The 72089-nt window shown below is 43.6% G+C and overlaps 2 protein-coding genes across 3 annotated transcripts; one reads left to right on the forward strand and one right to left on the reverse strand.

Moving 5' to 3' along the window:
- Positions 1-1911: 1911 nt before the first annotated feature.
- On the forward strand, positions 1912-7589 carry LOC136453843 (dolichyl-diphosphooligosaccharide--protein glycosyltransferase subunit 2-like). Its single transcript, XM_066454396.1, has 19 exons — positions 1912-2081; positions 2245-2437; positions 2521-2610; positions 2752-2808; positions 2922-2991; positions 3317-3381; positions 3790-3844; positions 4216-4343; positions 4436-4551; positions 4683-4752; positions 5042-5143; positions 5244-5333; positions 5410-5558; positions 5812-5923; positions 5998-6081; positions 6521-6601; positions 6682-6906; positions 7009-7131; positions 7204-7589. Exons 1-19 carry the CDS (start codon positions 1927-1929, stop codon positions 7318-7320), a joined length of 2082 nt encoding a protein of 693 aa, XP_066310493.1. The 5' UTR covers positions 1912-1926; the 3' UTR covers positions 7321-7589.
- Positions 7590-37170: 29581 nt separating this feature from the next.
- On the reverse strand, positions 37171-42145 carry LOC136450963 (ABC transporter B family member 26, chloroplastic-like). Of its 2 annotated transcripts, XM_066451666.1 has the most exons (18): positions 41499-42145; positions 41264-41388; positions 40762-40804; positions 40614-40658; positions 40390-40512; positions 40204-40307; positions 39966-40020; positions 39804-39874; positions 39596-39698; positions 39265-39475; positions 39109-39182; positions 38856-38912; positions 38689-38763; positions 38527-38601; positions 38162-38443; positions 37993-38057; positions 37842-37902; positions 37171-37669 (listed from the first exon to the last, which is right to left on the reverse strand). In XM_066451666.1, the coding sequence occupies exons 1-18, from the start codon at positions 41889-41891 to the stop codon at positions 37589-37591; spliced, it is 2043 nt and encodes a 680-aa protein (XP_066307763.1). In that variant the 5' UTR covers positions 41892-42145; the 3' UTR covers positions 37171-37588. The 2 variants fall into 2 exon arrangements, with proteins under 2 accessions (XP_066307763.1, XP_066307764.1); XM_066451667.1 differs by lacking the exon at positions 40762-40804 and having other exon boundaries at positions 41499-41678.
- Between the last annotated feature and the right edge of the window lie 29944 nt (positions 42146-72089).

Consider the following 72089-nt stretch of genomic DNA (forward strand, 5'->3'; position numbering starts at 1 on the left):
TTCATTGTGTTGATGTAGTGTTACATTTAGTGTTTCATCCCATGCAGCCTAACATTATTTCCTTGGTTGCTAACTGTAGGTAAAGGAATAGATAAGGCTGTTACCAAAGTCTTCAGAAATGGTGTAGAGCACAGAGAATGCATGAGACATCTTGTCAAGAATTTATAGAAGAGATTTAGGGGAGAAGTGTTTGAAAGGAACTTGTGGCAGATAGCCCGATCACTAAGAGGCAAGCCTAACAGCAAGTGGCAGATAGCCCAAGGGCGGTGACTAGGAGTCAGGCTTCCTCAACGCTAACATCTAGTCCAAGCACATGCACTAGGAGCAAGAGGGCCCTGATGGACGTCTAGGCACTGCAAGCAACATAGGAACAGAAGAAAGCTTTTAACTTCTGTGCTTTTGTGTGATTTTGTGTGCTTTTGAGCCACCTGTGCCATATGAACTTGACAAAACTTGGTATTGTAATGTATTAAACATGGTATTGTAATCTGGCATATGAACTTGGCAGAATTTGGTAATGTAGTAAACTTGGTATTGTATTCTTGTGAACTTGAAGGCTTGGTAATATGGTGAATTCAAGGTTGTTGTTACTTGTTGTATGTTGCTGACCTTATTCAAGTTGGTCATACTGAAAATTTATTAACCTGGGCAATGTCACATAACTGCATTTCATTCATTTCACAAACATTACAGAGCTAAGTTCATACTTGGTTATACAATAACATGCACATGGCAACAAAGCATACAACTCCTATAAACACACCAGCCACATTCATCCACATAAGAACTCTCTACTCTCCAGTTATTCTACTCACATCAGTCCTTTGAGCTACTACAACATTATTCAGGTTTAACACATAATTCTCCAAAGCCTTCAAGCCGGCCATCACTGCTGCAGCATCCATGCCATCTCCTGCGCTCACTAGCTTCCACATGAAGAAACTACACTGCGCGTTGCCCTGATCACGCCGAAGAACACAACATTGGGATGAACCCTAGATCCGATTTGAAAATGCTAAAATGGACCAGAAAGAAATGCAAATAACTCGCCCAGTCACGATTCCTGCAAGTGTAGAACTACTTGTCTGGGTTGTTTTGGGTTCTGGATGTCCACTCCACAACCGTCGCCGTCCTGCAGAAAGGGCACAGTGGCTGCGCCTCTCTCATTCCACGCGAACCTATCGAGGACGAAGCGCCCGAGCCTGTCCCATCTTCGACCGGCCTCTGCTTGCGCTTTCATGTTGACGACGCTAGCCCGCCAATGCCATGCCCGCCGCCACTGCCTTTCGTGGAGACGGAGAAGGAGAGTGGGATAGTTAACGGTCGGGTCGGGGCCGGTTCTTATGTGGTCCAACCAGATTAGGTTGTGGGCGGACCCAACTGTGGCTCAGGGGCACCGGATATCCAAAATGAAAATTTCTCTCTTAACCGGTTGAAACTGGGGCGCGGTGTCCTGTGGCCAAATTTCAACGAATCAGAGTGTCTTCTGGCAAACTGCTCTAAAATGGATGTCCGCTAGCAAACAACCATCACTTGGATGTCCGCCAACCAATTTTCGCTAAAATTTAAGGCTCGTTGAAAAACACTAGTGGTAAATACTTTTTTTTCTGCCTTTCAAAATTTAAGGCCTCTTTAGACTGGATTGTTTTCGTTTATGTGTTTTTTCTAAGAAAATGGGCTAATCCCCATAAAATTCCTACACGACTCTTTTGAAATTCCTTTGGTACAAAGAGTTTCCTTGGTGCAGCACCACCAATCTCAGAGCAGCTAACTCTCCTCCGTAGCGCAGACGTCGAGACGGCAGGCCGATCTGGCGAAATATTTCAGTCGCCCCCCTCCTTCAACCTCCAGATCTGGCCACTCCCACACGCCCAGTCTCCTAAACCCTACACATCTGCTCCCTGGGCCACGGCAACTGCCATCGCCATGGCCGGGAAGCGCCCGGCACCGGCGGCCATGCTCCTCGTTCTCCTCGCCGCGGCCTTCGCCCCCATCTCCTCCGCCGTTCGCCCAGTCTCCGACGCGCACAGATCCGCTGCCGCGGAGCTCTTCGCCCCCTCCGCCGACGGATCCTTCGGCGAGTAAGTGCACTACCAACTCTCCAACGCCTTGCGTCTTCCCGATCTCGGCCAGCCCGCCCCGCGGACACAGTAGCCATCCCAGCTGGGAGCAGATCGATCTGCCTGATTGAAATTAATGCTTACGTGTGTTTACCTAGTGGTTTGATCTGCGTGCACTGTGCAGTTTGGAAAGTACGTATGAGGCGGTGAGGACGTTCCAGATACTCGGGTTGGAGAACTATAAGAGTCTGTCTGGGAAGGCGTGCAAGTTTGCTGCGGAGAACCTGGCTTCCCCCGGTTCCACCGCGAAAGATCTGTTCCACGCAGTCCGGATCAGTGGCGTGCTCGGATGCGGCGATGATGCCCGCGTGTACGATGTGGGTGTTGGCTTTAGAGATCCCGATGTTGCTACCTGTATTGTGATGTTTGATGGGGTTTTGAGTATTGTTCATTTTGGCAGGGTGTTGTGGCGAAGCTCAAGGCAGTGATTAAGGATACCAATTCCCTGTTGGAATTCTACTATTCTGTGGGAGGTTTGCTTAGCATCAAGGTCACTCCCTCTAATGCACTTTACTTTGATACTTCTCTGTTACTCTTACTCACGGGCTCATGGCTACTCCTATGTGTACTTAACTGAATTTTATGTGGTAGTTGATAATTTTTTGTTGTTCTTTTCCTTTTCTTTTTGCAGGAACAAGGCCATAATGTTGTTCTGTCTGATGCAGAAAGTACATTTCATGCCATTAAGGTGATCACAATTTGATACGACAGTGGATTTTTCCATATCTAGTTTTTTGCAATGTGTATTTTCCTCTTCAATTCAGTGTTGTCTTATGTTTATATTTATCATTGTTATTGTAGGCACTTAGCCAAAGTGATGGGAGATGGCGTTATGACACTAACAGTGCTGAATCTAGCACATTTGCTGCTGGTAAGTGTTCTTGCCTTCTTGGTGACCTCCTCTGTTGGAAAATTGGAAAAAAAAAGATTATTACTTGTAGATTGGCAATATGACACAATATAAAAGCCTAGTTGCAGGCAAGTCAGGGTAGGCTAGAGATGCAACCCAACATGAGCCACCAGCAAATAACGAAAAACTTATATAATATAAGTAAAAGGCATTGATATTTTTCTTGCATTCTGCACATTCCTAGTTAGTCCATCTCTTTCTGTAGCTCGTTTCAGCTCCAAGAGAATTCGACTGTAAAATTAATGCACGCCACTGATGTTTATTTAATAATAATGTACTATCACAGGTATTGCACTAGAAGCATTGGCAGGCATTGTTTCACTGGCAGATGCAGAGGTTGATCCATCCATGGTGCGTATACGCTCTTTGGTTGTTAATAATGTAGAGCTTGTACATCATGTTGATGCCCCATTTATCCGAAATACCTATGCCCCCCCTCCCACACACACAAATCTATTGCAATATCTGGTATATGATGACCTGGCATGATTTATGACCCTGTTAAAAAAGAGGCGCATCCCTGCATTCTCTGTCTACGATGCTATTTTGATCTTTTGATGATCCCAGGATATTTAGGTAATTAGGTGAATGTTTGTGCTGGATGCTCAGTTTTCCTTTTTTTTTTGGCTTCTAAAAATTTGTGGGTGAAAGGCCCTGATAGGATATATGTATATAGATATTTATGCTTTGTATTGTTTTCTGCCACTATCCATCAGTGTGTAAGTTTTGCTGATTGTTGGTCTTGATATATTCCATCAGGTGGGAGTGGTTAAAAATGACATCGTGAAGCTGTTTGACACCATCAAGAGCTACGGTAAGTTTCTAGCTTTCCTTATTGATGATGAAAACTTACAGCAGAAGAGCTTCCGAAAATGCACATAAAATGAGCGGGATTTGTCCATCCTTTTGTGAACTTCAAGTTTGCCACTTCATAGGAACATAGGATCCCCCTCTCCTCTCCTCACCACCCAATTCTGGTGCTGATACTTCAGCTATGTCGCGAAATTGCTGAATATATGGGAGGACTGAATTACAGATTTATGTGATTAGTACTCAACAGAAGGATTTTTTTGGTCTTTTCTTTTTGGGTAGGGTGGGGTTGGGGAGGTGGACTAGTGAAGTTATGTTCAGATGAATGTTGTATGGTTACTTGGTGTACTAGTTTCTTACGCTATCTGTACTCAGATGATGGGACCTTCTACTTTGATGAAAAGCATGTTGACGCTACTGAATACAAGGGTCCTATAAAGACTTCTGCTTCAGTGTTACAGGGTGTCACCTCTTTTGCAGCTGTTGTTTCTGGAAAATTGAATGTGAGTATTTTTTTTTACCCCTGGCACTTGTTACGTGTTCACTAAATTTATGTGTAAGCACCTTTCATATGTAACTATACTCAAATGTACAGATCCCTGCTGAGAAAATACTTGGCCTGGCAAAATTCTTCCTTGGCATTGGGCTCCCAGGTAGCGCAAAGGATTGCTTTAATCAGATTGAGTCTTTGTCATTCCTGGAGAACAATAGGCAAGTCTTCTTATTGTTCTTGGGGAATATGCATATTTGTTCTGCTTCTATTTGATATTGGTGAATTAGCATGTCATTTTTTGGTCCTGCTGTAAGTTTTTTTTTGCTTATCTATTTTCTGCATTTTGCAGGGTCTTCGTTCCGTTGATACTGTCACTTCCTTCCAAAGTATTTTCATTGACTTCGAAAGATCAGCTTAAGGTGATTATTACATGCCTATCTTGTATTCTGTAGCTGAAAGGATAACATTCAGTGTAAAAATGACATACTGGGCCTGAGACCATAATCCACTGACACCAGATGCCAATTTCTGACTACTACACTTCTCTGGTATTACCGAGCAATTTGCCCAATGCTAGAATTAGTATGCAGTGAGTAAAACTGTACAGTATCTTGATGCAGTGTCCCTACTCATTGCTTGAGATCGTTGTGTTTAACAAAGTGTTAGTTAGCCCCAATTTTTGTTGTCCTCATTACATGATCTTTTCAGGTTGAAGTTACGACAGTTTTTGGATCTGCTGCACCTTCACTCAAAGTGAATCTTGTGCAAGTGTTGGGATCTGACTCTAAAGTCATCACCAGTGAGAACAAGGTATATAGCTGAATCAATGGCTTCCTCTGGCAACTTCCTTGTCATTGTTTTTGGGTGTTGCAGCTCCAATTCCCTAACATTATTCTCCTTTTTGTCTCAGGAACTTCAATATGACCTTGACAACAAAGTCCATTACTTGGACATTGCTCCACTGAAAATAGATGTTGGGAAATACTCAATAGTTTTTGAGGTACTTGCACTTTACATCTTATTTATATGTTAGTAGTCGGCATTCTTTATAATGGTGGTTACCTCTTGTACTCCAGATTTCACTTCAGGAACCAGAGCATGAGACTGTTTATGTTACTGGAGGGAGAAACACAGAAAGTGTAATTGTCACAGGACTGATCAAAGTCAACAAGGCAGAAATAGGAATCTCTGACAATGATGCTGGGACCGTGGAGTCTGTCCAAAAGTAAGGATTTAGAAGTTATTTGAGTTCATGCTATTTCATTTAAAATGAGTTAGCTAAACCTCTGAAGCACACTTTTTATTCTTGAATGAATGGGTAATTTCTTCAATATCATATCGTTTATCATTGTAGTGTTTTGATGGCTGATCTTATCTAATTTAGTCATAAGAACGATTTGGATATATAATATATTCTGCATTTTATTCTTCCTATAGAAGAACTTAGCATTTACCATTTTCTAATTGCTTGATTTCAGGTTAGATCTTCTGAAAGATACAAAAGTATCTCTTTCTGCATACCACCTGCAGAAGCTGCGTTTATCTTTTCAACTAACCACACCGCTCGGGCACACATTTAAACCTCATCAGGTTGCCACTCACTTTGATATTCTGATACCATGATGCGGATATTTTTCCTTACATCATTTAGCAAATGTGTTCAGGTGTTCTTGAAGTTGAAGCATGAGAGTAAGGTTGAACACTTATTTGTGGTACCTGGCTCTGCAAGGCAGTTCAAAATTGTTCTTGTGAGTATCTCCACACTGGAATTTGCTTTGTTTGTTCTTTGGATGCTCTTAATTCATTGTGGCAATGTCGCCAATAGTTTAGACCAGGCACTTAACTATCTCAAAAAGTTGCACCTGTATACCAACTCAATTTTTTAACGGTGATGTTTAGGCAATGAAGCCTGTTTTCAAGATTTTTACTCTATATATAGTCATGCTTATGGGAAGCAGCACTGGGGGTATGTACTATGTTGGTGCAACTGACAAATTGAGGTTTAAAACATCTAGTTGCATTTTTGTGATGATAGATTTTGTTCAATATGGTATATTGATGTAGTGGTATGCGTAGAATAATTTTGCTTGGTGTAATCCATCTTCCAAGTCCTTGAAATTTTCTGAAGGGTTTGAAGTCATTGATTTTGTGACATGGTTCCTTATATGCTATTTTGACTTCTTGTAGGACTTCCTAGGTTTGGTGGAGAAATTTTACTACCTTTCTGGAAGATATGACCTTGAGCTTGCCGTTGGTGATGCTGCAATGGTAAGCAACCATATAATTTTGTCCTACTACTATATATGGTCCCCATTTGTTTGCTTTGCTGATTTTCTTTGTGTGTTCAGGAAAATTCATTTCTACGACCTGTTGGCCATTTGGAGTTGGACCTACCAGAAGCTCCAGAAAAAGCCCCACGTCCTCCTGCACAAGCTGTTGACCCATTCTCAAAATTTGGGCCAAAGGCAGAGATATCACATATATTCCGCGCACCAGAGAAGAGGCCACCCAAGGAACTTTCGCTTGCATTCATGGGTCTCACGCTTCTGCCTTTTATCGGATTCTTGATAGGGGTGAGTAAAATAGTCATTCTAGTCATGTATATTTCTTACATTTGCTTCGAATCAAAGTTTCTGCCTGCTCTAGTGCAACTGATCAAGGGTCTTCTCTTGCAGCTCGTGCGTCTTGGAGTGAACTTGAAGAACTTCCCGTCCTTGCCAGGACCCGCTGCATTTGCCTCACTTTTCCATGCTGGAATAGGAGCAGTCCTGCTGCTCTACGTTCTCTTCTGGCTCAAGGTTTACCTTGTTCCTTGTGATAAATGTTACTTGTGAAAACCGGCGCTGATGTTCACTTCCGTTTTGGTGCAGTTGGACCTTTTCACGACTCTGAAGTACCTTGGCTTCCTCGGCATCTTCCTTGTGTTTGTGGGCCATAGGACCCTATCCTACCTATCCTCGGTGTCGACAAAACAGAAGACGGCGTGAGTGGACAATGCAAATAGAGTTTTCCCGATCATCAATTTTTGAGGTGGCCATTGCAGGCCGTTGGGTGTCTTTGCTTGGTACTCTGACCGCCACCCTAGATTTTCTTGAGCTACATGCATTTTGAGGGAGGACTCGGCTTATTTCAGTTGGCTTCGAAGAATACTGATACTAGGAAAAGTAGTAGGACCTCACCTTCGTGTATTATGATGATGTACTGACAATTTCTGAATAGAATTGCATGTTTAATCATAGAACTCATAATATGATCACTCGCGATCGCCCTAAAAGATACAGCCCTTAAGCGTGCTGAAGTGTTACAGTAACAGGACCCACAGGAGTCAGGATTCTACTTTTTATCTTTATTAGTTTTCTTTCCTCAAGTTCTGAAGGAGGCCCTAATCTAATCTTCATAGCCGCCCTAAACCTGGAGCTACTTAAGAGTATATACGTCCAGTGGCGCCAGGGAAAAGCTACGGGAGAGAGTAATTAGGTTAGCATGTGAAGTATCAATACCGGAGTGTACTACTGGTGCTAAGACTACTTTTACTTATAAAACTAAATATTTTAATTCATCTTATATCACCTAATAAGGGTGTTCTAAGGAATAAAGTTCGATTTGCACCTAAATGAAGGAATAATAGGTGCCCATACTCATACTCATAGTTACACATATATATTATCTCATCATCTATTCCATTCGTCCCAAAATAATAGGTGCCGAAGCTCATGTCTCTCTCCAAATTCGTGGCTAAAAAGTCACTTATTTTAGGACGGAGTACTAATAAAGGTCTTGAAGGAATGAAGTTCGATTTGCACCTAAATGAAGGAATAATAAATGTATCGCTAATGTACGCCATGGGCATCCGTCCTGTCCGGACGGATCGCTCCGCACGCCCCGTGCGCCCCGCGCCTCGCCAGCCTGCGAGCCGTTGCTCGCTCCCGCCCACACCCTCATTCACCTCACCCGTCGTGGAAGGGGAGGCCTGCACCTACGCCTGCGCCCCCATCCACCTCATGTTGTTGGCAGGAAGGGAAGGCCTGTGCCACCGTAGGTAGGCCGTGGCCGCCGGCGACGTTGTGTTTTCAAGTGTTTCAGACGTTTTCAAACATGTTGTAAGCCTATGTTTCAAGTGTTTCAGTTGTTTCAGACATATGTTTCAAATGTTCCATCTAGATGTTGCGTATGTTGCTATGGCTATACACGCATATTTTAAGCGCGTGTTTCAAACATTTCAGGTGTTTTCAGGCTTCTGTTGCAAGTATTTGATCTGGATGTTGCAAAAGTAGACATGGATGTTGCATATGTTGCTATGGCTATACACGCATGTTTGAAGTGTTTCATTTTTTTTCATATGTGTATTACAAGTGTATTATTTGGACGTTGCATATGTTGCAAATAACTATGTTGCAAATGTATGTACCGAATGTTTTATCTGCTTTAGACGTATGTTGCGAATCTTTCATCTGAGCGTGGCAAAAATAGATCTTGATGTAGGTGCGGAGGAAGCCTAAGCTCTCGGTGGTCTAGCTGCTGCGGCTCCCTGGTGTGGCGAAGATGGATGCCGTAGACACATGAGCGGCGGGGATGGGATGTCACGGCGGATCGATCGGGATGTGGAGCGGGACGGGCGCGGGCGCAATGCATTGGGCGGGATGGGACGCAGGCCTCCATGCTACGTGTGTCGGGTGTGGACGCGGGAAGCTCTGTCCGGACCGACGCTGACTCCATAGCGGGGATGGACGCAGGACATGCGTCGGGCGTGGGACGTGCGTTGGGCATGGGTCTAGGCGTGCGTTGAGCGTAGGCACGGAAGCAGTGTACGGACGGATGCCACGTACGGACGTCCGGGCGCTAGTCGCTCCATAGATGTATATGCTCTTAATTATATTTGGTTTCGAGAACACAATAAAAAATGAGAAAATAAAATGTTTTTAATAAGAAAATAATTAACATTTAAATTTAAGTTGATATACTCACTGATAGAATTCTTGGACCATCTAGGCATAGATCAGTGGGTAAAACTTAACTTAGACAAGTACTTGGTGATGTACCTCGCCGTATGTAGTGGCGGCCATGGCACCGCCGTGATGTGGTCACTGATGTCGGAGTAGAAGTAGCATCGCAGTGGGGCGCGGTCCAGTAGTGACACCGATGGAGCTTCCCGTTGCTCACAACACTCTCCTCTTGATCGGACTAGGGTTAGACTCGGTGGGGAACTGGCGGCAGCAGTCAACCTCGTACCTTGCGCCCTAGTCCCCACCTTCCTCTTTTTAGTGCTGCGCGACGGGGGCCCATCAGGCAGGAGAACACTAAAAGTTTCCAAATCTATTACCCTTGACTATAGGAGCAGGCATAGGTTTACTCGTATGCATACTTTATTTCTTTCAAATCTTTTCTAAGTATGCCTTTGTGATAGTCCTAATACCCCTTTTCATCTATCTCAGTGAATTTCAATTCCTAGAACTAATAAGGCTTCACCAAGATCATTCACATTGAAACTTGAGGACAAAGACTTCTTCTCCAATGGCAGATTAACATTACTACTAGTGAGTAGGATATCATCTATACACAGGATGTGGAAAAAGAATTTTCCATTCTTGAACTTCGCATAAACGCTATCGTCCTTCTCATTTTCTTTAAACTCAAACTTTCTTATCGTTTCATGAACTTCAAATACTACTACCTAGAGACTTGGTTTAACCCATAAATGGATTTCTACAGGCGGCATCACATACGTTCTTTTTCTTCCACGACAAAACCTTTGGGTTGTGCCATGTAAATGTTTTCATATAAATCTCCGTTGAGGAATGTCGTCTTTACATCCATCTGATGTAACTCTAAATCGTAATGTGCCAATAACACAATTATAATTCTAAAAGAATCTTTACATAAGACTGAAGAGAAAACTCTCATCGTAATCTATTCATTCTCTTTACATAAAGCCTTATATCTTTCTGTGAGACTGGAGAGAAATTAAAAGATATAAGTCATGCTTTATATTTTTCCACATTCTCTTAGGAGTCACATTTTGTCTTATAGATCCTTTCACAGCCTACTATTTTAGCTCTATTAGGAGTTTCTTCTAAGTCCCAAACATCGTTGGTATTCATCGAATTTATTTCAACTTGCATAGCTTCTTGCCATTCCAACGAGTAAACGTTTCTCATGGATTCTTCAATTGAGGTGGGATCACCCTCCATTTGAATTTCTTCACTAACATAGACTTCATAGTCATCAGAAAACTGGTTTACTAATTCTTTGAGACCTTCTGGGGCTTCAGCTACTGGCACTTTCATGTGGGGTTATTGTTGCTCTTCATTGCCAAGAGACAATTGATTCTATAGGCTCCTATATCACAAGATCCTTGTTTATATTATTCATCTTCTTTGAAGAGCCAACAACAGGTATTGTATAAGTCATACAACATCAACAGGTATTGAGAAATTCATTGCTTTTGAATCACTAAAGTGAGCACGCAGTCCTGCTTCTCTTCAAGTAATAGGTCTGTACATACCATGCTCCCCCAGATCATCTCATCTTCTATAAAGATAGTGTATCCTAAATTTTTTTATTTGGATTTAATCTGTTAAAACCTTATATGGCACTTTAAGCACCGTCTTAATATCTTTGAGGCTGACTACGCTATCTTCCTATCGTAACTTTAAAAAGTCCAGGAATTTAGCTATTTCTTTGCTTAGCGGTATCATTGTTATGACCGACGGTCACATTCATCAAAATCTTTATCTCATTCAGTTTCTTACAAAATCTGTATCTCACTCTTAATGAAGAGTACACATTCATCAACATCTTTATCTTACTCTTAATGAAGAGTAGTTTCTTAATTGATCTTAATTCTTACTCTTAATTCATCTAATAATTCTACCCCTCGAAATATGGCATGAACTATACTGCCATAATTTCGAGAACTATTTAGAAAACTGTGAACAAGTAGACACTTATGACTTACTTCATTCACATGATTATGCCATGCAAATAGAGTTATTTCTTGATCCGTATATAAGTACACTTTCCTCATTCCACTTCAAGAACTCGACGAGGTCTTTTATTAACTGTACTTTTGCAAGTCACGCTTGCATCTTTTTCTTGTCCTTTGATTAGTATTGACTATGACGGTGCATTTCTATTGTGCCATGGTCAATACTAGGATAGCATAAGAGCTACCCAAACTTCTCTCGCTATGCGGGATACAAAAATATATGAGTCATCATAAAACTTCTCCCGCCATATAGGATTGACTAGCATAAATACTATGCCAAACTTCTCCCCATGCAGGATAAATCTATATACAAATTACCGTAACAAAAAATGTAGTCATGATAACTAAAACATTCACTTATACTTCATTTTCCAATTAAATTTTCCCATTGGTTTCAATTTAATCAGAAAATTAGTAAACTAACAAAAAAAACTATCCTGAACTGGCTTGACTCAAGCCTTTTCATTCGCATACCCCAGCATTGCAGTCCGTTGACATGCAGCCGAGTGATCTCGTTGGTAAAAAATAAAACTTACAAGATACTTCTGCATCAATTCTACATCACCGTTGGGCAGAAAATAGAATTAATACATAAAACTCATAAATTAACTTGAAAGATATATAACTACTCTTCAAAATTAAATTCTTCCGTTGGTTTGAATTTAATTAGAAGATAATCAACATCATTGCAGCGAAACACGATAATAAAATACATTCTATTAGTTCAGCAACATTTCTTGGTCTTTATCTACTCTCTAAAAAATTGACCATGTTGGTGTAAAATTTATCAGAGATTTAAACTTCAACCTTAAACTCATTATAATATTGTTATCATCAACATTGGTCAGAAAATAACAATACTATAATTTAACATAAACAAATCAGACTACGCCTCTAATTTAATTTTTTTCATTGGTTCTAATTTAATTAGAGGATAAACATAATCATAATTTACTAAGAGTAACTGCTCTTCAAATTAAATTCTCCCGTTGGTTCGAATTTAATTAGAAGATAATCAACATTAAACTTTGCAGTGGAAACATGAAAAAAAGGAAATTTATCCACTTTTCAGAAGCATTTTTCTATACTCATCTACTCTCTGAAAAAATTATCCCGTTAGTTCAAATTTTGACAGAGATTGAAACCTTTAAATTTGACTAAAATTTATCTAAAATTGCTTCTAAAATTAATAAAACTAAATACAAGACTATTACTTTGCATTTCGTCCCGAAGGCCTAGCTCGCGTAGAGGCCCACGACCGCTCAGCCCGAAGGCCCAGCTCGCGCAGAGGCCCACGAGCGCTCCCGCGTGGCCCAACGGCTTATCTCGCCCACGCGCCCATGCTCGGCCCAGCGCGCTGCCGTGCTGCCCCGCGCCTAGGCCGCAACCTGGGCCTAGGCTAGGAAAGTGCCTTCCCTGCCTAGGCCGGTTGCCGGTCCAGCGAACATCGATCGTCGGATCGAATCCAATGGCTGTCTGCGTGGATCGGTGGATCAAAAACCATCTGGCTGGTCTCCTCCCCAAACCCTAGCTCATTCTACACCCTCCCCTCCTCTCTCTTCGCCGTAGAGGCGACATCGGCGGCGGCCACGATGGCCGTCATCGCTGGTGAGGAAAAGCGCCATCGGAGCAAATTCGGCTACCCTTCCTCTACTTCTTTCTCGCTCCCCTTCCCTTCTGTTCTAGCCCCGCACAGAGTGAGGAGAGCATCAGTGGCAGCCGTGAAAGTGCAATCAAGTCTTAATTGTAGGTTTTGGTGATAATGACCTCGTAATTAGATAACTAATGAGATTTATCGAGATGACAAGCAGGAAATTTATATTTGAGGATGCTACATGAAACGGAGGAGCCCCCAACTACAAATATAGATGGTTTCAAACTCAAAGGGGGTTAATTTGAGTATAGGAAACTACGTACTATAAAGGGGGCACAATGCTTAAGCTAATCTATGCTACCAAGTGCTCAAACGATCATATGCATCCTCAGATTCATAGCCAAGACAGTCTACACTTCACTATTATCCTTACTGTCTTGCAGGGTGCGAGCTTCGACTCACCTGACCCCTTGGGTGTGAGCTCCAACTCGCCCGACACCTTAGGTGCGGGCTCTGGTTCACCCGACCTTTTGCTCGCGAGCTCTGTCTTGCCCGACCCCAAGGTCGCAGGCTTTGTCTTGCCTGACCCTAAGGTTGCAGGCTCTATCTCGCCTAACCCTAAGGTCGTGGGCTCCGTCTCGCCCGAACCATTGGTCACGAGCTCTGTCTCGCCTGACCCCTAGGTCGCGAGCTCCATCTCACCCAACCCTAAGGTCGTAGGCTCCAGCTCGCCCGACCTTTTGGTCGTGGGCTTCATCTCACCCTACCCTTTGGTCGCAGGCTCTGGCTCACCCAACCGTTTGGTGGCGGCCTCGTCTCGCCCAACCTCTTGAGTGAAATGTCCGTTGGGGGTTAGGGATATATATATACCTTTTCTTTTTCTCCCCAATAGTTTTCTATGATTTAAGTGACCGTTGGGGCCTAGGGGTATATATACCTTTCCCTTTCTTTCCCAATGATATAGAAAAATGAACCAACCTGCTCCCTTTTTCCTCACTTTAGCACACTCAAAATAGAGCAGGAGCTCTCTCTCACTCCATTGTTGACCTCAAGCCCCCAAGCAAATCCATTGATTTCCCCATCAATCCTTGAGGGATAAGGGTCCAAAACATGATAAGAGAGCATCTCCATTGATTCTAAACTCTAAAGAGCACTTGGTTCACATTTTGGCCGGTAGTTATGTTTGTTACTCTTAGAGCTTGGCTCCTAGCCAGCTAGAGCATTGCCTGGTGAGCTTGCCAACTTGTGTGGTAGCCCCAGAAGGTTTGTAACCACCTCTTACAGCAAGTAAAATCACCCCTCATCTCAAGAGTTCACTCTCTTGACTTGAGAACTAGGTAGGGTTGCAAACCCCTAAGCCTTAGTGGTATACCTCAACAACGTGGACATAGGCAAGCCTTGGTGGCAAGCTAAACCACAGGATAAATCCTTGTGTCATCTTGTACTTGTGTTGCTATACTTGTGTTTCTATTGTTGTTGAGGTGATTTCTAGAGTTTGAGGCTGATCTACTTGTGTGTGGTGTTCCCACCACTTTTAGCTGTCGATCTACGATCCACTACCCTATAGGAAGCTAAGAAATATAACCGATCTAAATTTTGTTGGGTAGATTTTGAACTATGAACTAATCTCTCCTACAGGTGCGGTAGTGCCGCACTCAAAGAGCAGCAGTGCCACTGGTGAATTTGACTTCGGTTTGAGTTGAATTGTTACAGGCCTATTCATCCTCCCTCTAGGCATACCAGAGATTCTACAAGTAGTATCGGAGCAAGGTTACCTCATGTGCGCTTCACCGCGTGAGGTATGGAGCTCGGGGGAGGATTCAGTGTTGTGAAGCCCGTCAATGTTGATCTGGAGGATGTTGAGCTGCATGACACTAACATCAGTGAGCTTAGTGCCTCTACAGCGAGCAACTCCATGCTCCCATATCTAGAGGCAACTAATGCTGAAAAAGCTCAAAATGAAGAAGAAGGGAAGCTAGAAAAGAGAAAAGAGAAGCAAGAGAGAAGAAGAAGAAGGAGTAGCAGTGGTTACAAGAGAAGAAAGCAAGAAAAGAAGAAAGAAGACTCAAAAGAGAAGCTAGAAGAAAAAGAAGAGAAGCAAGAAAGAAGAAGGAACAAGAAGCAAATGCCTCCAATGCATCTTCAAGTGAGCTATCTAGCAGCTCCGAAGATGGTGATGATGATGAGTCCTACCAAGTGCATAGTAAGAAGGACAAGAAAGGAAAGGTCAAGAAGAATGATGACAACAAATATACCATCGTATCCTTTAACTATTCTTCTATGTCTATGACTAACCATGATCGCAAGTCTTTCATCAATATGCCCACGGGCAAGTTACCTCATTTCGATGGGACTAACTTTGCCAAGTGGAAGCACTTAATGAGAGCCTATCTTATATGTCTTCATCCTAGCATTTGGGAGGTTGTTTGCAATGAACTTGAGCCACCGGTTGATCCCAAGAATCCAACCATGGAAGAAATGAGAATCATCCACCTCAATGGTCAAGCTACTAGTATGCTACTTAGTGCCTTGGATGATGATGAGTATAATAGAGTGATTTGTGTGGATGTTGCTAAGCAAATTTGGGATACTTTGCATCTTGCACATGAAGGGGTGGACATAGTGAGAAAAGTAAGAATTGATTTGTTGATGTCCAAGCTCAACTGATTTGTTATCTTAGATGAGAAGGGCCATAAGAGATGTTTGATAGGTTGATGACCATGGTGGGCAAGATTAGAGGCTATGGTTATGATGAGCTAGATGTTCACAAAGTTGTCAAGATTATGTTGGAAGCTTATTCACCAAGAAATAAGACCATAATAACTCTAATTAGAGAAAAGAAGTTTGAGTACTTCACACCAAATGATATACTTGGGAGGATCTTGACCTTTGACATGCAAAGAGAAGAAGCAAATGAGAGGAAGAAGCTTAAAGAATTGCAAGCAAAGCTAGAAGGCATCAAGATCAACAAGGATGTAGCTCTCAAGGCCAACAAATCAAGCAAGCAAGGTTCTACAAGCAAATCCAAGACCAATAAGCAAGCTTCAATTAGCAAGCCCAAAGCAATCAAGGAAGTTCAAGAAAGAGTAGAGACTACCTCATCCTCTAGTGAGAGTGAACATGATGATGACCAATATGAGAAAGTGGATGATGTTGCTCTCTTTATGAGGAGGTTTCACAAAGGGTTGAAGAAGCAAGGGTACAAGGTAGTAAAGAGGAAGTTTCCAAACAAGAAGAAGAGTACATGCTACAATTATGAAAGCACCAATCATTTTATTGCCAAGTGCCCACATGAGATCAAGGAGAACAAGTATAAGAAATATAAGAAGGAGGACAAGGCCGACCAGAGAAAGAGCAAGAAAAACATGAGAGAAGCTCACATTGGGCATGAATGGGATTCATCTATTGAAAGCTCAAATGAAGAAGATGAGAAAGTTGCAACCATTGTTATCCATGAGCCATCTTCTTCACCAACATGTCTGATGACTACTACTACTCCCCTCACATTTGTCTTATGACAAAGGGTAAGAAGATAAAATCTAAATCCAAGGCCAAAACTCCTCCACCTCCACCTCCTAGTGATATCTCTAGTAGTGATATTAGTGATAGCTCTAGTGATGATGAATCTAGTGATGAAGAAATTGACAACTTAAGTAAGAACTTAGATGGAAAGACCAAACTATTCATCACTAAACTAATGGAGGGCTTAGAGAGTCTCCAAGCCGAGCTAGAATCTAGAGAGAAAACTCTTATCCAACAAGAGGATCTCTACATTGCTAGCAAGGAAGCTCTTGCATTAGAGAGAAGTGAGGTGGAAACCTTACGCAAGGCCTTGGCCAAAGAACAAGGGGACCATGTTATCACAAAGAAAGAAAATATTGCTCTCAAAAAGTATTATGACTTAGATGAAAAGCACAAAGAACTCGAGCTGCAATATAATATTCTTTGGGATAGCAACTCACATTCCTCTAAGGCAAAGGATGCCTCTACTACCTCCATTAGTCAAGGTTGTGGAAAATGTTATAATATTGATTTAAATGCTTATTCCACTAACCTTGAAAACATGGAGGCAATGAGAAAACAAATTGCTAGACTCAATGAGATCATTGGTAAGGGCTACTTGAGTGGTAAGGCTCAGGTAAGTGACAAGAAGGCAAATGATTCAAAAGTGCCTCAATTCAAGCAAGAGAGACACCCCTCAATCAAGCATGGGCTTGGGCACACTGCAGGAGCCAAGACAAATGGAAGAAATATCATAAATGGCTATGAGTGTGTCAGGTTTGAGAGGAAGGAAAGAGTTAGTACAGATTAGCCTGCACAGACAATGGCAGTATATTCTCATCATATACCCCGAAGATGGACTCAAATGAAAATATTCTCTTTAAAGACAACTCTAACAGAGATGTGATTGGTCTAGGTAAAGTTGCTATAACCCTTGAGCATTCAATTACAAATGTTTTACATATTGATTCATTAGGTTATAATTTGTTGTCCGTTTCTCAATTGTATGAGATGGGCTTCAATTGTCTCTTTATAGATAAGGGTGTGGAAGTCCTTAGAAGGGAGGATTCCTCTATTGTCTTTATGGGTCATTTAAAGAACAAGCTTTACCTAGTTGATTTCAATAAAAGTAAAGCTAATCTTGGGACTTGTTTAGTGGTAAAATCTAGCATGGGGTGACTTTGGCATCGCCGACTAGCCCATGTTGGGGTGAGGAACTTGGCCAAACTTCAAAAGGATGAACACATCTTTGGGCTAACAAATGTTCACTTTGAGAAAGATAGGATATGTAGCGCTTGTCAAGCCAGAAAGCAAGTTGGCGTACCTCACCCACCAAAGAGCATCATGACCATGATGCAACCATTGGAGCTCATACACATGGATCTCTTTGGACCGGTCGCCTACCTAAGTATTGGGGTAACAAATATGGTCTTGTTATTGTTGATGATTATTCCCATTTCACTTGGGTATTTTTCTTGTTTGATAAGTATCAAGTTAGAGATAAAGTGAAGACTTTTGTTAGAAGAGCTCAAAAGGAGTTCGGTCTCCCCATCAAGAAAATGAGAAGCGACAATAGGACCAAATTCAAGAACACCCAAGTTGAGGAGTTTCTTGATGAAGAGGGCATCAAGCATGAGTTTTCAACTCCATACACCCCTCAACAAAATGGTGTGGTAGAGAGAAAGAATCGTACACTAATTGACATGACAAGGACAATGCTAGATGAGTACAAGACGCCGGACCTCTTTTGGTGTGAAGCCATCAACACCACTTGCCATGCCATCAACCACCTCTACCTACACAAGAAGTTGAAGAAAACTTCATGAGCTTATAACCGGTAACAAACCAAAGGTGTCCTACTTTAGAGTGTTTGGGTGCAAGTGTTTCATACTTAATAAGAAACCCAAAACCTCTAAGTTTGCACCTAAAGTTGATGAATGTTTTCTTCTTGGTTATGGATCAAATGACAATGCCTATCGTGTTTTCAACAAAACCTCTAGGAGAGTTGAAATAGCAGTAGATGTGACATTTGATGAATCTAATGGCTCTCAAGTAGAGCAAGTTGATTCAAGTGTTGTAGGAAAGGAGGATCCACCATGTGAAGCAATCAAGCAATTAGATATTGGTGATATAAGACCATAAGAAGACAAAGTCACTAAAGTGGAGGTTCCTCAAGCTGTTGATGAATAAAGTTCCGCTGACGTACTTGATGCTGAGGGGGAGCCAACCCCTGCTGCAAATCAGCAAAGTGGCAGTGCCACACTCCCTCTGATAGCAGCAGCAAGTCCAACTCTGATTCAAGGACAGAACCTACAACCTATATTCAAGCAAAAAGATAATGAAAATCCAAAAGATGGACAAGAGGCCATTGATTATCCAAGGCTAAGGCAAACAATACAATGGCATCATCTCATTGACAACATCCTTGGGAGTCTTCGAAATGGGGTAACAACTCATTCACATTTAGCAAACTTTTGCCAATATTACTCATTTGTTTCATTTTTGGAACCTCTTAAGGTTGAGCAAGCACTTGGAGACCCAGATTGGGTGATAGCCATGCAAGAAGAGCTCAATAACTTTGAAACAAACCAAGTGTGGACCTTGGTGGAGAGACCCAACACCAATATTATTGGCACCAAGTGGGTCTTCTGCAACAAGAAAGATGAGAATGACGTGGTGACAAGAAACAAGGCAAGATTGGTTGCTCAAGGTTACACTCAAGTAGAGGGCTTGGACTTTGAGGAAACATATGCACCAGTGGCAAGACTTGAAGCAATCCGAATGCTTCTAGCCTATGCCGCTCATCACAATTTCAAGCTATATCAAATGGACATGAAGAGTGCATTTCTCAATGGCCCCATTCAAGAACTTGTCTACGTTGAGCAACCACCGGGTTTTGAAGATCTCAAGTTCCCCAACCACATCTACAAACTCCAAAAGGTGCTCTATGGGCTTAAGCAAGCACCAAGAGCATGATATGAATGCCTTAAGGAATTAATGCTTAAACAAGGCTTTGAAATAGGCAAAGCCAACCCTACCCTTTTCACTCACAAAGTTGGTAAAGATATATTTGTGTGCCAAATATATGTCGATGACATAATATTTGGTAGTACTAATCATACTTTTTGTGAGGAATTTAGTAGGATCATGACAAAGAGATTTGAGATGTCCATGATGGGTGAGTTGAAGTTCTTCCTCAGATTTCAAATTAAGCAAGTGAAGGATGGAACTTTTATTAGTCAAGCGAAGTACACCCATGATATGCTCAAGAAGTTTGACATGGTGAATGCCAAGCCTATCAAAACTCTCATGCCAACCAATGGACATCTTGATCTCAACATTGAAGGGAAAGCTGTGGATACCAAGGTATATCTCTACTTTATTTGTGCGCATCTAGGCCCGATATTATGCTTTGTGTGTGCATGTATGCTAGATTTTAAGCTAACCCTAAAGAGTGTCACTTAGTGGCCATTAGGAGAATGTTGAGATATCTAGTACACACTCCTAACCTTGGCTTGTGGTATCCTAAGGGCTCTAAGTTTGATCTATTTGGGTATTCGGATTCCGATTACGCCGGTTGCAAAGTAGATAAAAAAGCACTTTGGGGACATGTCAATTCCTTGGATGATCCCTAGTGTATTGGAGTTCTAAAAAGCAAAATTGTGTAGCCCTTTCCACCACCAAGGCCGAGTTTGTTGCAACCAGTGCATGTTGTGCTCAACTACTTTGGATGAGGCAAACCCTTTAAGATTTCGGATGTCATTTTACCAAAATCCCATTATTATGTGACAATGAGAGTGCCATTAAGCTTGCAAACAATCCCATAAGTCACTCTAGAACCAAGCACATAGACATACGTTATCATTTCTTGAGAGATCATAAAACCAAAGGAGATATCGAAATTCGCCATGTGAGCACCGAAAAGCAACTAGCCGATATCTTCACAAAGCCCCTCGATAAGTCAAGGTTTTGCGCTTTATGTAGTGAGCTAAATATACTTGATTCTCATAACGTGGTTTGAATTTTAGCATGCCTCTATTTGATAAACTAGTATCTAGGCAAAAGAGTTGAAAATTTTTATATTGTGCATAAAAATGATTTATAAAAGACAACTTATATATCATGATCATGGTCTATACTGATTATTTGTTTTTGGTCATGGTATATAGGTGAGATGTGTCCATATCCAATATAGAGAGAGTCATATAGATTATAACTAACCCCCACTGTTTTTGGGAGTGCGGCAGTGCCACGCCTGCCATGCCGTAGTGCCGCACTTTGAATCTCTATTGAGATTCAGCCCAAACGGCTTTACTGGAGGGCCCATTTATTCTTTCCCTTATCCTTAGGACCGCAGTAACTTCCTTCCCTCTCTCTATCTTCCCCCACGACGTCGACGCCCACGCCTCTCTATCCTCTCGTGCCCGTGTCGTCACCGTCGCTTGGCCACGCGTTGCCAATCTTTGGTAGTGCAGCGGCAGCTGCTAGCTCTTCCTCAACGACACTGACGGCTGCTCAAGCAATTTCTTCCCTCTCCTCTCCTATCCTTGGTTGAGAAGATGGAGCGTAGAGATAATGACCAAAGGAGGAAAAGGAAGTTGAATGAGCAAAGAGACAAGGATCCACCTCGTCGTGGTCGAGGGAGGTCAATAGCAGCAGGCAGTAGTGCATCTCCAAAGGAACTTGTGTGGTAGAACCACCTAATCTAATGTCTCCCAGGAGTGCTCGTCTTCCATTAGACACTGAGCACTCGAAGGAGAACACTAAATTACTCAGTTTCATTGGGCACACCCTAGGGGAGAACCCAAAAATCCACATTTTTACCATCAGGATCACAAATGAGAGAATAAAGCTTACATCATTCTTACCATTTCTTACATCACTTTAATACAACATCAGAGTATAATAATAATTATTATAACAGTGGAATGAAACCATATTATTAGAGTTATGAACAATTTAATTGAACAATGAAATATAAACATGTGATCAGAATTACAGCGAAAATGAATATCTATTCATGACATGTTGAAGTATTGATATATAACAACTATAACAACAGATTATAAACTTTCATTTATAAAGATATTTGGTGAGAGTTATAAATAATAACTACGATCATAGCATAAAGGAATCCTCGCTGAGCCCACCAGGAGGTATCCACACACAAGGGTTAGCCTTAGTATCCACCTGTCACCTACAACAGGGGGAATAAAACCCTGAGTATTCAATTGTACTCAACAAGACTTACCCAACAGGAGAAAAGAAAAGACTCCAAGGATATGCAAGGCTATCAGGCTGGTGGGTTTATTGCATTTGCAGGAAGCATTACTAAGCGTACGTCCTTATATTCGATTTTTATTAATAGCTGCATTGGTTCATTAACTAACCATTCTATGTAAGCACCTATGCTACTTTCAAGCAGGTGGTAAGCAATCAGATTTCCTTTTCTTCTATCTTTCATCTTTTAGTTCTTACTACGATGCTACACCGTAGACAAGCCATACTGAATCGCCCAGCGATTCGTGAATCAATGCCCCCAGCTGGGTACCCCAAAAACACATGCCCCACTTGTACCCAAGGCACAAGCAGGACCAACCCATCACTCTCCTATCCTGGGGTCTAGGTCCCTATCCAAACTAGGACTCCAAGCCCCCGCCCCAAAGTCCCGGACTCAGTGCGGTGCAAGGACCTCCTCCATCAAAAAGAAACCCTAACAGTCAGTCCGAAAAGAGCCGGAACCCATGATAAGGGAGCAACAAGTCTTCCAAGCGCCCATACATAAGTATGTGCTCAGGATAATAAGTCTGTGACTTGACTAGAGTCTTATGCCACGACCGGTCCTTAACCGACCAGACAGGGAAAGCAGTGTAACCAAGCTATGCCCCACGTCCATGGCGACACAACCTCTTACACCCACCAATACCCAAACTATATCCCTGCCCAGTCACCATTTTCCTTTCCATCATTTATATTTTCCAAGGGATAATAATTCAGTAATTATTTCCTATCTCTCATGAGTGACAGTCAATCACTCGACTTCTACCGGAGTCCTGTGGCATAGCAATCTACATGATCCTGTTATACTAGTAAGACTCATAGGATAAAGATATATATATATATATATGTATATATATATATATATGCAAGTGGGTTTCATTCAACTCCTTAAAACTTAATGCACAAATATAATTTAAACTGCTGAAAAGTAGGGGTTATGCACTGGGGCTTGCCTGGGTAAGATATAACCAAAAGTTAGTATTTGCATCTTCAGAGCAACCACCATCATCTAAATAGAAAGCCCATTGCATCATCTCCTAGAGAGAATACCATTACACCATCTTTGGATTCCTAAGCATCCTCCAATTGATCCGTTGATCTATCATCGCACCTTGCTCTCTCTTCCCAAAAGCAGAGCGCATGGAGCAGAGGAGCAACCCGCCAGTGGACAAGGCGTGGTGGCGGCAAGGTGCTGTGGTGGAAGACGAGGGGGGCACCAGTGCTGCGGTATGGTGCAAGACCACGACGGCGCTGAGGAGATGGTGATGGCGGCCGTGGTGCGGTCGTGCCGAGAGGCAGTGGGACCAGCGCAGGAGGAAGAAGGAGAGGTGACTGCAGGGGCACTGATGCATGGGGCATGGGAGGACCCACGGTGAAACAGAGCTGTGGACGTCCATGTGCGCTCGTGTGGGGGAAGGCTGGCACCAGTGGGCGTGAGATGCGGCGGCGCGGGAGAGGAAATGATGAGCCACGCGTGGCCTCTAGCAGCAGGCGTGGTGCAGTCTAGAGCTAGAGGAGATGCTTGAGAAGGATGGCACCATGGACCAGGCAAGGCGGCTCGATGCGTGGCAACCCAAGCCCAGGCGCGCATGTGGGGAGACAGGGCGATGGCGGCGTGGACCTGACTGGTTGCGACAGTGGCTGGGTCACGTCTGGTGGGGCGCTCGGTGCCAGCGAGGAGCAGGGAAAAAGGTCGTGCGTGGGCTCGACGTGGGATGGCGCTCCAGACGTAGCGTGAAGCTCACGCACTGAGGTGGGCGATAGCACGGACACCGATAAGGCGCTGTGGCTGTGGTCCAGCACGGGACACGGCAGGGGCGCTGTGGCTCCGGTGGCGAGAGCAGCGCTTGTGAGGGCCGATGATGGAGGCTTGGGAGAACAAGAGCCGCTTGCAGCTGCAATGGCTCGACTACTGGCTGTGAAAATTTGCTACTGCAGGTGCTCAAAAAGGTGAGCCGCTGTCGGACTATTGTGCTCCCATTAAAAAAATATTGGACAAGACCACTCGCTATCCCAAGCAAGAGAAAGCGTGCGAGCAGCATGAATAGCAGCAGTAGTAGTAGCTCGGTAGATGTAGACAGTGAGTGTGTGTGTGTGTGTGTATATATGCCAAAAAGTGTTGGCCACTGAGACAATGCTAGAACGTGCAGTCGAGTGCTAGCTCGTGTATGTTTATCTACAGCAAGAAACCAAGGCAGAGAGAGAGGGAAAAGCAAAGGCTGAGGACAGAGCGAGCAGCGGTTCGGCACGGCAGACAAGACCGATGCAGCAGAAATAAAAAAGGAGAAAAACAGCTCGCGTGGTCATCTACACGTCCAATATAGCAGCAGCAATACCAAGTAGAGAAACAGACATGTAGAGGTAGGCAAGGACATGCAACGTAGAGACAGACAAGACCAAGGCAGGCGGAGGCAGCGAAGGTAGCAAGGCAAGATTATCAGCTCAATGAGACAATGGTGGCAGAGTGATAAGGCATAGCGTGGCTGTCAGTTGTGCGCCTGCGCGCGCATAGAACGCAAAAAGACACGGCGAGGACTGGGGGAAGGAACCACGTGCTTCAAATAAAAAAAAATTCAGACCAGATCACCAGCTTCACAAGCAAGAGATGAGCAGTCGGTCAACTTGTACCATCTTGTGTAGAGACGACATATAGGGATAGGTTATCACTGCACTAAGCGCCACTATTACACATAGGAGTATGTTTTAAATAAAAAATCAGAGAAACTCATTTTGAAAATTTTACTTAGGCCTAAATCATGGTGCTAAACAAGCTTATAACACTAGGGGTGTTACAACCAACCCCCCTTAAAAAGAATCTTGTCCTGAGATTCGAAGCAAGAATTAGAAGAGGGGATACGCGATTACATTCCATAGATCAGGGATTACACGAAAGGTTACACGACTTTGAATACTAAACCACATGGGAATCTAGGGATACATGGTTTAGAGCAACCTAATACCACTGAGACTTAATCCAGAAGTCGAGATAGATGAGGGCAATGAAGAAATAACAAGATAATGATTATCCAAAACATAGCGTAGCACCAATAGATCCAGAAACAGTCGACTGAGAAGTCAAACATCATGAACCCTAAGATCAAACTAACCAAAGGGAACTTGAACTTCTTTGATGGATCAAATTCTTCTTTCTTCTCAGATTACACCATCACCTCAGACTGACAAATCTCGCTTCACAATGGCGACTGGATCTCATAGCTCTGATCCGAATGTGAGGGAATGGGATGAAGAAGAAGAACAAGGACCAAGGGTATTTTATAGCGATGAATGGAGGTGAGGCGCAACACACCAGAAGCGGAGGCGGCGTGGATGGGATACACAGACGGTGCATGCTGTGGAGATAAGGTCGAAGACATGGTGCGCTTCCTGCGCGAGTGGCAAAGGGGGAAATAAAGGAGATGAGAGGGGGTCCGCTCGACGAGGCAGGCGTGCGGGCGGTCGTGTCCACAAAAAGAAAGAAATGGGGGGGTCCGGTATGAGGGATGAGGCATGAGAGTCGAGAGCTGACTGGATGCTGGGAAAAGGAGAAACACACAGTGCACAAAGACGGCGAGCACGGCATGATGCCACGGCTATGCGAAAATGGGGCGATAATGGACCTAACACCAACGATGTTCATAGGGCACACAGCAAAATCACTCTGCATGCGTAGCGCGGTCAACTAAACATAGAGCTTGGGACATGACATCCACTCAGACTTTTACAATTACTCCCGACTATCCACGACTAACCTTTTTCCTACTACTCTTCTTTTCCTTTTCCTTCCTTGTCCACATCCGTCTTTCATGTAGACTAAGACCATGTTACACTTTCTTCCTCCAAAACCACCTCTTGTTTACCTTGAGAGAGCACTTCTGCATCAACCCATTGTGGATTTCCCGTTTTAACACCCGAATATTTCCAAGGAAATTATTTATAGCAAAGGCAGTGTAACTTGGTAAAGGTACTCGGTCCACAGCCTTGATACTAGTGCATGCCGAGCAGCGTCACCATGTGGCAGCTGTTCCATAGGAGGCTCTCGGTTTTGTCATGACACCATAAGCTTTTAACCAGGCATCTACTGCCAACTTACACGCCATGAAGGCAGTGGGGTCATAGACCACAGAATAAGGGGAGTATTGCAAGGGAAAATTCAAACAACAAGGGACAATGAATTCAAATCCAATGACGGATTTGTTTTAAAGCGATTCAAGTGTTCTGCTAGGACATCCACAATTAGTCGATACAGTATCCAATAATATCCAATCACGGTTGATCTGCTAGTATCTGAATGTCAATTTCTCTTGTAACCCGCTTAATATCACCCTTGAAAACTTGGAGGACGTCTAACGAGACTTAAAGTAGATGGACGCAATAAACACAATGAACTAAATAAAATGCATGTTCCAACGGTCTTATATGGGTACATCATACAGGCATTCAGGCTCCCATGCATGATACAGCATTCACCTTCCCTACTGGCGGACGATCTTAACAACTACGAATCAACAACAATGGCAAGAATACAATATCGGAGGACAATGATAAAAAGCACTACTACTATGGGTACAACATCCCAAGGCAACTAATCTACATCTTCTTGTGGCAATGGCTGAGTGAGAGGAGGTGCTGGTGGTGCTGCAACACCAGTTCTCCTTCTTTCAGGTGGTTGGATAGGGATCCCTTCCAAGATTGGGGCATCTTTCTTTTTAGTAGCCAGTGTCCTCCACTTGGCCCTGGTGACAAGATAGGCCACACGTAGCTGATGGACATGCCAGTCTTAAGCCTCCTTTAGAGTTTCCGACATGATAGTCTCCTGACTCTCAGCAGCTACAGCACTGGCATGCGCTTCGGTGAGCTACACCTAGAGCATTCGATTGAAGATCTCAGCTTCCTCGGTGCATCAGAGGCACGCCCTTAGCTCCAAGGCTTGATGGTCATACTACTCATCCAGAGCAAGCAGGCATGTGGTCAAGTGCACCGTGGTAGGACTGTCCTCTTGCGCATCCCGCCCTTATAGAGCCTCCATGCGAGCCCTCCATGCCCGCCGATTCTTATCCAAAGGTGGAAAGAACCGCATAGGGTACGGGCAATGGGCTCCTCATAGATCTAGTAGAGGTACCGCAAGGCTTTGTGGGCCACAATCTGGTAGGTGTTGGTGAAGCTAAACCCAGTTGTAGTCACACTCTAGGCTTTAGTGAGGTCGGGGAACTCTTCACTCTTCCCGATGTAGACGGTAACCTCACACCGCTCGGTGCCATGCTCCTCATACTCATGGCCCTCATACTTGGGACGATCTTTGACTCTGAGCTTTTGTAGGGTGGCATGCAGGATTCTGAGAAAACCCTCAACATTCAGGCAGTAACTACTAACCTAGGCTCCTGCCATTTCTGGCGGTGGTTGCGAGGAAGGCTGAGTGAAAGGCTGGCTCAAAGGAAAAGCTAAGCAAGCTAAAGTGCGCTGAGTGGTGGTACCAATGGCTAAGCCAGGCTCTACTTATAAAGACAGAGCGTTCAATGGTCCTGGCGCGGTCCACCAGGGTTCCCGCGTGAGTTCACTACGATGAATCAACCAAATTCCACGCGTTCAAGGCGAGTGACGTCCGAGGCCATTACTAACTAGTACGACTACAGGGCAAGGGTCTGACAAGAGCATAGAAAAGGGGTACGAGGAGACGTGGGTCACGACAGGCATGAACCACGGTGAATGCGAAGCATGAAGCCACAGTGTAGACCTAACTCCAGAACAGAAACAAGGCCATCATGCATAATACGACACGCGTAACACCTATTGATGGCATATCTGCAAGCAATATGGCACTACATTGCAGAAACAGGATATGTAGGAATGCATGTCCTATACGTCCTTCCACTGTTGCCAACATATAGGGCAACCGTTCTTAGATTTTTGGCACATCGTTCTCTCCCTGTAACTAGTCGATACTATCAGACTTTGCTCGAGTTAGTGTACTTGTAGAAAACTTAATTAAGCCTACCTAAGTCAGTAGAGTGTCATCTATCCTACATCCATAACCATAGTAATAGGGCTACTTATATAACTTCGCATAAAGACGTCCTATTCTTTTTAAAGAATTTGTTGTCAAATTTTAGTTTAGAAAAGGTTTTTGAAGCTATATTTTCTCATTTGCTGCTCTGATACCACCTATGGTAGAACCACCTAATCTAATGTCTCCTAGGAGTGCTTGTCTTCCATTAGACACTGAGCACTCAAAGGAGAACACTAAATTACTTGGTTCCGTTGGGCACACCCTAGGGGAGAACCCAAAAATCAATATTTTTACCATTAGGATCACAAATGAGAGAATAAAGCTTACATCATTCTTACCATTTCTTACATCACTTTAATACAACATCAGAGTATAATAATAATTATGATAATAGCGGAATGAAACCATATTATTAGAGTTATGAACAATTTAATTGAACAGCGAAATATAAACATGTGATTAGAATTACAGCAGAAATGAATATCTATTCATGACATGTTGAAGTATTGATATATAACAACTATGACAACAGATTATAAACTTTCATTTATAAAGACATTTGGTGAGAGTTATAAATAATAACTACGATCATAGCATAAAGGAATCCTTGCTGAGCCCACCAGGAGGTATCCACACACAAGGGTCAGCCTTAGCATCCACCTATCACCTGCAACAGGAGGAATAAAACCCTGAGTATTTAATTGTACTCAGCAAGACTTACCCGACAGGAGAAAAGAAAAGACTCTAAGGATATGCAAGGCTATCAGGCTGGTGGGTTTATTACATTTGCAGGAAGCATTACTAAGCGTGTGTCCTTATATTCGATTTTTATTAATAGCTACATTGGTTCATTAACTAACCAATCTATGTAAGCACCTGTGCTACTTTCAAGTAGGTGGTAAGCAATCAGATTTCCTTTTCTTCCATCTTTCATCTTTTAGTTCTTACTACGATGCTAAACTGTAGATAAGCCGTACTGGATCGCCCAGCGATTCATGAATCAATGCCCCCAGCTGGGTACCCCAAAAACACATGCCCCGCTTGTACCCAAGGCACAAGCAAGACCAACCCATCACTCTCCTGCCCTAGGGTCCAGGTCCCCATCCAAACTGGGACTCCAAGCCCCCGCCCCTGTGTCCCAGACTCAGTGCGGTGCAAGGACCTCCTCCATCAAAAAGAAACCCTAACAGTTGGTCCGGAAAGAGCCAGAACCCACGACAAGGGAGCAACAAGTCTTCCAAGCGCCCATACACAAGTATGTGCTTAGGATAATAAGTCTGTGACTTGCCTAGAGTCTTATGCCATGACCGGTCCTTAACCGACCAGACAGGGAAAGCAGTGTAACCAAGCTATGCCCCACGTCCACAGCAACACAACCTCTTACACCCATCAATACCCAAACCATATCCCTGCCCGGTCACTATTTTCCTTTCCATCATTTATATTTTCTAAGGGATAATAATTCAGTAATATATTTCCTATCTCTCGCAAGTGACAGACAATCACTTGACTTCTACCGGAGTCCTGTAGCATAGCAATCTACACAATCCTATTATACTAGTAAGACTCATAGGATAAAGATATATATATGCAAGTGGGTTTCATTCAACTCCTTAAAACTTAATGCACAAATATAATTTAAACTACAGAAAAGTAGGGGTTATGCATCGGGGCTTGCCTAGGTAAGATATAACCAAAAGTTAGTGTTTGCATCTTCAGATCAACCACCATCATCTGAATAGAAAGCCCATTGCATCATCTCCTAAAGATAATACCATTACACCATCTTTGGATTCCCACACATCCTCCAATTGATTTGTTGATCCATCATCGCTCCTTGCTCTCTCTTCCCAAAAGCAGAGCGCATGGAGCAGAGGAGCAACCTGCCGGTGGACAAGGCGTGGTGGCGGCAAGGTGCTGTAGTGGAAGATGAGGGGGGCACCGGTGCTGTGGTATGACACAAGACCATGGCAGCGCTAAGGAGATGGTGATGGCGGCCATGGTGCGATCGTGCCGAGAGGCAGCGGGACCAGCACGGGAGGAAGAAGGAGAGGCGACTGTGGGGGCACCGACATGTGGGGCATAGGAGGAGCCATGGTGAAACAGAGCCATGGACGTCCACGTGAGCTCGCGCGGGGGAAGGCCGGCACCGGCGGGCGTGAGATGCGGTAGCGTGGGAGAGGAAATGAAGAGGCGCGCGTGGCCTCTGGCAGCGAGAGTGGCATAGTCCAGAGCTAGACGAGATGCTTGAGAAGGACGGCGCCATAGAGCAGGCGAGGTGGCTCGACACGTGGCAATCCAAGCCTAGGCGCGCACATGGGGAGACAGGGCGATGGCGGTGCGGCCCTGTCTGGTTGCGACAGTGGCCGGGTCACATCCGGCGGGGTGCTCAGCGCTGGCGAGGAGCGGGGAAAAAGGTCGCGCGCAGGACGGTGCTCTAGGTGTAGTGTGGAGCTCGCGCATGGAGGTAGGGGACAGCGCGGACGCCGGTGAGGCGCTGCGGCTACGGTCCAGCGTGGGACACGGTAGGGGCGCTGTGGCTCCGGTGGTGGGAGCAGCGCTCGCGAGGGCTGGCGATGGAGGCTTAGGAGAACAGGAGCTGCTTGCAGCTGCAATGGCTCGGCTACTGGCTGTGAAAATTTGCTGCTGCAGGTGCTCAAAAAGGTGAGCCGCTGCCGGACTGCTGTGCTCCCATTAAAAAAATGGACAAGACCACTCGCTGTCCCAAGCAAGAGAAAGCGTGCGAGCAGCACAGACAACAGCAAAAGTAGTAGCTCGGTAGATGCAGACAGTGTGTGTGTGTGTGTGTGTGTGTGTGTGTGTGTGCCGAAAAGTGCTGGCCGCTGAGACAATGCTAGAACGTGCAGTCGAGTGCCAGCTCGTGTATGTTTATCTGCAGCAAGAAACCAAGGCAGAGAGAGAGGGAAAAGCAAAGGCCGAGGACAGAGCGAGTAGCGGTTCGGCATGGCAGACAAGACTGATGCAGTAGAAATAGAAAAGGAGAAAAAAAGCTCGCGTGGTCATCTGCACATCTAGTACAGCAGTAGTAGTACCAAGCAGAGAAACGGATACGCAGAGGCAGGCAAGGACATGCAACGCAAAGACAGACAAGACCGAGGCAGGCGGAGGCAGCGAAGGTAGCACGACAAGATTATCATCTCGATGAGACAATGGTGGTAGAGTGATAAGGCATAGCATGGCCGTCAGTTGCGCGCCTACACGCGCATAGAATGCAAAAAGACATGGTGAGGACTGGGGGAAGGAACCACGTGCTTCAAATAAAAAAAATCAGACCAGATCACCAGCTTCGCAAGCAAGAGATGAGCAGTCGGTCAACTTGTACTGTCTTGTGCAGAGACGACAGACAGGGATAGGTTATCACTGCACTAAGCGCCACTGTTACACATAGAAGTACGTTTTAAATAAAAAATCAAAGAAACTCGTTTCGAAAATTTTACTTAGGCCTAAATCGTGGTGCTAAACAAGCTCGTAACACCAAGGGTGTTACAACTTAGTGATAAGGGGAGGCGTGAGCAATACATTAAAGATGAGGAGAGCCTGGAGATGACAGGTTATACCACTGATGCCATTCCTGACACCCCACATCATCTTTCTGAGTTTGATGACAGATACATGAGAGATTTTGAGGGTGAGATCATCATGTGACCTCCAGATGACTCCCGCTAGCATGCAGTTGTCAACTATTCCAAGAGTTGGAAGCTGGTGGAAGAGGCAAGGGGGATCAATCCCTATGCAGTGCGCAAAGATTTGGGCATTGATTACAGATTCTGGAATAAGTTTTATTCCAACTTTTATGCCACTGCCATTCTTGCATCCAAGAAAACCAAGATCATCAAGATTAGTATATTGATTGGGATGAGATGCAGGAGAAGAAGGAGCCTGAGTTTGATATGGTGATCAAAATTTGTGACAGGTTCCAGCTTTAAGACATCATGGGTTTCCAGTATAACTAGAATGAGGAAGTCCTTGCACAGTTTCATGTCACATACTTCTATGACTAGACCTCTGATGAGATTCACTGGATGACTGATGGTCAGCACTACCGAGTTGACTTTATCACTTTCAGCTAGATTCTTGGCCTTGGGGAGGAGCATAGAGGTTACACTTATATTCATGATGAGCCTCGAGCTGAGATCCATGACATCAGATACATGTGGAGAGATAGAAGGATTGTAGATGGCAAGAGGAGTGGTCTACACAACTTCTATTACATCCTCAACAACCTCATCAGGAACCCCATCAACCCAAAGGATGGAGCAGCCTCAGGTATTAATGGCTATGTGAGAAATGTGTTGGCTAGATTCGCTCTAGGTGGGGATAGGTTCAATATCCCTAGATTCATGTGGACTGAATTTAGATTTGTCGTGGAGGATGGGAGGAGGGGTCTGCCCTAAGCCTCCTACCTCATGTTCATGATTGAGAGGGTCACTAGATTTTATTTTCCGAAGAATGGGGTGCACACTGTCTACAAAATTGAGAAGACTCAGCCTGCTGCAGCTACTCAGGGAGTGGGGAGCTCTCATGCTCATGTAGATATCCCTAAATCTCCCCACTCTAGGTCTCACAGTGGAGGCAAGATGAAGAAGTTTGGTAAGTGGTTGAAGGCAATCTTCAGAAAGTGCACCTATGTAGCTAACAGATCATATGATACACAGCTTGAGCAATGTCAGCATCATGGACAGGACCTTCCACCACTTCCTTCTATTCCACCTCCTCCATAGTATGACCTTCCGACTCTCTACGACATAGATTTAGATGAGGAGGAGGAGGAGCAAGGACGAGCAGCAGATTAGGATGAGACCCTAGAGGGATACCGTCAGAGACAGGAGCTGATGCGTTCCACTCGTTCCACTTGCTACACCACCACCACTCACCGTCAGGGCCATGCACGTATTGACTCCAACGATGATGATTGTGATGGTGGTGCCAGGACTACTGCAGGAGGTGATGATTTTGATTGGACTAACATCCAGGGAGATGATGAGTATGTGTTGATCTTTCTTCTTTTCCTCTCTTTTTGGTGCTTTATACCAAAGGGGGAGAAAATTAGAGGGGTCAACAACAACTTTTCACAACGCTACGCTTCATGTCCTATTCGATGAGTGTTAGTCTTCACTAGGTGAAAGTTTGAGAGTTGATCAAAACTTTAAATTGTGAAATAATGCTACTATTTGACTCTTTGTTTATCGAATATGGACATGTATCGTTGTGTGGATTAGAAGTCATCTTATTGTGCTAGGTTGCATATCCTTTTGTTTGAGCTAGCTGTGTGGTGCTTGACTCTGTCTTGCTCGTACAGTCAGGTGCGGCTCTACCGCATAGCAGCAAGCACTTATGTGCATAAACTATCATTTGCATCATGTTTTACATACCTAACACAGTATGCAGCACCCCATAGGAGCTTGGATGTAGGGGGAGCCCCATCACTTTCACTAAAATGTGAATCTTGGCTTCTTGTGCCAATTTGAGAATTCAATTCTCTATTCACATATTTAGGGGGAGACACTACACCCATGGCTCGAAAAGTCTTAGTATTTATTTTATATCTTTTGTAAGCTCTAATTGGGTTGTCATCAATCACCAAAAAAGGGGAGATTGAAAGTGCAATCAAGCCTTAATTGTGGGTTTTGGTGATAATGACCTCGCAATTAGAGAACTAATGAGATTTATCGAGATGACAAGCAGGGAATTTATATTTGAGGATGCTACATGAAACAGAGGAGCCCCCAACTACAAATATAGATGGCTTCAAACTCAAAGGAGGTTTAAATTCTTTTATATATTGAATTTGAGTATAGAAAAAGCCATACTATAAAGGGGGCACAATGCTTAAACTAATATATGCTACCAAGTGCTCAAACAACCACATGCATCCTCAAATTCACAACCAAGATAATCTACATTTCACTATTATCCTTACTGTCTTGCGGGGTGCGAGCTCTGACTCGCTTGACCCCTTGGGTGCGAGGTTCGACTTGCCCGACCCCTTGGGTGTGGGCTCTGGTTTGCCTAACCCTTTGATCGCAGGCTCCGTCTCGCCCGACCCCAAGGTCACGGGCTCCGTCTCACCCGACCCCAAGGTCGCGGGCTCCGTCTCGCCCGACCCCAAGGTCGCGGGCTCCGTCTCGCTCGACCCCAAGGTCACGAGCTCTGTCCCGCCTGACCCCAAGGTCACAGGCTCCATCTCGCCCGACCCTTTGGTCACGGGCTCTATCTCACCCGACCCTTAGGTCGCGGGCTCCGTCTTGCCCACCCTAAGGTCACGGACTTTGTCTCATTCGACCCTTTGGTCATCGGCTCTAGCTCGCCCTGACCCTTTGGTGGCGGCCTTGTCTCGCCCAACCTCAAGGCCGTAGACCTTGTCTTGCCTGACCTCTTGTGTGAAATGTCCGTTGGGGGCTAGGGGTATATATATACCTTTTCTTTTTCTCCCCAACGGCTTTCTGCGATTTAAGTGACCATTGGGGCCTGGGGGGTATATATACCTTTCCCTTTCTTTCCTAATGATATAGAAAAATGAACCAACCTGCTCCCTTCTTCCTTACTTCAGCACACTCAAAATAGAGCAGGAGCTCTCTCTCTCTCTCACTCCATTATTGATCTCAAGCCCCCAAGCAAATCCATTGATTTCCCCATCAATCCTTGAGGAAAAAGGGTCCAAAATGTGATAAGAGAGCATCTCCATTGATTTCAAACTCTAAAGAGCACATGGTTCACATTTTGGCTGGTGGTTGTGTTTGTTACTCTTGGAGCTTGGCTCCTAGCCGGCTAGAATGTCGCTCGGTGAGCTTGTCAACTTGTGTGGTAGCCCCGGGAGGTTTGTAACCACCTCTTGTAGCAAGTAAAATCACCCCTCATCTCAAGGGTTCACTCTCTTAACTTGAGAACAAGGTAGGGTTGCAAATCCCTAAGCCTTAGTGGTATACCTCAACAACGTGGACTTAGGCAAGCCTTGGTGGCAAGCTGAACCACGAGATAAATTCTTATGTCATCCTGTGCTTGTGTTGCTACACTTGTGTTCTTGTTGTTGAGGTGATTTCTAGGATTGAGGCCAATCTACTTGTGTGTGGTGTTCCCACCACTTTTAGCTGTCGATCTATGATCTACCACCCTGTAGGAAGCTAAGAAATTTACCCGATCTAAATTTCGTTGGGTAGATTTTGAACTATGAACTAATCTCTCCTGCAGGTGCGGCAGTGTCGCGCTCAAAGAGTGGCAGTGCCGCTGGTGAATTTGACTTTGGTTTGAGTTGAATTGTTACAGGCCTATTCACCTCTCCTCTAGGCGTACCAGAGATCCTATAGGCCGTCCATAGCGGCCAGAGGAAAGATAGTGCCGCCACCGTAGGCCCCCTCGCCGACGCGCATGTTCGCCCGAGAGTGAGCCGCCGCCGTCGAGCGGCCTTGCGTCGATGCCATGAGCCCGAGCCACTGCGGCGGCACTCTTTGCCCGGCGGCGCGTGGCTCGGCTCGTTCTCCCGTGCGGTGGCGGGACTTCCTTCCCGCGCGACGGCGGTGCGACGGCGGTGGTGGAGCCCTGGTGAGTCCATCTCTTGATTCGTCCATGGTCTTTAGGGTTAGGGTTAGGGGTTGGAAAAAAATCGCAATATTTCATCTCCTTATGATTTCTTTTCATTTTTCTACCCCAAGATCTAGATCTATACCCTAGTAAGGTTCTGATATCATTGATAGAATTCTTGGACCATCTAGGCATAGATCAGTGGGTAAAACTTTACTTAGATAAGTACTTGGTGATGTACCTCGCTGCATGTAGTGGCGGCCATGGCACCGCCGCGACGTGGCCACTGATGTCAGAGTAGAAGTAGCATCGCAGTGGGGCACGGTCCAGTTGCGACACCGATGGAGCTTCCCGTCGCTCACAGCACTCCCCTCTTGATCGGACTAGGGTTAGACTTGGTGGGGAACTGGCGGTAGCAGTCAACCTCATACCTTGCGCCCCGGCCCCCACCTTTCTCTTTATAGTACTGCGCGACGGGGGCCCATCAGCTAGGAGAACGGCTGGGAGCCCCCGATCAGGACGCGGATCAAGGGCCCAATTAGCTGTTGGGCCAACTGGTGGAGATCAATCTAACACTCAAAACTTATGGAGTAGGGTACTAGGGTGGGGTGGGAATCACTCTCACCAACACAGATGTAATGATCTATCATTACATGTTGCAACAATCCCCAAGCATATGTGACCTCAAACCATCTCCGTTTTGCGTAAACCATAATAATCATACTGTTACTGTACAGTTGCACTAGACAACAAAGGTACGGATGGAGCCCCCTGACTTTGTTGTAGCCAACTAGCCATGGAAGAGGGGAAGAAGCTGAGCGAAGAAACGTGAATAAGAAAAGATCTGCATAGAAAGGGGATGCATAGAAATGACAACCAAGAAGGGCTACTTGCAAAAATTGAGTCGAAAGATAGATGCATACAAAAGTCAACAAAGAAGGGCTACTTGCAAAAATTGAATCGAAAGATAGACGCTCCATAGGTGGATGAACGGGCCTAGCCCCATTTTGTGGTGCTTTAGGGTTTTGGTGATTAATAAGCACAAGTGATTATGGAATAATGTGTGTTTTACAGCGGATAATCATATTGTTTAGTCACAAATGACTATGGTGTCTTGGCCCTGAAGATATGGATATGTGATTCCGTATGGTGCAGAGGACATATTTAGCGGCATCGTTTGTACTTAAATAATATATGTGTGGAATTTGTGAATGAACGGTGCACCATCCTTTCTAATCGTTGGGATTCCAGCACCGTATGATCTAGTGAAGGCAGCGGTGGCCGATGGATCATCCGATGGTTTGGTGGTATCTGAGTCTGTTAGTATTTTTTTCCAACGACTAGGGCTAGCAACCTCTTCACTCTCTATGCAACCTCTGGTTCATTTGGAGTTGCTCCTCCCCGCCTCGCTAGCACTTATAGAAAGGATACTGAAGCAATTGAAAAGCCGTCCATGGCAAGAAGTGAAGATTGAGAGTTAGCCTTAGTGCTACTTGTGTTCTTGGCTGGATTTTTATAGTTGAAGATGAAGACTTATTACTCTTAGTGATTGTCATAACCTAGACGGTCCGGTGGAGGATTTGATGATCTTCCTCAGTGGAGTTCTCATTGAGGAAGCTCCAAAAGATGTAAATGGTTTATAACCCACCATTCTAAAGTGGAGAAGAGGTATTCACCAGTGGATGGGAATGTACATGGTTTATAACCGGTCATTCTAAAATGGAGAAGGGTATTCACCAGTGGATAGGAACCTAAACGAGTCATAGTGACTCTTTATGCTCCAACCGTGTATTAGGGGAGAGGTTATAAAAAAAAGTAATACAAGAACAAGAGAAAGGCAATAAAATTTATTGTCGTATAAAATACAGTCTAGCAGCCTAACACGATTCTACGTGAATTGCATATACATTTTTTTGACACGAAAATTCAGGAAATGAGGTACAAAGTGCTCGTAACAAAACTATAGCATTTCCTCCGTGTGTAAAATAAGTTTCAGAGTTCCCGTTAATAACAAGATAAAAACGCCTATACACTTTTGTAGTTACATGCATGCTGGATCTAACGGGATGCGGTGGAAGCTATCTTTACAAACTACTGGACTCTTAGATGTCTGCTCTCCATACTGCCGCTCTCGATGCTTAATGTGCTCGTCCTCGTGGGGGAAAACCGTTTTGGTTTAGTTTGATTAGTTGTAAACCGTTTCTGGTTCATGGTAAAAACAATGCCAGCTTATTTCGAGCTCCTGGGTCCAGGTCAGTCCTTGCAAAGAATACACCAATGACAGACGACTCTCACTTCTGTCATTCCACTGAAAAAAAGGCGTGGAGTAAACCACATTCTGTGATTTCAGGGCTACTTGAGATCGTCATTTTGTCGCCTGGCTAATCTTGAATATAAACCACCCTTCTCAATAAGATCAATGTGTTTGCCATCCTGCAAAACCATACAAAGAAACTTGGACATAAGAAACCAAATGATGGTGAAAGCGTATAAGATATTGTATAAGTAGGTGACAACAATCATGAGATCATGTATCTCTAAACGATCACAACAGCACTAGAGTTTGCGGAATGAAATAATGAGGAAGCAACAGTTGAAAACATACCTCCACAATATTACCATTTTCCATCACAATAATTCTGTCAGCTGTTTGAATTGTAGATAGCCTAAACAAGAAAAAAAATTTCAAAATCCCAAATTATCAGGCATGCTCAAAAATCAAGATAGCAAACACCTGTGTGCCTAGTATACATTACCTGTGTGCTATGATTACCACTGTTCTTTGAGCCTTCGAATCTCGACTAACTTTTGTGATGACGCTCTAGTTTGACAGAAAGATGTCAATAGATTTTTCCTAGGAACATTTGGATTGTATATACACCATTTGAACTCATAGGATATTCAAATTCTTCATTAATGATTTACCTTCACATAATGTTCACTCTCAGCATCAAGCGCACTAGTGGCTTCATCAAGCAGTAAGATAGATGGGTCCCTCAGAAGGGCCCTGGCAATAGCAACACGTTGTTTCTGACCTCCACTGAGAAGAGCATCATCAACAATGGTGTTATAACCATCAGGCAAAGCCATTATGAAATCATGAGCATAGGCCTGCTTTGCAGCCCAGACCACTTCTTCATGACTGACTTCTCTTGGGCAACCATATTTAATATTAGAGCAAATATCCATTCGGAATAGGCGTGGTTCCTGCATATACCAAAACATGGTTGTTCAGTAAAACACGAGTCTCATGCGGTACTTAATGTATGTGGAGTTGATTAATCCTCAACCTGTCCGACGAAACCAATTCTTTCCCTAAACCATCTGATATCAAGCTCAGTGAGTGGGACACCATCAATTAGTATCTGCATCAGCACACAAGTGTGAGATATACAATCAAAGGATGACTATGGAAGTGTGAAAAGCTGAGACCACAGTTAGGAACAGCTTACTTGCCCATTTGTAGGTTCATATAATCTTAGTAGTAAATTGATTATAGTACTCTTGCCACTTCCACTAAGACCAACCTACCAAGTTCCATCCATAAAGGTAGTAAGACATCCAATATCAGTCTATGAGAATAAACTGCCAAAGAAAAATTAAGACCCCTATGTCTTACAATTGCAACTACTTCATTTGGATTCAGTGTTAGATTCAATCTTCCCAAAACTGGTACCTGTTAGAAATAAAAAAAAGGGTAAATGAAGGGCCACATAAACCCTTGCCAACATTTATAATTACAAAATATCCATACTTTAGAGTTCATCCTTACATTTTCTTAATTTTTTCCAGGATATTAAATGTTAAGATCAGAAGTTCTTTAACAGTACTTGTAAACATAAAAGTATAAAAAACTGTGGTGTAAGTAATACCGTAGGTCTTGATGGATATGAAAATGATACATCAGCATACTGAATTTGCCCTTTCAATTTCTCTAACTTGAGGCCTGCAAAGATGAAAAGCTTTATATTACTGAATTGCTATGCCTCCAAAGAATTAGTCTTACAGTCATGCACACATTTTCTTGCCTTCAGAGCTAAGCTGCTTGCTAGGAAGGAGATCCATCAAACGAAAAACTTTTTCACTTGCTCCAACAGACTGCATGAGGGAGGACCAGTTGTCTCCAATCCACCATGTGGACAAAATTAGCCATTCAGCATAGAGTGTGAATTTTGTCAACTGCTCAGCAGTTAGCTTCCCAGACATGATTGCTAGACCTCCAATCACCACTCCAATGACCTACGCGAAGCTTATTTGCAAGAGTACTTCATCAATAGTGTAAAGACTTTAACACCACCAGATAATATTACAAATTACTCTGATGGTTAATTATTAAAAAAACAATAGCAGAGGAGATACCTGAGTAGAATGGTATAGATAGTTCAAGCTCAGGCTCCAGCCTCCATAAGCCACTGTCTGCCGAAAGCTTACATCATACAGCTTATCAAGCCACTTTGCATACCTATGGAAGACTCAAAGGTATTACGACACTTGACAGCTACAAAGTGTTTACTGCAATGGACCTAATAAGAGACAAAAAAAAATGAGAGGGAAGCATAGAAATTGCCTTTTAAACTCCTGCTTTTCTGTTCCATACACTCGCACTGTCCTAACCAAAGTTATCACCTCTTGAGAAACCTGATTTACATCCGTGTAAAATATTAAGGCATACGAAGAAAATGAAATTGACTTTAGCAAATGGCTTATTTGTCTGATTACAAAATCTTACATTATTGGCGCTTGCGGTGAACTCCTGTGCAAATTTAGCTGCCCTTTTCTGAAACCTACCAATCAAGTAGTAATGTGATGGGTTGATTTCTCTCACATACACCAAAAATGCAAGCAAACAAATATATTTCTATCATAAGCCTTTTAAAAAAATGCACAGCACTAACAATCAAATGGCATAAAATGGCACTAGAGTTTATGAACAGACAGCTGGAAGAGACAAAGGAGTAATCTTTTACCGTCCATGAACTAGCATAATTGTTGATAGAGTTGCACAAACAAACATTGTACACAATCCGAGAGGCCAAGATAAGACTAGCAGATAAATTAATGCACCTGCACCCTGAGATAAATTAATGAAATAGCACATGAGCTTTTCAAACGCTGAATGATGTTCAATTGAAGAATTGCAAAGGAATTTTCACCTGAAGTAAATTGCGTGAAATCAGGTTAAGGTCATTGCCTATAACACGAGACACTTGTTGGCAGTCCGAACCAAGTCTACTTGTCAAATCACCGACTGTTTCTTCATCAAAAAAGGAAATATCCTAGCACAATGTAACTACAGTAAAAATCCTAGTGGTATTATTGAGGGGAAAATGCTTAATAAATTTTCTTTCAGCTTCCATATTTCTGCATTCTTTCTTACCTGTGAAAGAATGGAATCAAATAGCTCCTCTCTCGTCCGTTTGACCTAAGAAAAATTCAGATGAGTGTTAGGACAGATCATATGGAAGGAGTATGGACAGACAAACTTGTTACTTTGTTAGGACATGAGGAATCTGACATGGTTTTACCAATATCATGTTTGCAACACCAAAACAGCAGCTTCGTACGCCACTGCAAGTTAGGGATACCACTACATAAGCAACCTGATTTGTTTCACAAAACCATGCAGAATGCAACAATCAATTATGATAATTCTGTACAGAGTATCATGAAAAGTTGATTGTTTCCATTTGTGCAAATTTGTATATGTGCATTTTTCATAATGTTCTGTAGCAAGCATGATTTTCCCTATGATCACGCCTTTTGTATTCATCATTATATTGCACATACATCAAAACTTCATGGTCGAAACCCCCAAAATGTTTCAGAGTATACTTCCAAACTTTGCTGATCACATAGAGCTTTCAGAACCCTACATTACAAACTACAGTCTGCAGAAAACCACATTTTACTGATATAAACAGCAGGGCCTATGGTCAGCTGCTTCCATTGACTGAGCAAACCGGTGAGTTGAATAGCAAAATGTGTGTCGTTTTATACCATGGACAATATGAGCAAAATATAACTAACCTGAACACCCCGGAAACCAGACATAGGACAACCAGAAGCTTGGCATTTCGGTAGAACACTGCGCCTCCATTCTGCGCGGAGAAAATGGACGCGGCAAGGAGATGCGGTATGGCGATCTCCGCAAGCTGCAATGGCAACCAAAGCACATCACTACGCTCACCAACAAACACTGTAAACTAGATAAATCACTAGTCAACCATAGCACACTGTCATGTCATGGCTGGGCAAGCGTTACCGCAGCGCCGACGAGGGACGCGAAGCCGGCGTAGATGACCCATCTGTCGCCGGCGACGAGGGACCACATCCGCCTGAGCGCGGAGACGGCGGTGGTCCCGCTCCCCTCGGCGCGGCCGGCCCCATCCCCGGCCTCGTCGCCGTCCTCGAGGCGCCACCAGCTGCCCCCGGGCAGCACGTTGCGCAGGCGCTCGATGAACTCCCCCACGACGACGCGGCGCCGGCCGAGGCCACCGAACTCGCCGCCGATCGCCGCGGCGGCGCGGATCCTCGCCGGCCGCAGCCGCCGCTGCCTTGGGGCCCGGAGCGGCGCCCGCCTCGCAGCCAGGGTCGGCGACAGCGTGGGAGACCCCGGGGCCGCCGTGAGGAGCAGCATCGCAGCCGGAGGCGGCATTTCGCGGTGTCGAAACCCCTCACCGGGGCGCGCGAGACTCGATCTGGACTCCGGCTCGCGACCGCGCGACTTCAAATAGCGAGACGAGGCCAAGGGCGACGCCGACGGTTGCGTCCTCGCCGGAGCTGGGCTGGTTGGGTTGCCGTGCGCGGCACTGGCACCGCGAGTGCGTGACGCCTCTCCTCTTCGTCCGGCTGCGCTGCCTCGGTGTGTTTTTTCCTTCCTCGCTGTCTTTTTCAGTTTTCTGTCTGGAATCGAAAAAGAAAAAAGGAAAATGTGTGCCGTTTTGTTTTCCACGCGCGTGTTTGCGTTGCGAAAGTGCTTGGTTCGTTGGTGGTTGAATTTTTTTTGGATTTTGGAAATTGTATGGCTATGATTGATTTGCGAGGTTTTTGGATTGGCTTTGGTTTACGCGGCGAGGGAACGGACTTCTCCGTGGCCGTGATTTGCGAGCCGCAGTTGCTGCTCGCCTGCTGCAGACCCGCAGTCGCAGACAACAGGGGCCATGGGCCATAGCTGCCTAGTCGGTGGTTGGCTCTTACATGGTGGTGAGGTTTTTTTTTTTTTTTTTTTTTTTTTTGAAAGGGCCTGGTGGTGACTTGGTGGACTGTGGTAGAGTCCCGCTGGTTTTGTTTACCTAGGAAAAAAAGAAGTTCGTTAACTCTCTCCATTAGAAATGATGTTATGTGATTTAAAATTTGTTCCAGAAAAAATAATATTCTAAGTTTTAGACATGTTGTTGGCCCACAGATCCGACGTCAAATTATCAATTGAGATGGGCTAGTGTTTCTTGCCTGCCTCGGATATCTGCATGCTTCCATGCATCGCGTCTTAGTTAGGAAGTAAACCACGCGACATCTCTTCTTTTAAGAAAATTATGTGTGATATACTATGGATATTAGAGACATTTACATCTCTTCTTTTAAGAAAATTATGTGTGATATACTATGGATATTAGAGACATTTCTCTTATCCATTAATCTATCTGAACATCACTTTTTTTAGATAGAGGGAGCAGCTGTAGTCTAATTTTCTTTCTTAGACTATAAAAGACAGATATCTAAACTCTTAACTCTTGAAACCATTCAAATTATGTTGCTCTTAAAAAGAGTTTGTTTTGAAGACGGTTTTATCTTTTTAAATTATAAAATCCAAATAGATACTTTATAAGTTTTTTTAATGACATTAAATGTCTCTAAGCTTCTCAAAATTTTGAGAAAAAACCCTACATATGGACTAGGATACAATGAATCCAAATAAAATGTTTAGAGCTGGTGAAAATATAGAAGCTTCCAAAAGTTAGATTTAGTTCTTGAAAAAATGAAAAAATAAGAACCTAAAAAATCTAGAAAAGACCAAATCATTCTGATCAATGTCTAAACATGTTTTATAAAAACTTTTTACAACAAAAAAAACATGAAACTCAATAAGCATAGATCCAACATAGATAATGCTAAATGCAATCATGATATTGATTTGTGTTGGTTATGTCTTTTTTTTTTGCTAAAAGTTTTCAAAACACGTCTGCCTATCAATTATAATGTTTTGAAAATACATAATTTTTTTCTAGACGTTTCATAAGCTATAAGTATTTTATTTGGATTCATGGTGTCCCCGTCTATCTCTACGGCTTTTTTTCGTAATTTTGGAAACTTATAGGCATTTTCTATGTTTTCAAAAACCTTAACAAGTATTTTTTAGATTTTTTATAAAAAGGAGAAAAACACCTACAAAACCACTTCAAACCGAGGAGGGGATGTAGTTGTCACAACGACGCGCCCAGTGCACAGGGGCTATTCGATTGTCAACCGCAGCGCTGCAGCTACAGTACCCATCTGATGTGGCGCCATTTTCTCCCCTCGTAGGTTACTGTAGCTGTAGCGATGCGGCTAACAGTCGAACACCCCCATAATCATTAACATCATGAGCATCATTAACATTTTTAACTCGCTTTGGAAAACTTGCATACGGAATTCTGCATTTCCTGGGCTCGTAATGACAACACGAACAGTTGCAAGAGTGTTGCATGAGGCTAAAGATATTGATAGGGCTTACAATATAACACTTAAATTTGACACTATGCCCTGAGCCTATTGCAAATGGTGCTATGTCTCCTACCATTATAGGTGCTCCTCATTTTCCTACCTTGCAGACTCATGAAGGTCTAAGAATTTTTTGTGATGACTCTGTCAACTCTCAAATCCTACTACATGCACCTAAACTGGAATTAGAGTTTTCATTCTCACTCAATCTGTTAGAAGTATTGCCCATACTTCTTTTTTTTTAGGTAGCTATTGCTCAGGTCTTGGAACCCTTGGAGCTTGAAGCCAACACTTTCCTTTTTGTGGCAAGCTAGGTGCTGCACTCGATCCCCGAGATACAACTCTATAACTGACAATCATGTGATGGTCTCTGCTGTTCTTGCTGGATCCTCGCACACTCATCGTGCACATTGGTCGTTGTGTCCTATCATTGCAGTGCAGGACATGAAGCAAGCAAGACGCTACTCGGTACTCAAGATATGTAGAGAAACAAATAAGATGGCTAATGCCCTTGCTAAAAGACAAGACGGGCAAGCATCACGACTACATGCTCTCTCTCTCTCTCTCTTTTGTTGGGCACTTGCTTATTCTCCGACCTGTAATATCAAGCATGTGTTACAAAACTTTGATTGAGATAATATGACCCCCATCTCTGTTACCCGTTTTGTTACGAAATATAATAGTTTTAAATGTTCAAAAAAGGAAGGCTCTCCTAAGGTTGAGCTCTGTTCATCTTTTTTTTGTTAAAAAAATATATAGAATCCTACTTAACACCAATGATCGCATTTATAATTAACCAACGACTATTCTTGTAACAGTAGCCATATGTGATAACCGTTCGATAGGACAACTTTGGTATGAACTTTCCCAGCTTTAACTACAACATTGTAGATGCATTGTAGCATGTCAGAGCCAGACCGGAAGAAGCTAGAAATTTCAGCTTCACTTGCTTCACCCCTTTTGTAGTTATTTGGTATCTTGGGGTCCGAAACAGCTTCCGCTACAATGCAAAACAGTGACACTATTTGTCAGAAGAAGCTAAAGCGGACACACAGCCTGTTCGTTTGCTCGTAAACGATCGTAAATTTCTAGCCAGGAACAGTGTTTTTCTCTCACACCAAACCAGCCAGCAGTAAATAATCCACGATCGTTTACGGCCTCCCGAACAGGCCGACGAGCGGTACCAAACACGTCCTTTGTATCTCAAAAGATATACTTCCTTTATTTTAAATTATAAGTTATATATTCAGACTTTTCTAAATATATAGCATTTAAAATATATATGGACATAACGTGTATGTAGATCTTAGCAGCCGAAACACGGAACGTGGGCACCTTCCGCGTACCGGGAACGCCGTTCCAATTCGTGGAACGGCAACACGACTGAACGTTGCCGAACGACAACAGGACGTGACTCTAGTTTTTGAGACATCGAGTGGTCCGATTGGGCTCAGGATAGGGAGACTTCGGTTTGGGCCCTGGCATGACGAAGCTTTGAGCAGGTCGTGTTGATTTTGGGCTTGTCCAACATATTAGTAGCAATACTTTAAGGCTCATTTAGTGGCTGCCGCGGGCTCAAATAAACTAATACTCCATCCGTTACAAATTACAGGTTACTTTGACTTTTTGGTACATTCATTTTGCTATATATGTATGTCTAGATACACTAGCAAATATGCACGTGCGGCACGCACGTGTTTATCAAAAACATCACTACACAATTAATATTACGCTAGAAAGATTAAATCATTAGCTTCAATGAGATTTAGACTCCATGAATATCCATTCCTTATTTCTTAATGCATATCAGTAAAGACGACAATGAGATAAATAGTGTTCAAGAGCTTAATTAGGATAAAAATCTCTCTCTCTCTCTCTCCCTCCCTCTCTCTCTCTCTCTCTCTCTCTCTCTCTCTCTCTCTCTCTATATATATATATATATATATATATATATATATATATATATATATATATATATATATATATATATATATATATGAGCAAAGAACCCTAACCAATTAGCAATATAACGAAGATTGGATAAGAATAGAAAAGAAAATACCTAACCTTGACTTGACCAAGTCATGCTTTATTAATTTGATGAAGCGATCAATCGAGAGTACACATCGCATATGCATGCACAGACACGGCGTCCTGTTGGTTGTAGCCGTGTTATAGGCCATGAGTTCATCGTCGTACGTAGTATGTTCCATCATTAGTGTTGGATCTAGGATTTTAGTGAACGATACATCGTACAGAAAATTTCACATTTAATTTGATAAATTCATTTTCTAGTTCGGTAATATAATTATAGTATTTGCACTCTGATTCAACGTTTAAACATTGAATAATATGATGTCTTAAATTAAAAAAGAGTTAAATGCACCAGAGATCCATTAACTTGTGAGGAAGTTTCAGTTGAGTCCATCAACTTCCAAAGTGGCTTTTTGGGTCCATAAACTTTTAAAATGATTCACTGCAGTCTATACCTATTTATTTAACCTTAAATTCAAAGCACATTTGTAGAAAACCCCTTCCCACGCGCAGGTGCATGCATGGCCCTCGTCCGCGCGCCTTCCTCCCCGCGCAGCAGCTCCTCCACGGCCGCGGCCACCCCGGCGCGCGTCATGCCCGCCTCGAACGCGGCGCCGAACCCCCACACGTGCGCCACGGACCGCGCGTTCATCCGCTGGTCGCCGAAGAAGGGGCGGCACGCCATGGGCACGCGGCTGGACACGCCCTCCAGCACCGACGCCCACCCGGCGTGCGTCACGAACGCGCCCACCGAAGGGTGGCGTAGCACGGGCACCTGCAGCGCCCAGGGCACCACGAGCCCGGACCCGGTGCTGGTGGAGCGGTCCAGGAAGTCCGGCGGGAGCAGCGACCACGAGTCCTCGCGCAGCGACCACAGGAACGGCGCGCCCGAGGCCTCCAGCCCGGCCGCCAGCTCGCGGAGCTCGTCGGGCCGCGGGGACGCCACCGTGCCGAAGCTCACGTACGCGAGGCCGCGCGTGGGGTGGCGGTCCAGCCAGGCTCGCCGGGCTCTGCGCCGTGGAGTTGGCCGCGTTCGTCATCGTCTCGCGCGTCGCAGGACCAGCAGCAGTAGGTCGCAGCCGCAGCCGCAGCCGCCGTCGTCGTCGTCCCTGAGGCCGCGCGAACTGCGACCCCGGCGGCCGCGCCCCTGGCTGGCGATGCTTCGGCGAGCCGCGCCTCCGGCGGCCACGCCCATGCCTAGCCGCGCTCCCGGTGACCGCGCCCCCGGCGGCCACGACCCTGGCTGCCGTGCCCGGCGAGCAGCGCCTCCGGCGGCCACACCCATGGCTGGCTGTGCCTGCACTGGTGCTGCAACTGGTGCTACAACTGACATCCTAGCAGTTCCGTGATATCTATCATCACTGATCATACTCTGTGCCTGCACTGGTGTTGCAACTGACATCCTGCATACTAGTTTGGAGATGACAGGCAACAGCAGCATATATGCATGTTCCAATCTTTCATGCAAACAGCAATGCACGGAATGAATGGAATTCTTCTCTGAACAAAGTTGCATGCATTGCTGTTTGGCATCGATCGATGTTGCTCAGATCTGATTTTACTAGCAAGCATTTATTAATTTGGATAGATCTGGATCGCTAATTGCTTTTGCTCGCTGACCCTGATAAATTGCTGCTGTTTTGCATGCAGAGCTTGACGCCGTCGGGAAGATGGAGAGGGAGAGGAACGATCGCTCGGTGATCCAGTACGTCCAGTCTTGGCTAGAGGGGATGGAGCTGACGAGCGAGACAGACGAGGGACAGTCGTCGTCGTCGTCGTCGTCGTCGTGATGAGAAATGAGATGATGGCCATCTGAATATAATCCATCTCCTCTCGCCGGCGGCTTCCATTTGTTTCCCCTGGTGATTAGTAGTGTTCTTGCCTGCAGCTTTCTGTCAGGGTACATCTCGTTCTGAGTAGATTAGTAGTGTTCTTGAATTCTAAGGAACCATCGTCTCATACCAGAATTGATCGCCGTTATGAACAAACAGGCTTGGGTAGGCTGTACTTGTAGTACTCTGCAGTATCCGTGGTGTGGTTCGTTCTGTTTGTCCGAGAGAAGAGAACGTGTGCTCTGCTGTGCCTCTGTTCGCAAAGTCGATCTGCATCTGCTAATGCAAATGGAATTCAGTTTTGATTCCTCTTGCACGAAGTCCGGTCCATTTCGTCAAGTTTATCCAAGCCATGGTTTGGCGACGAGGATGAACAAACCTTGCTGTAGCTGTACTCCACCGGTGGCGCGCCCGCGCCGCCGACGAACCGCTCCGGCACGAACTCCTCCGCGCGCTCCCACGCCGCAGGGTCCCGGCCGATGGCCCACGCGTTGATCACCACCCGCGTGCGCGCCGGCACGCGGTGACCCAGCAGCTCCGTGTCCTCCGTCGTCTCGCGCGGGATCAGGAGCGGCGCTGGCGCGTGCAGCCTCATCGTCTCGCTGATCACCGGGGTCGTGGCCGCCGGGGTCGCAGTTCACGCGGCCTCAGGGACGACGGCGGCTGCGGCTGCGACCTGCTGCTGCTGGTCCTGCGACGCGCGAGACGATGACGAACGCGGCCAACTCCACGGCGCAGAGCCCGGCGAGCCTGGCTAGACCGCCACCCCACGCGCGGCGTCGCGTACGTGAGCTTCGGCACGGTGGCGTCCCCGCGGCCCGACGAGCTCCGCGAGCTGGCGGCCGGGCTGGAGGCCTCGGGCGCGCCGTTCCTGTGGTCGCTGCGTGAGGACTCGTGGCCGCTGCTCCCGCCGGGCTTCCTGGACCGCGCCACCAGCACCGGGTCCGGGCTCGTGGTGCCCTGGGCGCCGCAGGTGCCCGTGCTACGCCACCCTTCGGTGGCCGCGTTCATGACGCACGCCGGGTGGGCGTCGGTGCTGGAGGGCGTGTCCAGCCGCGTGCCCATGGCGTGCCGCCCCTTCTTCGGCGACCAGCGGATGAACGCGCGGTCCGTGACGCACGTGTGGGGGTTCGGCGCCGCGTTCGAGGCGGGCATGATGCGCGCCGGGGTGGCCGCGGCCGTGGAGGAGCTGCTGCGCGGGGAGGAAGGCGCGCGGACGAGGGCCATGCATGCACCTGCATGCGTGTGGGGAGGGGTTTTCTATAAATTTGCTTTGAATTTAAGGTTAAATAAATATGTATGGACTGCAGTGAATCATTTTAAAAGTTTATGGACCTAAAAAACCACTTTGTAAGTTGATGGACTCAACTGAAACTTCCTCATAAGTTAATGGATCTCTGGTGCATTTAACTCATTAAAAAAATAAGTTTTAAACTCCCATTTAACAACTTGAACCATTTCACAATTAAAATACATGTGTACCAAGATTCAAGAAGCCACAACGCTCTTCATAATCAATTGTGACTCGAGATAATAGAAATTAGAACGTAGATGATATGTGATTGACTGACTACATGTCTAAATGTGATCTGAGGGACGGAGGGAATTAGGGCCGGCAATACCTGAGGCATGTGCTTTGTACATGTGCTTGCTTAGTTGCTCTTGCCTTATGCGTCTGCCGTCGTTGTCTGTTGGAGATTAGGAGACGGTGTCCCTGCCTCAATGGACGGTGGCCGCCGAACGAAGCCTGCAAGGCAGCGGCCAAACACCCAACACCGAGACACCAACAGGCAACCGACAGAGCGGTGATCGACGAGCCGACGACACGACATTTGTGGAGGAACTCTTCCACGTACACATGCACGCATGCACATAGCAAATTATAGGTATTAAAAAAAATCAGAATGACTTATAATTTAGAACAGAGAGAATACTATTGTTTAGCCGCAAAACCGTACCTTCACATGTTCTCATTGTGTGAAGACGTTCCGTGTCATCGTTTCATTTAGATGGGGTACGCGTTCCTAAAGGGAATGAGGTGAAGCTGTATACTCCTTTCGTCCTATGTTTTCCAAAAATAACGTACCATGTACTATATCCTAACGTTCCGGTAACTTAGCTACTAAGATCTACATACATAGCAAACGTTATATATTTAAAAAGCCAGAACGGCATATAACTTGAAACGAATTCAGGATTGAATAGTTTTCAAATTAAGATGTTGTTCATAGTATAACGAGCGAGCACATGTTCATAGTAGAAAAGTAGGTGCGCATGCTAGAGTGGCTGCATATTACTGTATCATATATGAATTTTATCCACAAACCTCTTTGTTCTTTTAAAGGACGGTAAGAGCTTTGCTGTTATTTTTATTAGATGGAGTTAAAAAAAAAAAGGAAAGCCAAATACTGACAGTATTAGAGCAAAAAACAACAACACATTGATTATTTTCTTTGAATGATGTGTTATCTTGGCCGATCTGTATGCAAGACGGCAAGGCTTGACCAGGTGGGACTAGTTCACATACGGTGCACATATACAACACGTTATCCTCGAGGATAAACTTTTATCTTTTTTTTTCCAATGCATGAATAATAACTAGCCTATATACTCTTAAAACATTGGCTCTCGCATGCATATATACCGTTGAGAATTATTATTGAGTACTTAATAAAGGATTAATCCAAGAGGTGTCTTTTCACCCCTCTTTCTCTTTCATACTTGTTACCGCTCACATAGCGCGCGCGCGCGCGCACACACACACACACACACATATATATATATATATATATATATATATATATATATATATATATATATATATATATATATATATATATTATCGTAAATTGGTATAAACATTATCGTAAAACAAGATAAGGCTATTCTACGGCTAGCTGCAGAATAACTTATTCTATAGCCACCTTGTTTTACGATAATGTTTGTACCAATTTACGATAATAACAATACACATTTACGATACATGGGTTACTATAATTCAAGATGATACTTACCACAATGTTATAGTAAATCACTTATAAGAGAGTTACCATAATCTCGTAAATTAGTATAGTAATTATCGTAACTCAGAGTGGCCACAGAATAACTTATTCTGCGGTCAGCTACAGAATAGTAGCTCTCTCTCTCTCTCTCTCTCTCTATATATATATATATATATATATATATATATATATATATATATATATATATATAGGGAGAGGCTATTCAGCAGCCGGCTACAAAATAAGTTATTCTGTAGCCACCTCTATTTACCATAATTTTATATACTAATTTACCATAATGTCAATACATATTTACAATAGTTGGGTTACTATAACACATGAGAATATTTACCATAACGTTATAGTAAACCACTTAGTAAGGAGTTACTGTAAATTAATATAGTAATTATCGTAACTCAAAGTGGCTACAGAATAAGTTATTCTATGGCCAGCTACAGAATAGTATATATATATATATATATATATATATATATATATATATATATATATATATATATATATATATATATATATACTGTTCAATGAAAATTTGCGTCATTCGCTCGTTTCTCTCGCTCTGCTTTCTAACACGTTATCAGTACTTTGCTCTGCCTGAGAGCGCCGAGAACAAGAAGGGAAAACGAGGCATCTGACTCGATTGCCAGAACTGGAGGCCGTCGATCACCGGCGACGACAACAGCCAACAGCCAACGGCCGTCAGCGCTCGCTGCAACGCTGGCGGTATCGGCATCGGCATCGGCATCCTGCATGAAGAAAGAAGGCACAAAGCCCTGTGGCAGGAACCGAAGCATCAGGTCTTGTACGAGAAATTGGAACGAGATGCTACTGGCTTCCATCATCGAACAAGAGTACAGAGCAGTAACAAATCATTGTTATTTATTAATCTACGATGGTCTTACCTTTCTGAGAAACCACAAGATTCTTTCTTCCAACCAGGGCGAAGCCAGGATAAAATATTGCCGGAGTCGATACAAACATATGCCTCGTATCTAAATAAATTATGATGCAATTATTTACTTAGTGTAAATAGATAATTTTGAGCATACCAATTCTCAAAAATCGCATCATGATATATTATTGCAGATAAATCTACTATTGTCATATTTAGATATGTTTTATGTGTCTATGATTTTCTGTTTTAGTCATGAACTCTAACAATATTAGTATAGGTAGAGCTTTTACTCATATACTTTGTTTGCTTTTAAAGACGAGAAAATTGTTCATGTCTAAACATATATAATTCATCGATTTTATTGTTTAGCAATTAATTTTAGTTGCAACAAATTGGGTCCTCTTAATTAATTAACTGATAGTTAATTAAGGATGGATAAATTAAGGCTTATATGAGTCTAATCCGAAAAAGCAAAATGGCAGCCAAATCATTTTTTGCTAGTGAGACTAACATAGGAAGTGGATTTTGCTTTGATCCTACCAGATTTTGCATAGTTTTGCCACTAGCCAACAAAAGCACTATATGCTTAGTAATTTTAGTACAGTAGAGTATTTTATTCCTGTACTTTGTTGACCTTGCTTCGCCTCATAATTGTCTAACCATTTTGTTAAGTGTTGTAGAAATTTTTATTAGGCTATTCACCCCCTCTAGCCATTAGGACCTTTCAAGTGGTATCGGAGCAGAGGTCACCGTGATTTGAGGCTTAACAACCTTCGGTGTAAAAATAGCTTAAATCAACAACACCAAGAAGCCACCCTAATTTGATGGCACAAATTATCCTTATTGGAAGTCAAAGATGACCACACACATCAAGTCAATCAATAGAAAAGTATGGAAGGTAGTTGAAACCAAAATTGAGATTGGTGATCCAGAGAATCCCACCGCCGCCGAAGAAGTGCTTCTCCAAAACAATGACATTGCTCTAAGTGTTATTCATGATGTAATTGATGAAAGAACATTTGAGCAAATCAAGAATATTGAGATGGCTCATGAGGCTTGGAAGAAATTGGAAGAATCATTTGAGGGCACTCAAACCGTGAAGGGTGCAAAGGCATACATCCTCAAAGAGAAGTTTGCAAGCTTCAAGATGAAGGAGGATGAGAGTGTGCCGGAGATGTTTTATAGGCTTCAAGTGCTTATTAATGATCTCAAAGCACTTGGAGAAGAGGTGAAGGACAAGGACTTCTCCCACAAGTTCTTGAGATGCTTACCTTCAAGATTTGGCACATTGGTCATAATTCTAGTGAGGAGTGGTTTGGACACCATGACACCAAACCAAGTGTTGGGAGACATCATGACCGATGATACATATAGAGATAAAGATGAGAAGGAAGAAAAGAAGGAGAAGAAAGATGAGAAGAAGGATGAGAAGAAGAAGAGCGTGGCATTAAAGGCCACATCATCCAAGGGCAAAGCTAAGCAAGAAACATCAAGTGAAGATGATGATTCATGGAATGATGATGATGATGAGAAGATGGCTCTCTTTGTCAAGAGATTTGGCAAGTTCATGGTGAAGAAGGGCTACCGTGCTAGAAGGAAGAAGTCTTTATCCAAGAACAAAGAAAAGTCAAGAATGTAGTTCAAGTGTGGAAGCAAAGATCATCTTGTTGCTCAATGCCCATACAATAGCGACAATGATGATGATAACAAGAAGAACAAGAAGAAGGACAAGAAAGAAAAGAAAGAGAAGAAGGACAAGATGGCATTCAAGAAGAAGAAGGGTGATTCATATGTAGTCACTTGGGATAGTGATGCTTCCTCAAGTGATGATGATGATAGTGATGATAACAAGACCACCAAGAAGAAAGTTCTTGCAAGCATTACTATCAATAAGAAGCCTTCTCTCTTTGAATCTTCATCATGCTTCATGGCTAAGGCCACTAAGGTACAATCTTGTGATGATGAAAGTGATGAAGAACATAATGATGAAAATGAACATGAAAATGAAAATGATAATGATAGTGATAATGATGAACCTACTAAAGATAAATTATTTGACATGCTAGAGGATGCTAGAGAACACTTTGACATCAAGAGAAGGGAATACAAAAGCTTGCGTAAGGAACTAAAAGACCTTAAGCAAGCCTTTGATGAGCTCAATACATCTCATGAGAGGCTAGAGGAAGCCAATAAGAAGCTTGGCAAAGCTCACAAAAAGCTTGAAAAGGCTCATTCCTCTTTGCTTGATGAGCAAAATAAAAAGAAACATGTTGAAACTTGCAATGTAGGTTTAACTTGTGATATAATTGATGAATCACTATCTATGTCTATCATTGTTGCTCCCACTAACCCTTCTTGTAGTATTTCCACCTCTACCTCATCTAGTAGTGACAGTCTCACTTGTGATGCCTCACTAGTGGTTGAGAATGAGAACCTCAAGAAGGAGGTCAACAAGATCACTCACACCTTAGCTAAGGCTTATGGTGGTGAGGACCACTTGCTTATATGCTTGGGTAGCCAAAGAGCTTCTCTCTACAAAGAGGGATTATGCTATACCCCAAGAAAGACAAGGAGGTACTTGCTCCTCACAAGACTAGTTTTGTGAAGAACAATGGTCAGTTTTGCACTAGTTGCAAGTAAGTTGGTCATGTAGAGCAAAAATGCATGAACAAGAAATCACAAGCTAATGTATCCTTCATAAAGCTTGATTCATGCTATATGCTTACTAAGGGTACAAATGGTGTGAAGGCTAAGTTCATTGGTAAACCATGGATGGGCTCAAAGAAGAAAGCCATTTGGATACCAAAGAGCTTAGTGACTAACCTTTAAGGACCCAAGCAAGTTTAGATACCTAAAAAGAATTGATCTTCTTTTATAGGTCAATTACAAAGCTAAAGGAAGGCATTGAGTTCTTGATAGTGGGTGCACTCAACACATGACCAGTAATGCAAGAATGTTCAACTCAATCAGCACCAATGGCAATGATGGTTATGATAGTATCATATTTGGTGATAATGGCAAAGGCAAGGTCAAAGGGTTTGGTAAGATTGCAATATCGAATGACATGAGCATATCCAATATGTTGCTAGTTGAGAGCTTGAATTTCAATTTACTATCCGTGGCTCAATTATGTGATCTTGGATTCAAATGCATATTTGGGATAGATGATGTAGAGATCATAAGTGTAGATGGCTCTAACTTGATCTTCAAAGGCTTTAGATATGAGAATCTATACTTAGTTGATTTCAATGCTAGTGAAGCTAGATTATCTACATGCTTGTTCACTAAGTCTAGCATAGGTTGGTTATGGCATAGAAGGCTTAGCCATGTTGGAATGAAACAATTAAATAGATTGGTTAAGCATGACTTAGTTAAAGGCTTGAAAGATGTTGTGTTTGAAAAGAATAAGCTTTGTAGCTCTTGTCAAGCTGGCAAACAAGTTGGAAACACCCATCCTAAGAAAAGCATGATGAGCACTAGTAAAGTATTTGAGTTATTGCACATAGATTTGTTTGGGCCAACACAATACACTAGTATCGGTGGAAACAAATATGGCTTTATAATAGTGGATGACTATACTAAATACACTTGGGTATTCTTTCTAGTGGACAAAAGTGATATATTTGCAACATTCAAATCATTTGTCAAAGGCATTCACAATGAGTTTGAAACAACCATCAAGAGAGTTAGAAGTGACAATGGTAGTGAGTTTAAGAACACTAGAATTGAGGAGTTGTGTGATGAATTTGGAATTAGACATCAATTCTCGGCCAAGTATACTCCACAATCAAACGGCCTTGTTGAGAGGAAGAATAGAACACTCATTGATATGATAAGGTCTATGCTTAGTGAGTACAATATGAGTCAATCCTTTTAGGCCGAAGCTATCAACATGGCTTGCTATTGTAGAAACCGCCTCTATTGTCACCGATTGAAAGAGAAGACACCATATGAGCTCTTGAATGGTAGAAAGCCCAACATTGCATATTTTTGGGTCTTTGGTTGTAAATGCTATATCTTGAAGAAAGGCACAAGATTAGGCAAGTTTGACAAGAAATGTGATGAAGGATTTCTACTTGGCTATTCCACTACAAGCAAAGCATATAGAGTTTGGAATTTGGATAATGGTACTCTTGAGGAAGTTCATGATGTTGAATTTGATGAAACCAAGGTGAAAGCATCTAGGCCCCTTGTTGGATTTCGGTGATTAATGATAATACAAGATTACTATGACTAACGTGTGTTTTGCAGAGGCAATTAAGTTAGGTCATGATAATGGAGATCTATTGGGCAATCAAGGTGGTCATGCCCCTACGATGGAAATCGTTTCGGTTTTTAAAGGATAGACGATAAGGTTAAGGATGACTAGTTCTATGTGTTGATTGGAGTTGTAGAGACACTTAGAGTAGTTTAGGACTTTGTTTTTCCTTTGGCCATACTATTAAGGGGGTATGGATGGGTAGCTTGACCTAGATGAGTCTAGTGAGTTAGGTGTGGTGCACACTTGTTAAAACTAGTACTAGGTACCTCCACAACAGCCCTATGATCCTATGGAGCAAACTTCATTCACATATGTTCAAGAGTTGGAAGTGAATGGAGAGTCAAATGCTGACCGGATGTTGGCTCCGGTGCGACTAGACGCTGGTCGTAGGGTCCGGTCAGTTCATTTGATCAAGCAGATTATGTTCGGTGCGACCAGATGCTGGAGTGGTCAAGTGACTGGATGCTGAGGGCCAGCGTCTAGTCGACTCCAGTAAGGTTCCAGAGAAGAATATCTATGACCAGACACGTTCGGTTAGTACTGACCGGACCCTGGGGGTTCAGCGTCTGGTCGAGTACAGTAAGGTTCCAGTGAGGGTTTAATGCGACTGGACGCGTCTGGTCAGTGGTGATCGAACCCTGCCTGCGTCCGGTCAACACTTAAACACTGGAATGCGGGTTGAACTGACCAGAGCATCTGGTCAACATGACCAGAGCATCTGGTCACCCCGTAGAAGCTCATAACGGTTCGTTTTTCAGGCTGCCTTATAAATAGAAGCTCCACTCGTGTGTGGAGTTACTTTTGCTCATTCCAATAGCTGAGAAATACATTTATGAGTGCCAAGAAGAGCAAGGTCCTAGTGAGGTGATTGAGATTTGAGAATCCAAGAGAGTAGCCTCATTAGTGAATCAAGAGTAGTAAAGTGTGCATCCATCTTCTCATTAGGCTTCACATGGTTAAGTGAGAGTTCATGCTTGTTACTCTTGGTGATCGCCATCACCTAGATGGCTTGGTGGTGATTGGGAGCTTGGTGATCACCCGGCAGAGCTTGTGGGTGACCCAACTCAAGTTGTGAGCGGTTTTAGGTGATTCGCCACGACGGATTATCGAAGAATCAACCCGTAGAAAGCACTTGATCCTTGCACGGATCAAGGGGGAGCTACACCCTTGCGCAGGTGCTCCAATGAGGACTAGTGGGGAGTGGCGATTCTCCGATACCTCGGCAAAACATCACCGCGTTCCTCTCTCTCTATTTACTTTGAGCATTTACTTTGAGCATTTACTTTGAGCAATTCAATACTTGTCTTTATATTCATAGAATTGCCATGCAAGAGTAAGTTTGGAACATAGGTTGTAAGTCCGTTGTGCGTTAGATTAATAGAAACACTTTTCTAAGCATAAGGGGTTAATTGGGCTAACCGTAGGATTTAATTATTGCAAGAAAATTTAGAATTAGCCCAATTCACCCCCTCTCTTAGGCATCTTGATCCTTTCAATTGGTATCGGAGCCTCATGCTCACGTTTTTAAGCTTAATCGCTTAGAGCAAGATGTCTCATAGGAATAGACCTCCTCCTATCTTTGAGGGAGATGACTTTTCATATTGGAAAATCTGCATGGAGGCGTACTTGGAAGCTCTAGACATTGGTATTCTTAGAGCTGCCTCACAAGACTTCTCAAAACCACAGGATGCTACTAACTTATAAGGCGATGAGGTTAATTATGAAAAATGGAATGCAAAGGCTCGAAACACCATCTTTAGAGGCCTTTGCAAAGATGTGTTCAACCACGTAAGGAACCACAAAGACGCCTATGCACTATAGTCGGACGTTTGTGCGCTCCATGAGGGAACCAAGAGTGAGCGTGAGGAACACTATCATCTTATAATCAAAAAGCTAAATTCATTTGAGATGCTTTCCAAAGAATGTGCTAATGAGATGTATTCACGTTTAAATGTTCTTGTAGAGGAAGTCAATGGGCTTAGACTTACTCAAATATCACCATCCGATGTTGTGAGAAAGATCTTGAGTGTCCTCTCCATTGATAAATATGGGCATATTGTGATCATGCTATATCAAGGTGATCTTTCTACCGCTACATCGACACAAATCTTAGGAAAGATCAATGCTCATGAGATGTACATGCACATCACGTCATAAGATGGCTCATCCTCTACCAAGAAGAAAGAGAAGAACATAGCCTTCAAAGCTAGCCAAGATAAGGGCAAAGCAAGACTTGAGTATGAGAGCTCAAGTGATGAAGAAGATGAAGATGAAAACCTTGCTCTCATGGTGAAGAAAGCCACCAAGATGCTAAAGAAGCTAAACAAGAGTGGCATCAAGTTTGACGGCAAGAAGAAGTTCTTCACAAGCTCTAGAAGGAAGCCAATCTCCGAAATGGATTGCTTCAATTGTGGTGAACTTGGTCATCTAGCACATCAATGCCCCAAGCCCAAGAAAGACAAGTTTAAGAATAAGAACAAGGGTAAGAAAGATGATTCAAGTAATGAAGATGAAGATAAGAAGAAGAAGAACAAGCCATACAAGAAGAGAGATGGCAAAAAGAGGGACTTCCACAAGAAGAAGAAGAGTGGAAAGGCCTACATCATCGATGATTGCCTCACAGACATTGATTCATCTAGTGGATCATTCAATGATGATAGTGACAATGAGAAGGTGGCCGCCATTGCTATTGATCTTCCATCTTCATCGCCACCATCACCATCATCCTCTACACACCTATGCCTTATGGCCAAGGGTGAACGCAAGGTAACCAATAATGATGATAGTAGTGATGATGAGCAAGCTAGTGATGATGATAGCGATAGCGATGATGATGATGATTCACCTTCATATGATGATCTTATCAAAATACTAAGACAATACACTCAGATCATTAGAAAGAGGAGCTAAAAATGAAAAGCTTGATGCTAAAAATGACTCACTCTTAGCAAAATGCGATACTTTGGAAAAGACTAATGTTGAGCTTAGAGAAACAAATGATGCTATATCATCCAAACTCAAGGAGCTCAAATCTTCTAAGAAAGAGCTTAAAGATAAATATGATAAACTTGAGTGGATGCACAATGAGCTCATCACTAGCCACAACAAGCTAAAAGATAAATATACAACTCTTAAGATCAATCATGATACTCTTGTTATTGCTCAAGAATTTTTACCAAATGAGCCACATGATGCTACTAACCATGTTGTTAAGATTGATATAGCTACATCATGTGATGATTTGATTGATGAGAGCATTGAGCAAGGATCTAGTGGCAAAGGCAAGCAAGTGGTTGAGTGTAATGACTATGATGAGTATATCAAGCTCAATAGTGATAATGAGAAACTCAAGAAAGATCTTAAAGAGATGAAAAGCCACAACACTATTGTGCTAGAAACTCTTGATCATGATGAAGGTTTGATCCTTGAGAATGAGAAGCTCAAAGAAGAGAACAAGAAGCTCAAGGAAGAAAAGAACAATGACATTCTCAAGGAAGAGAATAAGAAGCTCAAGATGAAGAAAGAGCATCTCAAGATGGGATTGAGCAAGTTTGCAAGAGGCAAGCATCTCCAAAGTGAGCTACTTATGAACACCATCATGAAGATGGATAGAAGTGGCATTGGATATGTGACAAGTGTAGAAAAGAAGAAGGCTCAAGTTCAACAACAATAATCAAAGCCAAATCCAAAGTCAAAGAGATGTTTTGAGTGTGGACAAGAAGGCCACTTTGCTCATGAGTGCCAAACTCTACTGCCACAACCCTTACCCAAGCATGCTAGACCCTTTGCTTTCAATGCTCACTACATGCTTAGAAATGATTCTAGTGGAAAGATGAAAGTCATGTTCTTAGGACCTCCTAACAAGAATAGGCCTAAGAAGATTTGGGTGGCTAAGTCACTTGTTGAGAAGGTGAAGGGCCCTCAACAAGTTTGGATTCCTAAAGCTTGAATCTCTTGTGTGTAGGTGAACTACAAGACCGGTGGAAGTCATTGAGTTATTGATAGTGATTGCACTCAATATATGACCGGTGATCCTCGTATGTTCATCTCACTAGATGAAGAGGTAGATGGACAAGAGAAAATAACATTTGGAGATAACTCAAAGGGCAAGGTTAAAGGTTTGGGCAAAGTAGTAATATCAAATGATCATTCCATCTCCAATGTGCTATATGTTGCTTCATTAAGCTTCAATTTGTTATCAGTTGGACAATTGTGTGATCTTAGCTTCCAATGCTTGTTCATCGAGAAGGAGGTTGTTGTATCCAAGGTAGATGATAATCAAGTGATATTCAATGGATTTAGATACAACAACTTATATCTAGTGGACTTCACCTTCGAAGATGTAAATTTGAAGACTTATCTATTCACCAAAACAATACTTGGGTGGCTATGGCATAGAAGACTTGCTTATGTTGGGATAAGTTCACTCAAGAAGATTATAAAGAATGATTTGGTGAGAGGGTTGAAGGATGTGAAGTTTGAGAAGGACAAGCTTTGTAGTGCATGTCAAGTCAGCAAGCAAGTTGTAAATACCCATCCAACAAAAGCTTTCATATCAACCACAAGAGTGCTAGAACTCCTACACATGAATTTATTTAGACCAACAACATACAAGAGTTTGGGAGAGAATCTCTATTGTCTTATGATTGTTGATGACTATTCAAGGTATACATGTGTATTCTTCCTTCATGACAAATCCAAAGTTGCATCTTGCTTCAAGAAGTTTGCCAAGAGAGCTCAAAATGAATTTGAAGTAAAGCTCAAGAAGATAAGAAGTAACAATGGAAAAGAATTTGACAACACAAACATTAAAGCTTATTATGATGAAGTTGGGATCAAGCATGAAGTCTCCACAACCTATACTCCTCAACAAAATGGTATAGTTGAGAGGAAGAACCGGATTTTGATCACTCTTGCAAGGATAATGCTAGATGAGTACAACACCCCCGAAGCTCTATGGGCAGAAGCAATCAACACCGCATGCTATGCATCAAACCACCTATTCCTTCAAAAGTTCCTTGGCAAGACACCTTATGAGTTGCTCAATGGGAAGAAGTCGGACGTCTCCTTCTTTAGGGTGTTTGGTTGCAAATGCTACATCTACAAGAAGTGGCAACACCTAGGGAAGTTCCAAAGACGTTGTGATATTGGTTTTCTTGTTGGTTACTCATCAAAGTCCAAAGCATATAGAGTATTTAATCATGCCACTGGCTTGGTTGAAGAAACATATGATGTGAAATTTGATGAATCTAATGGCTCCCAAGGAGCACATGAGAATCTTGATAATGTAGGTGATGAACCATTGAGGGAGGCTATGAAGAATATTCTGGTGGGAGACATCAAGCCAAAAGATAATGAAGATGATGTACAAATCATTGATCAACCTTCTTCATCAAGTGTGCCACAAGATGGTAAAAAAGATGGGAGAGTAAAAAATGAAGATACTCATATCTCCCATGAGCAAATGGTGGTACAAGCACAAGATGTTGATGCTCCACAACCACCTCCTCAAGTGGTCAATAGAAGAAATACACCTCTCCTACAAGATCATCCACAAGATCTCATCATAGGGAGTCCATCAAAGGGTGTAATGACTCGATCTCAAAAACTTGCTTCATTTATTGCTCATCACTCCTTTGTCTCTTGCTATGAGCCTACCAAGGTAGAAGAAGCTCTTAAAGATCTAGATTGGATCAATGCCATGCATGAAGAGTTGAATAACTTCACTCACAATGAAGTTTGGACTCTTGAAGAGCGACCAAAAGGTGCAAGAGTCATTGGAACAAAGTGGGTGTTCCGAAATAAGCAAGATGATCAAGGTGTTGTTGTGAGGAACAAGGCAAGACTAGTTGCAAAGGGGTTCTCCCAAGTTGAAGGTTTGGATTTTAGAGAGACCTTTGCACCGGTTGCAAGATTAGAAGCCATCCGTATCCTACTTACATAAGCATTGGCCTTTGGTATCCCAAAGAAGCTATATTTGAATTAGTTGGCTATTCTAATTCGGATTATGCCGGTTGCAAAGTTGATAGAAAGAGCACATTCGGAGGGTGCTATTTGCTTGGTAGATCACTTGTGTCTTGGTCCTCCAAGAATTAAAATAGTGTGGCTTTGTCCACCGCCGAAGCGAAATACATTGCCGTGGGTGCTTGTTGTGCACAAATATTATACATGAAACAAACTTTGCTAGACTATGGTGTAGTTCTAGAAAAGGTACCTCTTTTGTGCGACAATGAAAGTGTGGTAAAACTTATAAATAATCTGGTTCAACACTCTCTCACCAAGCACATAGATATCCGCCATCACTTTCTAAGAGATCATGTTGCTAAAAATGATATATCACTAGAAGGTGTAAGAACCGAAGATCAATTAGCGGATATCTTTACTAAACCACTAGATGAGGCTACATTTTGTAGATTGCAGAATGAGCTCAATATACTTGATTTTAGTAACTTCACTAAAAATTGAGCTTGTGTTGTCTCTTGCATTCATTGTAATATACAATATGTTTAATTTTTGATAATGCATATAGGGCATGTCTAACATGGTTAAGATAACCGCCGAAAAGCGTATGAAGAAGCTTAACCTTGAATCAAACTTGACAAGCAACTAGATTTACTTATAAGTATTGCATATGCATGGATGTTGTTTTGTTGTTTTGTTCCATTTGCCCTCTTATTGCCTATTTTCTTAAAAAGAATTATAGCCTAAGGCAAAATATTTTGAAAAATATGAGGGTTTGAGAGAGGTCACTCACATCAGTCCTAATTTGTGTTTATTTGGATCTTATTTAAGCTGGGACTTGATTAAGAACAGGCAGCGCGAAGGAACTTTGAAGATTTGCTGGAAAAGAGTGACCAGACGCTGCATCGGACTCTGTAGTCCAGCGTCCGGTCAGTTCACAGGAGGTGAACAGAAGCTGAAGGAGTGACCGGACTCTGCGTTTGTGCGTCCAGTCAGAAAGGGTTTCAGCGTCCGGTCGATCTACATGGCATTGAAGGCAACTGACCAGACTTTGGCTGTGTCCGGTCATGGACCACCGGATGCATCCGGTCGTGATTCCAGAGGAATTGAACCTCTCTAGAATCGATCGGATGCTGGGTGGTAGCGTTCGGTCGCTACCACCAGAGCGTCCAGTCAGTAGATCTCGTGCAGATTTAGGACTCTATTTGTTTCCTTTCTTGTCATGTCAGGGGGACCCTATTTAACCTAATCCGGTCGTACCCTTTGCCCCATCCGGTTTGTGCCCTAGTGGCCGACGCCGCCACAACTCCTCCACGCCAGCTCACCGCGCTAGCTCACTGCGCCATAGCCGCCGAGCACCGCAGCCACGCGCCACCATGACCGAGCGCCATCGTAGCCGCTCGCCACCATTGTCCTGTGTAGCCAGCACCTCCCTGAGCCACATCATGTCTCCACATGCTCCCAAGGAGCCTGTCCGCACAAGCCTCGCCTGAGCCACTCCTTGCCTCGCCGCCGTGTCTCCTCAACGACAGTGCAGTCCACGTCCAACGTCAGTAAGGCCCTGCTTGTGCCCTAGTAAACCAAATTTCCATCTTGCCACGACTTAGCAATTCATCACAGCATTGACTTCAATTACATCCAAGGCTATCAATTCACCGCTCATCGCGAACCCTAACCCTAGCAGTCTCGGTGTTCCCCCCACGTGTCACTTCTCTTTTCATCGGGTCGTCAGTTCATCAGGTAGCAAGCCAGTCATTTCTATTTCGCATCTAAATTGCTTGCTCTCATAGGGTTTCACATCTTTTAGATATATCGTATTTACTTGTATATCCATCTATTCCATCATGCAACGAGTTGGTGTCGTTGAGGTGACAGGTGTAGTTGACAGTCAACTCAGAGCCAAGCTCGTGAGTACGGATCGACGCCAAGCCTCAAAAGTGTCAGTGGACAGATGATCTTATCAGCGGTAGTTTTTCTCTTGTCAGATTAGATGGCTCACACCAAGAACATTGGTGGTGGTCCAAGAGATGATGATCGGAGGCCCCCACCTCGCTTGCCTGCAGGAACCAAAGGCAAGACAATGAAGCAGCTTACATCAAAGAAGCGCAAGTATCCTGACGCAGAGACAGCAAGAGCAGCAGCAGTTGCAGAGGCAGCAAAGCATGCTGAGAGAGGAGGTGCCCGCAGTGGAGTTGCCATAGCAGATCATCTAGCACCAGACGCGCAGGGCAGACTTAGTGAGATTGAGCGACTTCATGGTAGTCCATCTAGGACTGTCATGATGGCAGGACGTTGTCTTCCCATTGTGGATCCTCAGCCTCAGGGGGAGTCACAATAGGAGTCACAGCAGTAGCCCCCACCTGTAGAGCCTTAGTCAGCTCAGGAGACACAGGAGGGACAGCAGTCACAGCAGACTCAGGAGGGCTAGCAGGCCGAGGAGGCCGAGGAGACCGAGCAGGCACCCCAGCCGTAGCTATGTCGCTCTGGTCATAACAGTGTACCAGTCCCACCGAGGCCAGCTACTCAGCACAGGGGATCTCATCCACCGCCTAGACCATAGGGTCTGCCTCCAGTGATCCACCTTGACTTGAGGGCTGCCACGGCCAAGCAAGTTCGATAGCTGAGGTTTGTAGAGTTTGAGGTATGGTTTCCTCCGAGGAGGGATGAGAGAATAGCAGAGGGTTTCTATACACCGCTCCAGGAAGACTTCTACAATGCATATCTGAATAGTGGGGCAATCTTTCGATCTCAAAGAGTCTGTAGTATTGAGGCTATTGTGGCAGCAGCCAGAGAGCATATCCGCTCCTACTTATCATATTTACCGGGGCTGATAGATCTAATTGGCCAGACAGGATTGTATGTACCATCTTGGGTTTGGCAGTTCTATGCTTCGCTCTACGTTGACCTGCATCATAACTTTATACACTTTGCATTTAGAGGCAGAGACGATAGGGTGATGAGTCAGAGGGCCAGGGAGATACTAAGGCTACAAGAGCAGCCTATCAGGTTATATGAGGTATGTTATGGACAATAGGAGCCTCCCAGGCACCCACATGGTGGTTTGGTACCCCCTACAGATCTTGTGCGCCATTGCTTTAAGGAGCCCTTTGGTAAGGGGTCGAGGAGGAACCCCAGTGACCTTACTCCTACAGCTCGAGTACTAGAGGCTATCATTAGGAGGACACTATTTCCTAGGTTGGGATACAGAGAGGGCTTGACTCGCCTCCAGCTTTGGCTCCTCAATGCCCTGATGTAGCAGACCGTGTTTGACATTTGGGACCTCCTTCTATCAGAGATGGAGGATACTATAGCTGAGGGCTTCAAGGGTCACATGCAGCTTCCTTATGCACATTGGATCATATTCCTTATGCTCAAGGCTATGCAAGTTAGGACACCTGAGATGGTTGCAGAGTATAGAGGTGCCACCACAGAGTTTCCAGCTTATAACATGGCACAGAGGATCAGGCACAGCACACCATAGGCATCCACTCAGCCTTGCCGTTGTCTAGATGTTCCAGAGTCAGTAGCTTAGTAGGACGAGATTATCAAAGGCATAGCTGCTACTGAGGAGGAGCAGCTTGAGGCTCAGGAGGAGAGGAGTGAGTCTAGTGATAGTTTGGATGACAACTACCTGCCTATTCCTCAGATGCCTCCACACATACATAATGTAGAGGCTGGCAGTTCTAGCTCAGCTCCACCTGCACCATAGATGGACCCTGCTTTGATTGCTATTCTTGAGCGGATGCAACAAGATCAGGCATGACAGGCTCAGGAGACCACTGTCAACTTTGCATAGTTTCAGGCTCATCAGGACGAGTTCTAGCGGCAGCAGTAGCTCCTTCAGCAGCAGCAGCAGCAGATGCATCAGCAGCAGTTACTCATGCAACAGTAGCTTATAGAATTTATGTAGCATGTAGTAACAGCACTTGGGGCCCCACAGCCACAGCTTTCACCCTAGCTTGCTCAGCCTGCCACCACTATGACGACTCCAACAGTACAGCCCAGTGGGCTTCAGAGTCAGGGATAGCCTCCAGCTTTGTTTGCTTCACCCACAGTATAGGTGTCCCAGTGGTTATCTTCGCCAGTGTTAGCCCCGCGTTTCACACCACTTTAGATGGGCTTCACACCGAAGCAGTCATCCTCGCTATTTGTGCCTGATACGTTAGTCTCTAGGAGTCTTGGAGCATCTTTTAGTGAGTTGATAGGGATGCCTACACCACCACATATGCATGCCGCCAGTCCTTCTACAGCAGCTCCAGTCATCATGACTACTCAGAGGCTCCCTTCGTCTGTCGCATCTTTTGATCCTACGACAGATATACTAGCAGCATCACAGGTAGCACCTGCTCCAGCTCAGACCTAGACCTCTTCAGCAACACTTCCAGCCACAAAGGGTCAGTCAGTACAGAGTTCAGGGTCAGATGATGATGGCATCTAGTTCTAGCTTGCCCCTCGTACCTCAGCGCCCGGCTCGTCTGCTGCAGCTCCACCGACCGACCCTTAGGTTTTGGTGTTTGACGCTAAAGGGGAGAGGGTTTGAGTATGTAGACTCAGAGGGAGCGATGTTTAGGGGGAGCCTAGTTAGCTACTAGTCTATTATATACATTTGGAGTTTTATTTGTGTGATACACTATTACTATTATGCATTCATGTGTTTACTTTCATGTATACTATTATATCTATGTGATAGTGATATCTACATGATTGTGATATATGACATGTGTGCTCTCTATTGTGAATTCCTTTATATGTCATATCACTTGTGCTATGCTCATTTGCTTTTGCTTCTGCGTTTATACTCCAATGCAAAGGAGCTTTATTACTTGTACTCATCCTTATTTCATATCCTTTGAGTACATTGTGTTGGCTTGGGTCATATAAGCTTGCCTAACTCTTTTGTTCTTATTGACAAAAGCTTATATGAACCAAGCCTATCAAAAACCTCACTCTTTCATATACTCAAGGTGGTATTATCATCAATCACCAAAAATAGGGAGATTAAAAGCATCTAGGCCCCTTGTTGGGTTTTGGTGATTAATGACAATACAAGATTACTATGACTAATGTGTGCTTTGCAGAGGCAATTAAGTTAGGTCATGGTAATGGAGATCTATTGGGCAATCAAGGTGGTCATGCCCCTACGATGGAAATCATTTTGGTTTTCAAAGGATGGACGACAAGGTTAAGGATGACTAGTTCTAAGTGTCGATTAGAGTTGTAGAGACACTTAGAGTAGTTTAAGACTTTGTTTTTCCTTTGGCCATACTATTAAGAGGGGTATGGACGGGTAGCTTGACCTAGATGAGTCTAGTGAGTTAGGTGTGGTGCACACTTGTTAAAACTAGCACTAGGTAGCTCCACAACAGCCCTACGATCCTATGGAGCAAACTTCATTCATATAAGTTCGAGAGTTGGAAGTGAATGGAGGGTCAAATGCTGACCGGACGCTGGCTCCGGTGCGACCGGACGCTGGCCGCAGGGTCCGGTCAATTCATTTGATCAAGCAGATTGTGTTCGATGCGACCGAACGCTAGAGTGGTCAAGTGATCGGATGCTGAGGGCTAGCGTCCGGTCGACTCCAGTAAGGTTCTAGAGAAGAATATCTGCGACCAGACACGTCCTTTCACAATTCACCCCCCTCTTGGGCATCTTGATCCTTTCACAAGGGTTCACAAGTAGAGAATGAGAACTTAGAAGATGTTAGAGGCATTCAGCTTTCAAATACCATGAAGAACATGGATGTTGGTGAATTGAGGCCTAGGCAAGTGAATGATGATGAAGATGATCAAGTGCAAGTGCTCTCTAACTCAAATGTGCAAGATGATGCAAATCAAGTTAGTGCAAGTGGATCTCATGATAATGAACAAGATCAAGTGGCTAGTACATCATCTCAACCCAATGATCAAGCAAGTGCAAGCAATCAAGTTCTAATCCTCCAACCAACCAATGTTACAAGGGATCATCCATTGGACACTATCATTGGTAATATTTCAAGAGGTGTGCAAACTAGATCAAGATTGGCTTTATTTTATGAGCATTTCTCATTTGTGTCATCCATTGAACCAAAGAATATAGATAAAGCATTGAAGGATGTTGATTGGGTAAATGCTATGCATGAAGAATTGAATAACTTCACAAGAAATCAAGTATGAGAGTTGGTAGAAAGACTAAAGGGACACAATGTGATTGGAACCAAATGGGTCTTTAGAAACAAGCAAGATCAAGATAGGATAGTAGTAAGGAACAAAGCAAGATTGGTAGCATAAGGCTATACACAAGTTGAAGGTCTTGACTTTGGAGAAACATATGCTCCGGTTGCTAGATTGGAAGCAATTAGAATCTTGCTAGCCTATGCTTGTGCCCACAACATCAAGCTCTATCAAATGTATGATAAGAGTGCATTTCTAAATGGCTACATCAATGAAGAAGTATATGTTGAGCAACCTCTCGATTTTGAAGATGACAAGAAGCCCAACCATGTACACAAGTTGAAGAAGGCTTTGTATGGGTTGAAACAAGCACCTAAAGCATGGTATGAGAGATTGAGGGATTTTCTACTCTCTAAAGGGTTCACAATGGGCAAGGTTGACACCACTCTTTTCATTAAAAAGATGGAAAAAGATCTATTTGTATTGCAAATCTATGTTGATGATATCATATTTGGATCAACCAATCAAGATTTTTGTGATAAGTTTAGAAAGATGATGGCTAATGAGTTTGAGATGTTCATGATTGGAGAGTTGAGTTACTTCCTTGGTCTTCAAATCAAGCAATTGAAGAATGATACCTTTGTAAGTCAAAGCAAGTACATCAAGGACATGATCAAGAAGTTTGGAATGATTGATAGTAAAGCAATTAGCACACCAATGGGAACTAATGGTAACTTGGATAGTGATGCAAGTGGAAATATGGTGGATCAAAAGTTGTATCGGTCTATGATTGGAAGTCTACTCTATGTAATCGCATCAAGACCGGATGTCATGTTTAGTGTATGTATGTGTGCAAGATTTCAAGCCTCACCAAGAGAAAGTCATTTGAAGGCTACAAAGAGAGTTTTGAGGTACTTGAAGCATACACCAAATGTTGGTTTGTGGTATCCCAATGGAGCAAAGTTTGAGCTAGTTGGTTACTCTAACTCGGATTATACGGGATGCAAGGTCGAAAGAAAGAGCACATTGGGCACATGTCAATTGTTGGGAAGATCAGTTGTCTCATGGTCATCAAAGAAGCAAAATAGTATTACATTATCAACCGCTAAAGCCAAATACATATCCGCCGGTAGTTGTTGTGCACAAGTACTTTGGATGAAAGCCACTTTGAGTGACTTTGGAATCAAGTTCAAGAAAGTGTCATTGCTATGTGACAATGAGAGTGCAATCAAGTTGACCAACAATCCGGTTCAACATGCAAGAACAAAGCGCATTGATGTTCGCCACCATTTTATAAGAGATCACCAACAAAAAGAGGATATTTGCATTGAGAGTGTAGGCACCAAAGATCAACTTGCCAACATATTTACCAAGCCATTGGATAAGAAAAGGTTTTGCAAGCTAAGGAATGAGTTGAACATATTAGATTTCTCAAATATGTGTTGATGCACCCCTCACTATGACATGCCTCTCCTTCGAGCTATCTAAGGTAAAAATTGATTGGCATGACATACATCCTTGCTAAGGACATGGTTAGTGCATATAGTCACTTTTTCAATTTTTTATTAGGACCTTATAAGTGGTTCCATTTTATTAGGCTCATTCATGAAAATCAAATGATTTTGATGTTTATATGGTATCACTATTGCTTCTATGCTTGACTTGATCTAGTGATAGCATATGACATGTTTATGGGCTTGTAAACCTAGTGTTTGATCTAGAAAATGAGCTCTAAGTATTTAACTCAACATGGTACAAGATAACCCTTATTTGGAGGTGTGAAGAAGCTTGTCCTTGGATCAAACCGAGTTAAACATCTTTGACAAATGATCTAGATTGGACCAAATTTGGGAATATGATCCTCACCCCATTGATTGACATTTATAATCTCTACCTATCTAAAATTTAAACCTTTATGGTCATTGATGACAAAGGGGGAGAGAAACAAAGATATAAGTAATAGGGGGAGAGTTTGACATAGGGGGAGAGATATGACAAAGGAAAGAGATCAATTAAAATTTTGAGCACACAAGTAGGGGGAGCAAGCTCATGAACTTGTATGGTGCATTTGAGTGTGCATTTCATATGTTTGCTTGCATAGCACAAGTTTTAAATTATAAAATCCATGCTTGTGTGATGTATGCTAGTTGTAAGATTGAATGATGAACTTGAAATCCTTAGATTACTTTCTTTTTCAAGTAAGTTTTCACAAGTGGTATCTTTTCAAAGTATGTTTCCAAGTGGTATAGAGCTAACCATGGTGCTAAGGATGGTATAACGGTGCATTCTGATTGGTATCACGCTTCAAAGGTCCATCTTTTATACCTTAGCATCATTTGGTAGACATTATCTCCTATATTTCCTATCCAAGCATATGTGCAAGCTTCAATCCAAACTCTTAGCACATATGTAGGGTGAGCAATAGCTACCATTTGGGGTTCATGAAACTTGTCCATATTCTTTTATATATGGTAAATATGCTTGGGCAAGCAATATGGATTCAACTGTATTTTAATTCATATCTTTGTGAAAGGGTTGTCATCAATTACCAAAAAGGGGGAGATTGAAAGCTCTAGTTTGGTTTTGGTGAATTGATGAAACCCTAAGTGCTAACCTAGTTTATCAAGTGATCATGAGATAGGTAGCACACTCTAAGTGGTGAAGCAAATGAAGATCATAGCATGACAATGATGATGCCATGGTGATGATCAAGTGCTTGGACTTGGAAAGAAGAAAGAGAAAAACAAAAAGCTCAAGGCAAAGGTATAAACCATAGGAGCTATTTTGTTTTGGTGATCAAGACACTTAGAGAGTGTGATCACATTTAGGTTTGATAGACGTACTATTAAGAGGGGTGAAACTCGTATCGGAATGCGGTTATCAAAGTGCAACTAGATGCTCTAACTCATTGCATATGCATTTAGGATCTAGTGGAATGCTAATACCCTTGAAAATGTTTGTGAAAATATGCTAACACATATGCACAAGGTGATACACTTAGTGGTTGGCACATTTGAGCAAGGGTGAAGAAGTTAGAGGTGAAGAGGAGTTAGTCTCGCTGGTCACAAGGTGACCGGACACGGGTTCCAGTGGAACCGACGCATCCGGTCAGCTGTACCAGCAGAGATGCTGGTGTCGGTTAAACGACTGGACACTGGGTCTTAAACGATCGGACGCTGGTGAGGTGTGTCCGGTTCTGTTGTCGAGCAGCACATAGAGGCTAGGGTTTCTGACCGGACACTGGCAGGGTCCGGTCGTGCATGACCAGAGGCGTCCGGTGGGTAAAATGCGTTTCTAGAACCTTACTGGAAACGACCGGGCGCTGGTGGCTGAGCATTCGGTCAGTATTGTGCATAGTGTTTGGTCAACTCAAGTGACCGTTGAAATTGGGACATGTGGCTATCATCGAGTGACCGGACGCTGAGGTCCAGTGTCCGGTCAACATGACTGGAGTGTCCGGTCAGCCCGTGTTGTGCCCAGTGAAGGGGTACAACGGCTCTATTTCATGGGGGCTTATATTTAAGCCCCATGGCCAATTGAAGCTCACATCTTTGGCCATTTACATTAACATAGCAACCTTATGAGCTTAGCCAAAGCCCTCCCACTCATCTCCATCATTGATTCATCATCTTTATGAGATTGGGAGAGAATCCAAGTGCATTGCTTGAGTGATTGCATCTAGAGGCACTTGGTGTTCGTGTTTCACTGCATATTTCGCTTATTACTCTTGGTGGTTGCCGCCACCTAGACGGCTTGGAGCAGCAAGGATCGTTGAGCGGAGAGTGGTGATTGTCTCCGGCTCCGATCGTGGTGATTGTGAGGGGTTCTTGACCTTTCCCCGGTGGAGAGACAAAAGGTACTCTAGTGGATTGCTCGTGGCTTGTGTGATCCTTATCTTGTGTTGGTTGTGTGGCACTCTATTGAGGGTTTGACATGTGAAGCCAATTAGCGCGTGAACCTCCAAGTGAGTGAATCGCCACAACGAGGACTAGCTTGCCGGTAAG

This window comes from Miscanthus floridulus, chromosome 5 (assembly GCF_019320115.1).
Source record: "Miscanthus floridulus cultivar M001 chromosome 5, ASM1932011v1, whole genome shotgun sequence".
Lineage (NCBI taxonomy): Eukaryota > Viridiplantae > Streptophyta > Magnoliopsida > Poales > Poaceae > Miscanthus > Miscanthus floridulus.

Coding starts and splice junctions, on each gene's coding strand:
- LOC136453843 (XM_066454396.1), top strand. CDS start 1,927: ATGGCCGGGAAGCGCCCGGCACCGGCGGCCATGCTCCTCGTTCTCCTC. Junction 5,144..5,243: donor TCATCACCAGTGAGAACAAG/GTATATAGCTGA, acceptor TTTTTGTCTCAG/GAACTTCAATATGACCTTGA. Junction 7,132..7,203: donor ACGTTCTCTTCTGGCTCAAG/GTTTACCTTGTT, acceptor GTTTTGGTGCAG/TTGGACCTTTTCACGACTCT.
- LOC136450963 (XM_066451666.1), bottom strand. CDS start 41,891: ATGCCGCCTCCGGCTGCGATGCTGCTCCTCACGGCGGCCCCGGGGTCT. Junction 39,183..39,264: donor CAAGCAGCTTAGCTCTGAAG/GCAAGAAAATGT, acceptor TCATCTTTGCAG/GCCTCAAGTTAGAGAAATTG. Junction 38,764..38,855: donor CAAATGAAGTAGTTGCAATT/GTAAGACATAGG, acceptor GGAACTTGGTAG/GTTGGTCTTAGTGGAAGTGG.